The 63,612-nt window shown below is 39.5% G+C and overlaps 1 long non-coding RNA gene across 1 annotated transcript; it reads left to right on the top strand.

Moving 5' to 3' along the window:
• Positions 1 to 7,320: 7,320 nt before the first annotated feature.
• Positions 7,321 to 40,764, top strand: LOC122540522. Its single transcript, XR_006309341.1, has 3 exons — positions 7,321 to 7,358; positions 32,250 to 32,319; positions 40,682 to 40,764. It is a non-coding gene; the product is annotated as an uncharacterized LOC122540522 (long non-coding RNA).
• The last annotated feature ends 22,848 nt before the right edge of the window (positions 40,765 to 63,612 follow it).

Raw genomic sequence — 63,612 nt, 5'->3', positions numbered from 1 at the left:
GGCAGAAATGACTAACACGAGGGGTCATAGTTTTAAGCTGTTTGGAGGAAAGTATAGAGGGGATGTCAGAGGTGGGTTCTTTACACAGAGAGTTGAGAGAGCATGGAATGCATTGCCAGCAGCAGTTGTGGAGGCAGGGTCATTGGGGACTTTTAAGAGACTCCTGGACATGCATATGGTCACAGAAATTTAAGGGTGCATACATGAGGATCAGTGGTCGGCACAACATCTGTTGAAGGGCCTGTTCTGTGCTGTACTGTTCTATATTCTATGTTCTATACATAGGCACTGCTGTTTTCAATCAGATACACAGGCAATGCTATTCTCTCTCAGATACACACGGCCTGCTGTTCTCTCCGTTAAGAGAGACACTGCTGTTCTATTTCAGATGCACAGGCACTGCTGTTCTCCCTCTGCTACTCAGGCACTGCTGTTCTCATCCAGATACAAAGGCACTGCTCTTATCTCACTGATACAAAGGCACTGCTGTTCTCCCTCAAATGAAAAGACACTGCTGTTCTCTCTCAGATACATAGGCACTGCTGTTCTCCCTCAGATACACAGACACTGCTCTTCTCCCTCACTGACTCAGGCACTGCTGTTCTTTTCATTTTAGGAAAGATGTGGAGGCTTTGGAGAGGGTGCAGAGGAGATTTACCAGGATGTTGCCTGGAATGGAGAATAGGTTGTACGAGGATAGGTTGAGAGTGCTAGGCCTTTTCTCATTGGAACGGCAAAGGATGAGGGGTGACGTGATAGAGGTTTATAAGATGATCAGGGGAATAGATAGAGTGGACAGTCAGTGACTTTTTCCCCGGGTACAACAGAGTGTTACAAGGAGACATAAATTTAAGGTGAAGGGTGGAAGGTATTGGTGGGATGTCAGGGGTAGATTCTTTACCCAGAGAGTGGTGGGGGCATGGAATGCGCTGCCTGTGGGAGTGGCAGAGTCAGAATCATTTAAGCGGCAATTGGATAGGTACATGGATAGGTGCTTAAGCTAGGACAAATGTTCGGCACAACATCATGGGCCAAAGGGCCTGTTCTGTGCTGTATTGTTCTATGTTCTATGTTCTATAATTGACCCTGCATTAAAAACTAAAGCTATATCAGACAGGATCCATTGGTTTCCAGAAATAATAGTATTTGGATTGGCAAATGATCGCAGGCATAGATTAGCAATATTTAATCTTCAAAATATCAAATAAGCATCTACAGATAAAAATCCACTGACCTAACCTCTGCTTTTAGACTGGTGGGATCTTGCTTAATGCATTCCTCTAGCACTCAATCTCAAAGCTGAAAAGATGGAGCATTTTAACTGGCTACTATCCATAAGACCTCAAGAAGTAGGAGCAGAAGGAGGCCATTTGGCCCATCAAGTCTGCTTCACAAGTCAATGAAATCATGGCTAACTATTTTTACTGTATTTCAGATTTCAAGTTCAGATATAAATGTAACAAATGACATGGTATTAATTGCAACAGTACCCGACTGCAACATACCCCATTAAAAAATCCAGAAATTCCCTCCTAACAACACTGTGGTTACATATATTAAAAATATATCACACTTGAAGTAGAGTGACACTCACATCCAATGAATACATCAAGTCATATCTTTGAACTTTAAGCTGACATTTTAGTACAATACTGAGGAAGCACTGCATTGTTGGGAGTTCTGTCTTTTGAACGGTTTGTAAAGCTGAGGCCTTGTCTACTTGTGATGGAAACAAAAGATATAACACACATCGTTTAAAAGAAGAGAATGAATTTTTTCTGGTATCCTTAATTGCATTTATTGTTCAATCAAACCCGAATTGGTAATTTGTGGTTTCCTGTCTATGGCTATGCTGCCAGATTTACTGGGTAACAGCAATACTGACATTTCTTTAAAATAAAACAATAATTGTAATATGCTTTGAATTACTCTAAGGCACATGATCTTAAGTGAAGTTTCTTCCTCCTTACCAATTGAAAATGCAGAAGAAATAGACCTTACTAGAAATGACACAAAAAAAATTGAGGAAGTTGTCACATGGAAAAGAGACTGCTTTTACATAGTAAATTCTTACTCTTCCAGAATAAGTCAGGGTAATCTTGAAATATTAACATAGAAACAGGAGTACTTTAGGAGCAGGGACAGACTACTTAGTACCTAGACCCTGTTGTGTCATTAAACTAAATCATGACTGATCCTCTACCTTAGCACTACTTATCTACTCTATTCCCATATCTCTTGAATATCTTCCATATTTCAAAACATAGTGATTTCTATCTCAGCCATATTCAGTAACTGAGCCTCCATCGCCTTTGGGTGAGAGAATTACAAAGACTCACCATCCACTGAGTGAAGAAATTCCCACACTCTGAGTGAAGAAATCCTTCCTCCTCTCAATCCTAAATGGTCTAGCCCTTATTCTGAGACTGATTCCAGACAGCCCAGCAGGATAAACATCCTTTCTGCATCTATCCTGTTAAACCAACAAGGGGAGGCAATGACCTCGTGGTGTTATTGCTAGATGATTAATCCAGAGACCCTGGCAATGTTCTGGGGACCTGGGTTTGAATCCTACCACGGCAGATGATAGAATTTGAGTTCAAAAAAAATTCTGGAATGAAGTGTCTAAGAATGATTATGAAACTCTTGCTGGTTGTTGGGAAAAACCCATCTGGTTCGTTAATGCCCTTTAGGGAAGGAAACTGCCAAAACCAAAAGAACTGAAGATGCTGTAAGAGTGCTGAGGAAGGGGCACTTAACCCGAACCTGATGAAGGGCTTTTGCCCGAAATGTCGATTTTCCTGCTCCTCGGATGCTACCTGACCTGCTGTGCTTTTCCAGCACCACTCTAATCTAGACTCTGGTTTCTAGCATCTGCAGTCCTTGTTTATACCTAGTTACCAAACCGTTATCTCGGATTTCTCTTTATAGATGCTGCCAGACTTGCTGCACTTTTCCAGCAATATATGTTTTTGCTGTGGCCAACATGTGACTCCAGACCCACGGTCATGTGATTGATTCTTAACTGCCTTCTTGGCAATAAATCCTGGTCTAGCCAGTGATGGTCACATCGTGTGAATGAATTTTTAAAAATATGTATGAGTTTTGTATGTACATTTTATATTTATAGAAGACAATAGTATCTAATCAATTAAAATTATTAAAATGTCATTATTGAGCTATTAGTGAGGCCAGAGCTAACACCCATCTCTAAAAATCATCCATGTTGTTTACAGACTGGATTCCCAAATAGACCTCTGTACTTCAGGAATGAATGGAACTTTCTTTCTCCTGAGGAAATTTGCAAGTCAATTGCATTTTTCTTTAATGCAATAACTTGTGGTCATTTCACCACTTCCAGTGATTTACTTTCAGATTTTTTAACTAAAGTTTAAATTTAATGATAGTGGCATTTAAGCTAACATTGTCTGTATTATTAGTTCAATGAGGTCTCGGAGATTACCAGTTTTCTAACATATTGACCACACAGCCCTGTGTCGAACGGAGGAGGTTGGTTAAACATCACTTAAGGGAAAAGAAATGTTTGGCACAGAGCAGAAAACCAAGCTTCTTGGAGGCAGCTATACAATGGAGCAAATATCATTAGGGGAGGTCATAAAACAAAGAGTGATTCAGACTAAAACTAACACTGAAGTGGCCTCATCCATCATTTGCCCTGTAAAATGGCTCTCAGGACAATAGCTGTTGCACACAATGGGAATTAGACAGGCCAGCTGTTTACTTCTGGGTGCTGGCTTCAAATTTAATCTGAATGAATGCAGTGAAAACTGTCTCTGTTTGCGAGCTGTAAGGTTCCCATAGCTTCTAACAGCTCCTGACATTGGATTCAAACTTCATTTACATTCCAGCTTTATGGTGAAGCACTGTGAAACTCACCATTCCACTAATCTAGCGTAGACATTCAGAATTATTAATTGGATACATGTCTATGATTGTTCGTTCTCTGCTGTTTTAATGGGGATTGTAACACCTCTTTCATAAGGTTAATGCCTCCGTTGAAATATTAGCAAGAAGAGTATAATTGGGAGCTTTAAACCATCAACTAAAATATAACTAACAGTCGCTGTTAAACTGTTGCCCAGAAATGATTGTTGCAGTCATGGTTAATGCAACTGCAATTAATATGTATGACCAGATTACAACATAAAATGTATTACACTTGAGCTGCTCCTGAATACCAAAGCAATTGATACTCATCATATCACACAGTATCTGCTTTAGACATGTTGCCTTTTTATCTCAAACAAAGAAGGCAGTCTGAGCTGCTTTTTGTCACAAAGCATTTATCATGATAAGCAATTATTGTGACATAACAAAGCAAATCAAACTTGCATAACAGACATGAAAATGTAGCTTTGCATTTTGTGAACACACTGGTATAAATTCTTATCGAAAAGCCATGGCTCAGCATGTCTTCACCAAGTGAAAACAGTTCGACTCTCTAGCCCTGACAGATTTCTAACAGCTGAAGAATTAGCTGTTTAGAATTCATTTTACTGTTGAACAAAAAGCTGCCTTACACAGCGAATGTTGCGCTATGAGTTTCGCGAGCTGTCAAACTGACTTATGCTCTTAGCCAGTGACTGTAGAAATTCTGGAATCCTGTGAATGATGTGCTAACTGCGCCCATAATGAATTTATGGTGTATATGTCTCCCTGACCCTCCTCCATGCAATCCGTCAACTTTGGTCCACTAGCAACCTTGCACCATAGTTTTCACACTGAAGATTCCAAACAACCAAGCATCCACACCTACCCTCTGAAGAGCAACCCACCCAGACCCATTCCCCTACATTTACCCCTTCACCTAATGCTACGGGCAATTTAACATGGCCAATTCACCTAACCTGCACATTTTTGGATTGTGGAACTAAACCGGAGCACCCAGAGGAAACCCACGCAGACACGGGGAGAATGCGCAAACCCCACACAAATAGTTTCCTGAGGCGGGAAATGAACCTGGGTCTCTGACTCTATGAGGCAACAGTGCTAACCACTGTGCCACTCTGCTGCCCCAACTCCTCAGAAACGAATGGAAAAGTTAAAATGAGAATTTAGAATGCCAGTATTGACAAAATTGCATGATGATAGGAAGCAACATTTGTGATCAGGAAGTATATACCTCAAACAAAGTTGATAATAACACGACATGACCCATTAAGTCTTTGCTGAGATTACTAGAGACCATCCAATCAAATAATGATGATTATTGATCTCTTATGCTTCAAAATAGTACAAATGTTTGCCTGTAGCATTACTTAATTCATTGAGAAGCAACTGTTCATAAATTGGGCCAGTTAAAGTTTCTCAGGAGCAGTAAATGAATTCATGGCATTTAATTAAGAAAATATATTTTAAAGTTGGGAAATAAATGGTCTTGTCTCATTTCTTTTCACGAGCCCCTTACTACTGTTAGCAAAGGTTTACAGCATCAATTGTTATGATTCTGGGCAGGAGGCCTAACATTAGATATTAATGATCTCAATTACCCAATAAGATTCAAAATTGACCCAAAAGTATGACTTCAGCTTTTGAAACTACGTGACAATAGCTGTGTGTAGGGCTTTGATGAATGGTCCATGCTGGTGGTTGGATAATGGGGAACAAATCATAGTATCATTTCTCTATTAGAGGCACAACAATATTTCCAATTTACTATCAAGTTAGCAACAAAGACAATTGTCAATGTCTCCACTTGAAAAAAGCATTTGGTGAGATTACAAATCCCTGTCAAACAACTGATAACTGTACCTGGGTAAGGAAATTAATCAGTTTCTTAGACAAACGAGCTGTGAGTTGCTGATGCATCTGTGTGCTGCAAATGGACAAATGTGGTTGATGTTGCTCGTGACACCTTGGAATGATCTTCCGGCACTGAAGTTATCAGTGTATGGATGAATTTGGCTGCAGGCCATTGCTGCATATTGTACAACTCAATCACCCTTGTCGGAGTGAATAGCAGCCTGCCCAAGCAGTGCTCCTCTGATAATAGCAGGTGTGTGTTTCTCAGTCTCCGCTTGTTCAGTCAGACTTAACTTGTGTTCACCTATGCCCCATTCCTCCTTTCTCCCAAAAGCAGAAATAAATAAGGCAATTGCAAATGGGCAACCCCTAGTAGCACTCCTGCAACTGTTGGCAAGAGAAATACTGACAATGCATGTTTAATTGAGGCATTCAAGAGGGCATTGTCTGATTATGCAGGTAGAAATAGAGCTCAGATTTGTGCTAGGTAATAGAACAGCATGATGGGATGAATGGTCTCCAACTGTGCTGCAACAATTCTATGATTATGTGAATGACATAATGATTACAATGGATCTTTGACCTCAGTATAAAAGCTTCAACAGAGAGTAACAAATTCTCATTGCTCCTTATGTAAAATCCCTACTCTCAAACATAAAAACCAAAACAGTCTTAAAATGCTGTGAATTGATACAATCAAAAGTTGACAAGTTGTAAACAAGTCGAAATGACAGGAACACCTGTATATCTGGTACAGATGTTTGCCATAGCTATGAAATACCCAGCAGATAATGCATATGATGAGCTAAGCAAGGAGAAGAATGGTGGGTATAATTCCAAATGGTTAGATCTATTTTTCTGCCCACAAATCATAGATTGATAGAAAGTTCCAGAGACTATCAAACAGATTAGATTAGATTAGATTCCCTACAGTGTGGAAAGAGGCCCTTTGGCCCAACCAATCTGCACTGACCCTCCGAAGAGTAACCCACCCAGACCCATTTCCCTCTGACTCATGCACCTAACACTATGGGCAATTTAGTATGGCCAATTCACCCTAACCTGCACATCTTTGGATTGGTTTTTGGTTCTTAAAGAGAGCAGTCTTACCAATTCATTTCTTTGTGTCTGTAAACCTCTTTCTCATCCTTAAATAACAGGCCAACACCCTCTTAAAATTATTGATGTTATCAACTTCCATCACCTTTTTCAGATAAAGTGTTCCAGATTCTGAGAATGGGGTATGAGAGAATTTCTGCATACATGCCTGCTGGGACTTTGGACAATTATATTAAATCTGTGATATCCTTTTACTAAATCAAATAAAAATTTTGATAAAATGTATGTTTTTTTCCATCATACTGCTGAAATAAATGAATACTATTGAATCTATTAAATTTTGTTTGAAATAGTGTTGTTGATTTTCTTTCTGATCCCTGCTCTGTAACTTGTATCTCTTGATAACATAACGTGAATGTTTAAAAACTAACAACTTTTAGAAACTAATTTGTTGAATGAGTTGGAATAAAAGCTCAAACATGTTTATTTTATTTTGTAGGGAAGTCTACCTAATGGGCTGGAATTTGGACTTCAAGGTGAGTAAAGGGAGTTGAGAAAATTCCCACTTCCACCATCTGCCTCCTCAAAACATGGCACTGGAGGCACATTTTCATTGGTGGGGGAGGCAGAGGATCGATGACAGCCAACATGGCGCTGAAGCTGGCTGTTTGAAAAGCCCACATTGGTGGACTGTAGGACTTATCAAATTTATCAGGAGATCTCAGTTATCTGTAAGAATAATAGGGTTGTAATGGTAAGGGATTTTAACTCTCTACACATAGACTGGGGCTGCCATAATTATAAGGGCTTGGATGGAAAGTAATTTGTTAAGTGTGCACAAAAAATGTTCTCATTCAGTATGTGAATGTGCCCACGAGAGAAAGAGCAATACCTGAACTTCTCTCGGGAAATAAGGCATGACAGGTGACTGGGTTGTCAGTGGGGGAGCACTTTGGGACCAGTGATCATAATCCTCCTAGTTTTAAAATAGTTATGGAAAAGGATAGATCTGATTTAACAGTTAAAGTTTGAAATTGGAGTAAGGCTAATCTTGATGGTATTAGGCAAATGTTGATTGGGAGCGGATGTTTGCAGGTAAAGAGACAACTGTGAAGTGGGAAGCCTTCAAATTAAGATGACAAGAGTCCAGAGACAGTATGTTCCTGTTTGGGTGAAGGGCAAGGCTGGTAGGTGAAGGGAATGCTGGGTGATGAGAGAAATTGAGATTCTGGTCAAGACAAAGGAGGCATATGTCAGGTATAGACAGCAGGGATCAAGTGAATCCCTAAAAGATTATAAGGACAATAGGAGTACACTCCAAAGGGGAATCAAGAGGGAAAAAAGGGAACATGAGATCGCTTTTGCATATATAGTTAACGAGAATCCAAAAGGATTCTATAAATACATTAAAGACAAAAAAGTAACTAGGGAGAGAATAGGGTCCCATAAAGATCAGCAAGGCTACGTTTGTATGGAACTGCAGGAGATGGGTGAGTAACTACATAAATATTTTGCATTAGCCTTTATTATGGAAAAGGATATGGAAGCCAGAGAACCTAAGGAGATAAGTAGTGATATCTTGAAAAGTGTTCATCTTACAGCAGAGGAGGTGCTGGGCATAAACGTGGCTAAATCCTTAAGACTTGATCAGGTGTATCCCAGAACTTTATGAGAAGCTAGTGATTGCTGGGTCCTTTGTTGAGATATTTGTATCATCGATAGCCACAGGTGAGGTGCCAGAAGACTGGAGATTGGCTAATGTGCTGCCATTATGTAAGAAAAGTGGGAAGAAAAAGCCAGGGAACTATGGAACGGTGAGCCTGATGTCAGTGGTGGGTAACTTGTTGGAGGGGATTCTGTGGGAAAGGACTTACATATAATTGGAAAGGCAAGGTTTGATTAGGGATAGCCAACATGGCTCACTAACTTGATTGAGTTTATTGAAGAAGTGACGGGATACATTGATGAATGCAGAGCAGTAGATGTTGTCTATATGGACGTCAGTAAGGCTTTCACCAAGGTTCCGCATGGTAGACTGATTAGCAAGTTAGACCACGTGGAATATAGGAAAAGCGAGCCATGTGGATACAAAATACACCGGGCGGCACAGTGGCACAGTGGTTAGCACTGCTGCCTCACAGCACCAGAGACCTGGATTCAATTCCCGCCTCAGGCAACTGACTGTGTGGAGTTTGCACATTCTCCCCATGTCTGCTTGGGTTTCCTCCGGTTTCCTCCCACAATCCAAAGAAAATGTGCAGGTTAGGTGAATTGGCTATGCTAAATTGTCCGTAGTGTTGGGTAAATGTGGGGAATGGGTCTGGGTGGTCTGCACTTTAGCGGGTCGGTGTGGACTTGTTGGCTAGAGGGTCTGTTTCCACGCTGTAAGTAATCTAATCTAAAATTGGCTTGAAGGAAAGATACAGAGGGTGGTGTTGGAGGATTGATTTTTGAACTGAATGTCTGTGACCAACGGTATGCCATAAGGATCAGTGCTGGGTCCACTGTTTCCTGTCATTTATATAAACAATTTGGATGTGAGTATAGGAGGAATTGTTAGTAAGTTTGTAGATGATACCAAAATTGATGATGGCATTGACAGCAAATGTTACCTCAGAGTTAATGGGACTTTGATCATATAGGCAAATGGACCAAGGAGCGGGAGATGGAGTTTAATTTAGATAAATGTGAGGTGCTGCATTTTGGTTTGGGCAAATCAGTGCAGAATTTGGAAAGGTCTTGGGTAATGTTGCTGAACAAAGAGATCGAGGGGTGCAGGTTCATAGTTCTTTGAAAGTGGAGACCCACATGGATAGGGTTGGTGAAGAAGGCATTTGATACACTTACCTTTAATGGTCAGTGCATTGATTATCGGAGTTGGGAGGTCATGTTACAGCTGTACAGGACTTTGGTTAGGCCACTTTTGGAATACAGTGTGCAATTCTGGCCTCTTGCTATAGGAAACATGTTGTGATAGAGAACAGGGTTCAGAAAAGGTTTACAAGGATTCTGTCGGGATTGGAGAGTTTGATCGAGAGGGAGAGGCTGAGTAGGTTGGGGCTATTTCTTCTGGAGCATCGGAGGCTGAGGGTGACCTTATAGAAGTTTATAAAATCATGAGGGGCATGGATAGAGTAAATAGTCTACGTCTTGTCCCCAGTGTAAGGGAATCCAAAATTGGAGGGCATAAGGTGAGAGGGATAAGTTTTAGGAAGGATCTAAGGGACAACTTTTTCATACAGAGGGTGGTGCATGCATGGAATGAGCTGTCAGAAGAAGTGGTGGAGGCTGGTACCATTGCAACATTTAAAAGGCACCTGGATGGGTATATGAAAAGGAAGGGTTTACAGGGGGATGGTCCAGTGCTGGCAAATAGGACTAGATTAATTTAGGCTATCTGGTTGGCATGGGCGAGTTGGGCCAAAGGATCTGTTTCCATGCTGTACATCTCTATAACTCTATGACTTTATCAAATTTATAATGAAAATATTAATGCCCTGCACCTGTTACCTCTCACAACCCCTCAGCACCCCTCTCACACAAACATACCTTGCTCCATCCATGCCACAACATGATTTGAAATGCTCTTGACATGCCCTTTGATCTCAGGCTCTGGCACTTCCAATCAGTGTAGAACCAATGAACTCAGCAGTGGCAACTGAACGTGTTCAAAGAAAAAAGCTTTCAAAGTATTCAGTCATAACACTTTATTTTGTGAAAAAATAATAATTTCACAAAGGGCCAACAAAAGTGACAATCAGCCAGACTCTTTAAAGTATCAGTAGAAGAAACTGCAATCTGCTAAAACTAGAAGCTGCATAATACATGTTAGCTGAGACACCAGTTACTCTATGGAGTGCTGAAACAACTGGGTCTCCCAGAAACTTTGCTTGATTGAGACATCTGGCCCTCTGATCGATTCTGATTATTTCACTATGTTTACTTAGACAAGACTGAAGAGCGAGGGCTGTCATCTTTGATTCATATCTCTGGCTTGTACATTTTAATGGCAGCACTCAGTTGAGTGTGCAATGCTATCTCTTGTGTTTTTAAGGCAGCTTTGCCTTCTATCCATTTAGTAAAGCAAATATATCATAATCTCACTTAACAGCATTTATTTCTGTATGCTAAAGGATCATGGGAGTTTGTTTTTGGTTGTGCTCAGAATGTTTACAGAAATGGAAATGTGGATTAAAAACCCATGACAACAGGTTATCATCTGCAAAAAAAAAAGAACTGTGGGTGTTAGAAATCAGAAACAAAACCAAACATTGCTGGAAAATCTCAGCAGGTCCAGCAGCATTTGTGGAGAGAAAGCAGAGTTACTGTTTCGGGTCTAGTGATGCTTCCTCACAACTGATGGTAGTTAGGTTTTTTTATGCAGAAGACAGGGCTAATGGCTAATAATTTACACACAGCCCATTGTTAACCACTAACTATTACCATTAATAGTTACTCATTCTCCCAGGGTGATTGTTATCCACTCCTTTGTCTGTCCAATTATCTTCTCTCTCTTTGGGCTCTATCCCCATCTATCATTTACTCCTTACTCCCTTGCAACACCCTCTCTTCTGCATTAAAAAAAGAACACTTTCATAGCTACCATTAGTTCTGAGAAAGGGTCACTGTACCTGAAAAGTTAATTCTGATTCTCTCCACAAGTGTTACCAAACCTGCTGAGCTTTCCCAGCAATTTCTGTGTTTGTTTCATCATCTACAGACTCTTGCTGAAAATGCCCTGCAGATCCCCTTGGAGGCTATTGTGTCCATAACTGCGTCACAGATCTATCTTTAGCATTCATATCAAATGGGAAGAAGAATTTCAGACCCTCCCTTATCATTTTCTTAATTTGCCCAAGTCCCAAGTTAATGCCTGGTAATTAGGCTACCATAATGACACTTTCTCTACAGGGCAATGGAGGTAAGACCATCTAGGAGATGGATTAACAGCTAAATGGTAATTGATGTCCCACACATACTTTGTGCAGGTGGACGATTGGGCTTTGAGTAGATCAAAAGTCTAAGGTTAGCAGCTAAGAGAAGACCTGGATATATTTTAGGCTTGCAACTGCTCTGGTATAACTGTCTCCCACTGTTGAATTAAGACTCATTTAGATAACAGATTCTGTCTGGAGAGGCTGGACTGGACAGCCTGACATCTCAACTCCATCAGACATCACTCCAGATTTCTTGTGCATGAGGGCAGTCTGGATGGTATCCCAGATTACATTTTTTAAGGTTAGGTCTTACTCATAATAATTGGTATTAATTACAAACAAACTTAATATTTTTTCCCATCTTACTTGCATTAAACTGTGCAGAATTTCGAAAGCTTCCTAGTAATGAAACCATGACAAACTATGGTCCATTTTTAAAAATAATCAATAAACTGCAGATTTTTCTAAGTGTTAAGCTGCCCTACCTATATCACTGCTTTAGTCATTGCTGTAAGTACCTAAAGGGTGTGGCTTTGTACACCGACCTAATTGCTTGAAGTTTGTTTAATACCTTTTTCTGAGTACCCATAAAGGTTTTCTTCAACATGTGCTGATGTAAATCCTCAAAGGTGATTTAAAAACTGTTCAACCATCAGACGTCCTCTGCACACTAATGAGTTCCCGGAGCAGGCTGCACAGATCAAATTCATAAATCATACTTTGCTAGGTAAGCACTTCAATGTAACAATGGTCATTAACCTATTGCACCTGTATTTCACAACTATCGGGGCATGTCAACATAGCATTTCATGCACCACACACTTTTTTTCATTGTTCGTTGATCTGTTTCAAAAAATAAGGATTTCACTCCCAAGTATCTGTGGATATAACCAGAGGAGGAGAAGGAATTAGTTCCCATCTTTTTAACTCCTTCTTGTTCAGTCACAATTTTGTTTTAGCACACAGAATTAAAGCTTAGTTAATGAGATCAAAATGAAGGAGCTAATTTCAAGGTTTTCTTGAGTCAAAGGAAGAGGAATTTTACCACCTGAAAACAAAATGCAACATTAAACACACACAGGCGCTAAACAAGCAATTATTTTCACAAGCATGTAAGAATTGTTTCCAGTACAAACAGAAGATAAGCAGATGTCATTTTAATTTTTTAGAGTTCTTGAGTTATAAAAGTGAAACCTGATTCCCCAATTGTTTAGCTATTATTTTGTTTCCAGGCTGTACTGATGTTTGTAGAATCCTGGAGATCTTAATGGATGATTATTTTCAAAGCTGCTTTTCTACTGGGTGCTACTTTTGGCAAAGTTTAAGCCAGAGAAAGACAGAGACAGAGGCATAAAGAGAGAGAGAGATACAGACATATAGAGAAACAGACATACACACAGAAGCAGGCACAGAGAGAGAGAAAAAAACAAGCAGACAGGTAGAAAGAGAGAGAAACAGATAGACAGATAAGGAGTGAGAGAGAGATGGAGAGACACAGAGAAGAAGAGAGAAAGCGGTCCATATTCTGTTGTACAAATCCATTTCTATTGAAACATACTTCATTTGTATATTCACAACTCTAAACTCCATTGTCCTTCCAAACTAAATGCTCATAGGCAACCTTTTATCTCCCAATGTGTGAAGTTTCCCTGGAGGTGTGAATTAAACAAGAGTTACAAGCATCTTCTCACCAACTCTGTCATCTATTTTCATTACTTTGATTGAAATATTAATTTTAAGGCAGACAATTTAGTGCATTCCATATGGATTCTCTTGGCTCGCCTCAATCTCTGGTCAGGTAATCAAAGTAGACAATTCACATCAATATTTGTCCTTTGTAAAAATCACTCAGTCTGTGAAGTTCTCAGGTACTAAAATCAGATGGCAGAATTGGAATATTAATAGTCCCTTTTTTATTATTACTGTAATGCCATTTAGACAAATCCTGAGCACAAGTCTCAAAATGCGTTTTTTTTCCTGTCCAATCAGAACTAGCTCACACCAACACCCTTTCTGACGTTGAGCTCAACATTAAATTGGTAGTTAACTGACATTAACTGTACCCATCATTGAAAGAAATTAATACTTTTTCTCTCCATTAAAATATTTTAAAAGCTTACAATTAGGACTCAGGATGTTGTGAAGAGCCTTTCTACCTATTTACTTTTCTTCCAAGTCTTCCTTTATGTACAGTTGTCTGCATGTTCATACCAAGATAAAGTTGCGTATGGCATGTAATTTCTTGTTGCTTTCATCCCTATTATAATCTCCTTAAAGGGATTCCATATTGAGCAAAAGAGAAAAGCAACCTAGAGAGATTGTTAAGTTACTGCCTCTGAGTAGCAAGCTCTTCAATTGTTGGGTACAGGTTGTCTGGAGAAGTGGGTGTAGAAAAGTATATGGGGAAAGTGAGGACTGAAGATTATGTCTGCTTCTGGGTACCTAATGATTTCCCCACCCTTACTGATATCTAGCAGAACTTCACATTATATTGAAATCTTCAATAATACTAGTCAGAGAGAACATAATCATCATGATAGTAACGTGAATAATACAACCACATGAAAACATTTGGAGGCATTTACTTTCAGTTCTGAATGTGGTTACAAACAGCATTAAAAATAAGAAACTCAGAAAACCTGTCATAATCAGCTGGTGGACAGTTTTAAACTTGATCATTATAGAATGGTTTAGCTCAGTAAATAAAGCCAATTGGAGAGAGAAATCACAGAAAAGTTGGTCTATTTTATGAAATACTATGTATTTCATTCCAAAAAGAAAGAAGTTGCAACTTCACACTGAGTACAAAGTTTCTTTAAGCTTCCGTACCGTATGTGTCTTTCATATGTCATTGACAAAAATAGTTTTGCTGTAAACTTGAAACATATCAAACTGTTGAATTAGAGACTTTTAAATTCAAAGTCCTCCTGGGATAAAAAAGAAGTATAATGGTGACAGTATTTCTAGTCTAAGATCAAGAATCGATTACTTGTCTTTAAGAATTGCACATAACTCCAGGAGGTGACAGAAGGGTTACAATGGTCACTTCACATTTCAAAGCCTCTTGTTCTCCTGGTTTGAACCCCAGCACCCAGTGACACATGAATCTGTCAGCAGCATGTTCAGCTCTTGTCAGATCTGAACTGCTGGGAAAAGAAACACTTTCATGGCAATAGAACATAGCATTTCAATTGAGAACTGGTGTCGGCAATTTCAACTTTTAACAGCAGGGCACCTTCTCAGCTTGACAATGAGCAGCTGTAAATCAGCCATCAGAGAAAAGCACGCTCTTACATCCTTCATCATTTCTCCTGGAATACGTGTTGCTAAGAATCAAATAGAAGGTTCCATTTTAAGAACATAAAAGCTGAATTATTATTATGTAGCGCAGTGGTGAGATGGCAGCGCAGAGGCACAAGGATCGAGAGATCAAGTCAAGCATGGGAGAGAGATCGAGCACTTGTAGGGAAAGCCAAAAATGGAGGACTGCAGGCCTATAGCTAAAGAAGTTCTGTAATTTGGAACTTTTAACTTTATTTCTTATTTAAATATACTGACAAGAACTGTAATGTTTTACTTTTAACTTATTTCTTTGTTTATCTGCTCTTTACCTAAGATTTTTTACCTAGGTATCTTGTACTAAAGATGACTCCATGAGTAGTGACATTGTAAACTTTTCACTGTATTCCTGCATCCCTGTACTTGAGTACACATCAAAATAATATCTAATACTAATTCTAAATTCTATAGCTCTATGGTTAATTATTGATTGCCATTCAATTAATTTAAGTCATGCTCTGGAGAAATACTTATCTACCGATCACTGGTTTCCATTTTCATATGAACACTCAACCCCTCAGACCTGTTCCTGACTTGATCCTAGCTGATGGCAATACTTGACCAGTCAGATCCTAGAATGAGACCTGACTTATTAAACGATATGTTTACAGTCCTTTTGTTAAGCCTGGAAAACAGTCACTGAATGTATTCAATACAGACTGTGCATCTAAGATAAGAATACAAAAGTTGATGACACAAACAGAAAATATGATTGATATTACACTGTATATGAATGATTTGAAAGGGAGATATTACAGAAATAAACAATAACAATTTAACTCTTTCATTCCAACAATAACTTTTCAGACATCCAAACATCAATAAGAGTTAAGAGTGTGGTGCAGGAAAACCACAGCAGGTCAGGCAGCATCCGAGGAGCAGGTGAATCAACATTTTGGGCCAGAGCTCTTCATTAGGATGAAGGGCTCTGGCCTGAATGCCTAATGAAGAGCTCTGGCCCAAAACATCGATTCTCCTGCTCCTCGGATATTGCCTGACCTGCTGTGCTTTCCCAGCACCACACTCTTGTCTCTGATCTCTATCATCTGCAGACCTCATTTTCTCCCATCAATAAAAGGTCACCCCTATCTCCATGTTAAAAATCTTTGTTTAGTGTGCATGACTGTAACTGGGTTCTTTTCAGCAGGTTAGTGCATTCACCCTCTTTTTAGTTGATGTTTCTTCCTAAAATATTTAAACAAGCTGCTAACTCAGCTTACTCACAGCTGAATACAGGATTCTTAACTCATTTCCGAAGTAGCCTTGTAGGAGGTCTCCCTCTTTGACAATTTCACATCCTTTTCTTTCTACTTTTCTTCTAAACAACTCAAGACAGCTCAACAGCTGAGAGTACTTGGACTCCTAATAATAATACTTTGTTATTCAGCATCTTCTCTCTGGATCTACCTGTTTCTGTCTAAAAGAAATTGTTTCTTTGGGAACGAACTTGTCCCTAGGCCCCTTTACCACAGTCTCTGTTTCTCAGATTTGAAAACTCAAGACACTGAATTCCTGAGCAAATATCTCCACTGTTCGATCGCTGGTCATTTATTTTAAGCTATATCATTCCCAGTAAATGCTGTTCATTTTAGCTCACTGGTCAAAATTAATTTCTGTCAATAAAGTCAAATATTCAACAAAACTAAAAACTAAGCTAAAATCTGAAAACCAAAATCCATTTTATTTCCACTTCAAGAAGCAATATTCCAGATAACAACAATATATTGTGAGATGTCATCACTTTCCATTATTCAATTAGACAGCGTTGATGAGCATTCAAGCTCCACATATTCGAAAAGCTCAACAAAAACCTATTCATTTCCATCCTAAGAGTTCAAATGGTTCATATTTGGAACACAGAAAAAAAAACAGTACAGCACCGGAACAGGGCCTTCAGCCCGTTTTGTTGTGGCAAACATGACACCAAATTTAAACTAATCCTTTCTGGCTGCCCTTGATCCATAAGCCTCCTTTCCTTATATATTCATATGCTTATCTAAAAGTCCTTTAAACACCCCATCACATCTGCTTCCACCAATACGTCTAACAGCGGATTTCAGACTTCCACCTCTCTTTCTGTAAAACATTTGCCCCTCACAACTCATTTGAACTTTCCTTCTTTAATACATGCCCCTTAGTATTAGACATTACAACTCTGGGAGAAAGATTCTGACCATCAACCTTATCTATGCATCTCATAATTTTATAGACTTCTGTCAAGTCAGCTCCTCAGTCTCCGCCGCTCTAGAGAAAGCAACCCAAGTTTTTCTAGTCTCTCCTTACAGCTCATACTTGTGGCCTGCTGTGGGGAGGTTTCTGTTCTCCTTTGTAGGAAGAAATGCTCCCACAACATTTTTCCCCAGGATATTCTTGCAATAATTTTAGGATTCCATTCTTTTCTTCTTGACAACACTCCTTGAGGAGCTATTTTTTCCAAACTAAATCCTAGCTGTGAACTTTCTAAACACTTCAATCAAACCACTCCTTAACCTCAGACACTAGAAAGCATAAGTGATATTTATGTCATTTGTCCTCAGAATTTAACCTCCTAATTGTTCTATTCACTCCAAGGCTAAAACCTGAAATGTGAATCCCAAAACTGAAAGGAATACCCCACGTGTGGTCTATGTAAGACTCTATGAAACTGAACCATGTGTCCCTCTACTTTGCAATCCAACCCCTCTGAGATGTAAAATTGTGCCTATTGATAAATAGAATGGAATGAAGACAGGTTCCTGGTCCCTACCCACTGAGAATTTCTCCAAGAGTATGTAGAGCTCAATGCAACCTCAACGGCAGCAAAAATCGTGAGATTATGAATCAGAATAATATTTTGGAAATCACAAGAAGACAGATTTAAGAGTACTTTTTAAGAGAATTATAAATACAAGTGTGACCTTCAAGATTACAACAGCCTTATCAATTTTGTTAACTGTCTGAGATACAAAGAGAACATTGAAACAATGGATATATTATTGATTATATTCAGATTTAGTGTGATAATGAAACCAAGCATAATTAAAAGTCAGAAGAATATCTCGAATGAGAAAGAAAATGTAACATAAAGTGAAAGAGAATCAATACAAATTAACAAGACAATGAGTTATTTAGGACATACATCCAGGAGAACTACTCAAGGTGATGCAAAGAATTTAAAAACAATCAAATGTGTGAAGATTACAGTAAAGAGATGATATAATAGAATCATAAAATGAAACAGCACTGAAGGAGACCACTCAGTCTGTTATAACTCTTCTGGTCCTTCGAAGAACTATCCAAGTATTGAAAACTGTACAGAACATAAAGCACAGGAGTGGACCACTCAATCCAACCTATATTAATGCTCATCTAATACTGATCAGCACAACCCTTTTTCCGCTTCTCACACAAACATGCCTGATACTATTCACCTCAGTCAGTCAATCAGATGTTGATTTCCACATTCATGTCACTCTGAATAAAATTATTACCACTACACTGCTCTTTTCACATGGTTTCCCTTTCAAATATTTATCTAGTTCTGTTTGGAAATTTGTTATTTAATCTCTTCCATGTCTTTTTGATAAAACAACAGTGTATAATACTGTAACTGATTGTGTAAAGTTGCATATCTTCATGTTGTCTCTGGTTCTACAAGTTGCTACCCTATTAGTCAAAATAAACTACTTTTAAAAGGATTAATTAGGCAGATGGGTTTGCTGCGAGTATTTGAGAGCTCCGTATTGTAAGGCTAAGTAAAAACAATGACTGCAGATGCTGGAAACCAGATTCTGGATTAGTGGTGCTGGAAAAGCACAGCAGTTCAGGCAGCATCCGAGGAGCCGGAAAATCGAAGTTTCGGGCAAAAGCCCTTCATCAGGAATACCGGCAGAGTGCCTGAAGGGTGGAGAGATAAATGGGGGTTGAAGTGTTCCGAGGCGGAAGATGAGGCGTTCCTCCTCCAGGCATGGGGTAGTGAGGGAGCTGCTGTGAAGGAGGCGTAGGACCTCCATGTCCTCAGAAGAGTGGGAGGAGGAGTTGAAATGTTGGGCCACAGGGCGGTGTGGTTGATTGGTGCGGGTGCCCCAGAGATGTTCCCTATTGCGCTTTAGGGAAAAGAACAGCAGTTCAGGCAGCATCCGAGGACCAGAATATTGTAAGGCTAATCAAGTTCCTGCTATGCCTATGTCTGTTGACCACATCCCTTGAAAATCTCACTTGCACCAGTTATCTCTCTGTAACGCTAATGAGTTTCTACTCATTACCATGATTGTGTCTCTTTGTGGAGTGAATGGCTCATGTCTCCACTATGACTGTGCAGTTCTAAATTAAGCTTACATTCAATAGCTTTTGTTTATCTCAGAATGCCTCAACCAAGGGCCATGTTACACTAAGCTCCTAATTTGCTAATATAACCATATCACATTCCTGATGACGGGCTTGTGCCCGAAAAATCAACTCTTGGATACTGCCTGACCTGCTGTGCTTTCCAGCTCTTCATGGTTCGACCAGTCTACCTGTTATCTTTCTATCTACATATCTAATTAATTTCTGGACTGAATAGGGAGCCACAAGCAAGGATGAAGACATCCAGTCGTGGCCAGAATTGGGAGTCTGCTTTCAAAAGACAAGTGGACATGTTTTGATCTGATTACTGTCAGTCAGGTCAATTCTATTGATAATTGGATACTCAGGATCCAGCTATGCTGATGACACTTGTTGTACCACACAAGCTCCATCCTGCACTCTGAATCAGATCCTTAACAAAACTATTACAAAGTTGACAGGCAATTGCAGCACATTGAAGACCAGAACCATATCCATTGCATTTTATCTCCATAATGGCAGTGCTAAAAAAGAATTGCGTATCAACATGAGAAGACAGAGACTGAAGAATGATCCCAACTCAGTATACTTGGGAGAGACACTAGATTGTACTTTGTGCTTCTGGGAGTATCAAAAGAAAATAGCAGCCAAAGTCAAAAGCAGAAAGTGACATAACCTATATGCCTCGTTCTAAGTTTTTTTTTCACCCGATGATTTGTATGTCCTTGCTTACCATGATAAGACCGTAAGACCATAAGATATAGGAGTAGAAATTAAGCCATTTAGCCCATCAAATCTGCTCTGCCATTCAATCATGACTAATGAGTTTCTCAACCCCATTCTCCAGCTGTTCCCCTGTAAGCCTTGATCCCCGTAACCCTTGATCCGCTTGACAATCTCGAACCTATCTATCTCCATCTTAAATATATTCAATGACCTGGCCTCTACAGCCTTCTGTGGCAGTAAATTCCATAGATTTACACTCACTGGCTGAAGAAGTTTCTTCTTATCTCTATTCTAAAAGGCCTTCCACTTTAAGGCTGTGCCCTCGGATCCTAGTCTCACCTACCAATGGAAACATTTTCCCATCATCTACTCTGTCCGGACCATTTAGTATGCTATAAGTTTTAATTTGATCCCTCTCCTTCTTCTATACTCCATCAAGTATAGACCCAGAGTCCTCAAACACTCCTCATATGTTAGGCTTTGCATTCCTGGGACCATTCTCATGAACCTTCTCTGAACATGCTCCAGGGCCAATATGACATTCCAAAGATATAGGGCCCAAAGCTACACACAATAGTCCAAATATGGTCTCACCAGAGCTTTATATAGCCTCAGAAGTACATCTCTGCCTTTATATTCAATTATATGTTCTGCCTATACTGCTCATAAACAAAGTTTTTCACTGTACTCAGGTACACGTGACAATAATTAAAATAAAATGAAATAACCTATGACCCAAATTTTCTGATTTTCCATGGAATATGACTGTCAGAGACTTCCAGAATGCAGCACTTGTCATATTATACTCTACACACACACGCACAACTCTAATTTGCTGTTCTCATAAACACCAGTCTCCTTGCACATCCACTGATTCATGAAAATGCACAGGCTGGTTGAGACCATCCACTCTACAGCTTACTTACTCACTCTGTGCTTCCCTCTTCAACAATATTCCATCCCATTGCCCCATGAGGAGTAATGTCCCTAAACAAATTCTATCACCAGACATTGTTTAGATCAAGGAATGGCAAACATAACAAGTCATTGACAAAAACAGAAATTGATGTAAAGGCTCAGTAGGTCTGGCGGCATCTGTGGAGAGAAATCAGCGTTAATGTTTTGTGTCCAGTGACCCTTCTTTAGAACAGGAAACTGCAAAAATGTTTCCCCTTGTGGAAGAAACTAGAACTGGGAACATATACAACTTTAAAATAAGGGACATTGTGTTAAAGATGCAGGATGGAGAGGATTTTGTTTTCAGATGGTCATGAGTCTTTGGAACTCTTCCACAGAGAGTGGTGTATGTTCAGTCATTGAATATTATTAAGACAGCAGTAGCTGGATTCTTGACTAATAAAGGATTAAATGGTTATCAGGGGTAGGCAGATAGATGGATTTGAAGCCATAATCAGATCAGTCATGGTCTTATTGAATAGTGGAGCAAGGGACATTTAATGACCTGCTCCTGCTCCTAATTTACTTGTTTGCATGTATTAAATTCAACAAATAAGGAGTCAAACCTTCTGTCTGGGGATTCACATTTGCTAAATTAATAAAGTAATGTATAAGCTCAAAATTGAAATTCAATGATGCTAGTGAGCTAGTGCAGGGAAAGTAATAGAAACTGGTCAAACCTGCTCAGCAACTTTAAAAGTGGAAATTGGGTATTCAGTTTGTGTTTAAGTCTCCAGGCTTGTTTTTCACTCTTTTCATAAAAAATAATTTGGTAAATTTATGCAGTAGGTCCACGCTAATCTGAAGGGTAACAAATAGTTTTTAGAGTTAGGGATGGCAAGTCAGAAGGGACAAAAGGATTGTACTTCCTGTGATACGTGAGAAGTCATAGATATATCATGTGACCCAGGCAAACATTCTGCAGGAAGTGTCATCAGCTGCACTAGTTTGAACTCCAGCTTTTGGAACTTGTGTACTGGCTGGATTCATGAGGGTAGGAGACTATTTGGAAAACACATATAGAGGGCGTGTGGTCTTGGAGCAGATTAGAAGCATACTGACAGCAAGACAATGGAGGACTACCAGGCAGTCTAAGAAAAACAAGAATGCAGGAGGCCCCTGAGTTTATCATGCTTGTTAATTAGTTTCCATTTTGGAAAATGGTGTGGGTGATGGCTCCTCAGGGGAGTGCAGCCAGTGCTAATCCCATGGCATGATGGGTGAATCAGCTGGACAGGAGAGGAGGAGAAAGAGTAGAAGAAGACAAGTTATAGGGGACTCCATAGTCAGGGATGAAACAGACAAGAGCTTTCCTTTGATTGGGGAGTCTAGAAACACAGATGCATAGAGTCGGCACAGAAATAAAATAGCCCTTCAGCCTTGGAGTGTGTGCTGGTCAAAAACAACAGTGGAATAAATTAAAAATAAGGAGGATGCCACTTATGAGGGGAATTGTTTTTAATTAGACCCTTCGAAATACTCTATTACAGGGGACTAGTGAACTTATCTTTTGAGTAAGTTTAAGGCAGAGAATGATAGACTTCTGATTATCAATGGCTACAGGGTTATGAAAGTAGTAAATGTAAAAGTGGTGTTCAATCACCCATTATCATTTTGAGTGATGAGGCAGGCTTGATAGTTTAAGTGACTTATTCCTGTTCCTACGTTTTTGATTAGTGTTGATGCTTCCACCTCACAAACAAATCAGTCACAAATCAGTCTGACTGGAAGTCAAGCCAAAGTGTACATCTTAGGAGTTTTTAAATCAGCAGAGTTGGAGTTAACACTAGTAATATTTGTTCATAAATATAGGCCCATTGCTGTATATATCCCAGAAATATAATGGTTAAGAGTAACTATAAGTCTTTTTGGACATTTATGGAAAAAAAAACTATTGCATGAAAGACCTGGAAAGCTACAAAATCTAGCTCTTCAATTGCTAACGGGTAGCTTGAGAGTTCATTTTAATCATTTTATTTTTGTAAATGATGTAATTATGAAGAAAAATGTTGTAAAACGCATCTGGTGTTAAGTAAACAAAACTGAAAATGAGCATTATGAGGTTAGTCAGTGAGGCCTATCTATGGCTTTCCATACATACATTCACATTTAAAAGAAGAAAAATTGAGGTTTAATAAAATTAATATCATACTGGACAATTCAACTATTAAAAGACAAACTGTGGCATCTCAATACTGACTCAGTTCAAGTACCTGCAAGAATCTGTATACATTTACATTATAATAAATCTGTTGGTCAGAGCTTGTAAAATAACTTGAGGAAACTAAAATTAAAAGAACAATTCTAATTTGCCCTATAACTTCTCACTTCATTGCACAATGTTGTTTCCCGTTTTATAGAATAACGTGTCCATATCTTCATTGGTTATGCAGTTAGCTGAGTTTTTAAAATACTGAGGAAACTACATTCATTTATTCTTATGGGAAGTAAAATTGGCAACCTTCACAAATCACTTCTACAATTGAAATGTCAATTTGTATAATTAAACCTTGTGTAATAGCACACTCCAATAAAGCATTATTGGCATACTTTAAAGTGAATCATTTAGATTCATAGTCATATAGAATGGAAACAGATCCTTCAGTCCAACTCATCCATGCTGACCAGATATCCTAATCTGACCTCGTCCCATTTGCTGCACTTGGCCTATATCCCTCTAAACCCTTTTTATTCATATACTCATCCAGATGCCTTTTAAATGTAATTGTACCACCACTTCCTCCGGCTGCTTGTTCCGTACACGCACCACCCTCTGTGTGAAAAAGTTACCCCTTAGTTTCCTTTTATACATTTCCCATCTCACCTTAACCCTCCGCCTTCTAGCTTTGTCCTACCCTACCCTGGGAAAAACTACCTTGTCTATTTACCCTGTCTTGGCCCCTCATGGGTCTTGATAACTTCTATAAGGTCATAAAATGGTCTTCGACACTCCAGGCCTACTCAGCATGTCCCTGTAGTTCAAACTTTTCATCCTGGCAATATGAATTCTTGTAAATCTTTTCTGAACCATTCCAAGTTTAACAATGTCTTTCATATAGCTGGAAGACCAGAATTGAATGCAGTAGTCTAAAAGTGACCTCACCAATGTCCGGTACAGCTGCAATGTGATGTCCCAACCCCTATACTCAATGCACTGACCAATGAAGACAAGCATGCCACACACCTTCTTCTTCACCTTGTCTACTCCACTTTCAAGTAACTATGTACCTGCACCCTGAAAGTCTGTTTATTTGCCAAACTTCCTAGGGCACTACCATTAATTTGCACAAGTCGGCTTGCCTTATTCAAATACAATACATGACATTCATCTAAATTAAACTCCAACTGCCACTCCTCCTTGCATTGGCTCATTTGATCAAGGTCCCATTGTACACCTCCAATTTTGGTGTCATCTGCAAATTTACTAATGTTACCTCCTTTGTTTGCATCCAAATATATAAAGGATAAAGAGCAGTGGACCCAGGACTGACCCTTGCAGCACAACACTGGTCACAGGCCTCCATTTTGAAAAACACCCCTTACCACTACCCTCTGTCTCCTACCTTCAAGAACATTTTGTATCCAATTGGCCTGGAAGCCATGTGATCTAATTTTGTTAACCAATCTACAACACGGAGCTTTGTTGAATGCCTTGCTGAAGTCCATATCGACAACTTCTACTGCTCTGTCTTCATTATTCTTTTTGCCATCTCGTCAAACAATTCAATCAAGTTAGTGAGGCATGATTTAATTTGATTTGATTTGTATTTAATGTCATGTGTATTTTGTTGAAAAGTGTTGCATTGAAATATGATTATTTATTGAATTGGATACATTAATATCTATGCTGTTCTGGAGATGAGTTTTGACATGACTGAGAGGATACAAAACTCTGAAACTGGATATCCTGCTACAAGTTTCTTATCTCCCTATTCTTCAAAATCACTCTACTGCCTATAAGGCTCAAATCAGCACTAGGATAGAATATTCCATACTTGAATGGATAGAGTTGCACCAATTTACATGAAACTCAACACCATTCGGAACAAAGTAGTTCCTATGATTGGCAGCCCATCTGTTACCCTAAACATCCACATTATCCTCAGGTTGCAGTGCCCATGGAAGAGACGATAGGAGCTCACCAAATCTTCTCCATCAATAATATCAACACCTTGATGTTTTACATCTAGGATGGCAATGGTGCCATGTGTTTGGGAATACCATCACTTCAGAGATCCCTTGCGAGCCACAAAACATTCTTACTAAACATATATGGCCTTTCCATCATCAATGTGAGGTGAGAATCCAAGAGTACTCAAATTAATAACCCCGTAAAAGCACTATCACTGCATGAACTGCAAAATTTGAAGATGGTAGCTTACAACCACTGGACGGACAATGAGTGCTTGCTCATGTTCATATACCTAAAATAATTTAAATTGAGAAACTAGAGAGAAATTCATGAATAGGAGAATTTAATTGATTCACATTGCCATCTATAAGGAGTACAAGTTTAGAACTCAAGCATAGGCACATTTGCCTTTCCTGCTCACCAAAGCTCAGGTAATAGTTAATAATTCATCTGTGAATCAGACTTCGAATCTCATTCCAATTCGTAAGAGGATTGTCTCTGCTACGCAATGCAAGCATCATTTATGATTTACAATGCAGTTTCTGGGTAATCCAAGATGGAGGATGGGAAAAATTTCTGGCTGTCAGAGCTGCTCCTTTTTTTGAGGTATTTTAGGTGCTGGAGGTGATTTTCCTTGAATTCCCAGGAGCAGCAATTACTGTTTTATATGCTGCTGCATTGTTTTGGAGCTTCGGAAAAAAAAAAGGCAAAACAACAGCAGTTTTAAAAGGGAGAAGAACAGACAAAGGAAGCACATGGTGAGGTCAGTGCAGGAGAGAGAGAGAGAGAGAGAGAGAACCTGCACAGTTACCGCCTTTGCTGTTATTGAATTCATATGTGGCTGGACATCAGAGTGAAAACAGTCTTTGGAAGACTGATATAAATGTTGGTTCAGAGTTATTTACTTTTATGCAATTGATAAGTCAACTAAACTGCTGACACAAAAATGCACTTTTCATATGTTCATAGAGTCTTTTAAAGAACAGGAAGTGACTTTGAAAATTGACAGATCAATGTTCACAATTAAAAAAAACACAAAGTATGCAAATTAACACTTGGTGTGTTTGACAGGCAAAATACCCTAAATTCATCTGGATTTGCCTCGGGTTTAAACCTCAGTCAGTAATTAGAATATTCTATCCATACCTGGTTAAAAGAATTGTTAACTTCATCAATTTATCTCTCACAAAAAAACTAATTGTGTTCTTTGTCTAGTTATTTTCTCCAAGTGCATTAGTATTGTCAATCTTTAGTTAGTTTCAATGAGATATTAGCCCAGAATCTGTTGAAATAAAGGGTGAATTTAATGAACATTATGTCGTTTACTTGTAAATCATCCAGCTATTTCTCCACAAAGTGACAGACCTCAGTCAAACTTTTCGTGAGTTTAAATAAATTGCTGCTTTTGTGCATTAATTATGCATGAAATTCACCACAAAGTTCCTAGAGGATGATGGGAAACATTATAAAAGCTAAGGTGATGGTCTACAGATATTGTCACTTGATGAGTAATTCCCATCATGCCAAAGAGTGGAATCTGAGGGGGCTTCTGTGATTCAGTAACTGTGTCCCTACCTTTGACCCTCGCAGACCTGTGTTCAAGCATTACCCGTTTCAGATGTCTTTCTAAGCAGGTTGATAAGCAATATGTAAATGACTCTGAACTCAGTTTCCAATCCTGTGCCAGCTCATTCAGCAAAAGCTGCTTACTCCATTGCTGTACTGTCTTTCCCCTTAGCTCAGCTGTTGCTGTTACTATCAGTTTATAGAAAGACAGAAAGAGTTTATAGAATCCCTATAGTGTGGAAACAGGCCCTTAAGCACAACAATCCACACCAACTCTCTGAAGAGTAACCCACCAAAACCCATTTCCCTAACTAATGTACCTGACCTACACTTCCCTGAACATGATAGGCAATTTAGCATGGCCAATTCACCTAACCTACACACCTTTGGACTTTGGGAGGAAGCCAGAGCACCAAGAGGAAGCCCATACAACTCCAGGTAGTCCGGTTTCCTCCTACAATCCAAAGCTGTGCAGGTCAGGTGAATTGCCTAAACTGCCCATAGTGTTAAGATGCATTAATCAGAGGGAAATGGGTCTGGGTGGGTTATTTTTCAGAGGGTCAGTGTGGACTGGTTGGGCCGAAGGGCTTGTTTCCACCCTGTATGGAACCTAATCTAATCAAATTAACATATAGTTGTATTTCCAGCCTACCAAAGAAAATTCTGCATACACGTTTCATTATGCTGAAGCAGATGTCGACAAAAGTATGATCTTGCGATGAACTTATTAAAAAAAAGGTCAGCTCAGAAAGGTAATGTTCTTCTGAACACATTAGCTGGAGGATTTATAGTCAAACCTTGGATGATAGGATGTGACAACATTTACAACTGTTGCCCTTGATAAGACATAAAGGGACTGCAGTCCAATTAAATGTGCTGCATCTGGAACAGTCTAATATTTGTACATAAAGTGATAATGGAGTGCTTGGTTGGATGAGAATTGAAATCTTGATTTCTTTTGCTCAAATAAATTGAATCCTTGATAGGTTATGATGTGATATTAAAATGACAGTTCAGCGGATTATTTTGCTTTGATTACCAATGTCGTATTAACAGAACTGAAATGACATTAGTGGGTGGTGTGATCTTTGCTGCACATATCACTGTGGATGTGCACAGCATTCAAGGCTTTTAAGCTTTGTCAATTTGACAGAAGGAAGATAGGTCTCTATGTTGTGGGCAGGCAGATGCTTAGTCAGTGTGGCATCTCTAATCTAGATAGCTTTCATCTGACAGTGAAGCAATCACCTTTGAGTCATTCAAAGATTAAACAGTAGGTAATTTGTTCATAGTGTTTTCAGGCAACCACTTTTATCTTTCGGTATTGAACTCTTCTAACATATCAAAACTTTAAATGCACAAAAAAGCAGTCATTTCTTTACTCTTGCATCTTGCTGATACCGGTCTGCACACTGACATGTGGAATTAATGGGCCAGAAATGTCTGTTAATGAGGGATCAGGGTATTACAGTGACATTGATGTTGACATTGCAACTCAGATCCAGCACACAAGGATTGATTCCGAAAGTCTTCTGACTGATACACGTAAGGAATAATTACTATATTTGTCAAGTTTGGATTGTTTCAACATAGTCCTCAGAGGGTCAAGGGTCCAGAGAAGAAAATTCCACTCAAGCTAATATAATCTCAGTCAGACAGCCCTCAGATATACTGGCACAGAAAATGGACTGGTGTGGAGTTATTTGGGAACCACGCAAATTGAAGCAAAATGGCAGGAGGACCTCTGAGCTGCAGCTCAACTGAGGGCAAGTGATATTGATGCTCATACTCCAATAGCAAAATACTCAATTGCATCATTTTTCATTACCAGAAAAAAATTCAAATAAAAATTAAACTCGTGTGTTGCACAAAAGGGCTTAAAAAAGAATAAACATTGAAGTAGATATCCTACTCACACCCACCCCTACCCTATCCCTGTCACCCTGCATTTCCTATGGCTTATCCACCTAGCGTGCACACAATGAGCAATTTATCATGGCCAATCCACCTAATCTGCACATCTTTTGACAGTGGGAGGAAATTGGACCACCTGGAGGAAACTCAAACGGACTTGAGGAGAATGTGCAAATGCCACGCAGACATTCACCCGAGGGTGGAATCAAACCCTCATCCTGTGAGGCAGTAGTGCTAACCATTGAGCTACAGTGTTATTGGTGGGAGGTCTGCTTCAGAAGATAAAGATGAATACTTTTTTTCCTTTGAGTCATTCTGTACTTTAAATTCAGTGGGTCCAACTTCAAAGATGTGCATCAATATCTAACCTAACTTTGAGAGGAATAAGATAACTAAATCAAAAATTCAATGTGCGCTGATGGTGACACCTCTTTTGGTTCATGCAGCTCCATTAAGATCTTGAATAAGTATCTGAAATGGAAGAGGTAATTTCATTGTGACACTAACTCACCAAAATCCATATCATAGTTTAGCAAAAAGTATAGGTGGAACATAAGCTTCCTCTTGCAGTTGTTGGCAGAATCAATTCACTTGCATCATCGTTATAAAAATTGGATCGGGTTTTGTTTGTGATGATAAGGTATGTGTATTATTTAGATTGGAATATAATCATGTACTGTCTGTTGTAGTCTGCCATAGTGACGTAGCCTTTACCAGGAGGCACCCACCTGTGTGGGAGGTATTTTAAGCTTCACTTCAATGAAGTCCTCATGTTAAACCTACTGCTGTGTTGTTCACTTGAAACATGATGTTCAAAGAGATGAGTGTCCATAGCGGTTATAAAAAGTCCAGTTGTACATCTGTGAGTGACCTGGTGGAAAAGAAAACTAAAACAAGATCACATTGTCTGAGAAAATTTGGCTATGTCTTTTCGAGTTCAAATGACTGGAAACATGAGGTAAATTTAAAAATTCTTTCAAGAACAATGGCAAACAAGAACAATATGTCAGTGCACTTTTATTACTTTTGGGAAGACTATTGAAAGTATATTCCACCCTGAATCTCTTTGAAGAGTAAAAAAACACAGACAGCAGTAATTTTAAAAATTTTGAAGGCATGCTTTAATCCTCAAGAGAACATTACATGTGAGCGGCATGTATTCAATACTAGAGAACAAAGTGAAATAGTGTCCATCAATCAATATGTAATGTCATTAACATAGTCGCAGAAAACTGAATTCTCAGAGGTAAAGGATGAAGTAATGAAAGACATGATTGTATCAGGACTAAGGGACCCAAAAATGAAAACATTCATGTAGAGAAGACAAAATTTCACACCACAGCGCATTTGATCTGTGCAGAAACACCAAGTATGTGAATTAACTGTTAAAGCACATTCATAACGGAATAGTCAAGGTCTTGCTTTATGCTGTCAAGGCATACAGAGCAGAACAATCCTCAACAAAGACCAAGAGCAAATGCTGTGGAAGATATCATGGAAATGAGTAAAACGCACATCCATTTTGGGGAAAGAAATGTTCTCAGTGCAAGAAGCTGTATGTACAGAAGTGTATGGCAAAAAGAATCAAAATTACCTTTCATATATCAAAACTTTCCAAAATGTTTCACAAGTGCATAAAAAAACATGAAATATATCATCAAGTCTCTTCAGGAGATATTTGGCCCAGGTTTTCCAATCATCAAATAGTATTTTCTGAAGCGTAGAAAGTTATGCATCATAACCTTGTGGAAGTCCAGATCTAACAGACTTGCAGATTCACTGGGCAATTCCCCTATGCCTAGATCTTTCTAAAAGTGTCCATTAAAACTGGAAAATTCGGATGGCTCCAAAGCAGTTAAGTAAATGGTAACTCAGGAAAAGTTAAACTATTTAGTATCCAGTCTAACTGCCATGTAACTGTTAAACTGACCCCAGCTTACCACACATTCATCTAACTACACATCTTCTTTTACACCTCCCAGGCTTTGACATATCAGTCTTAGAGACCAGACAATCAAAGGGCCTAACAAACCACCCACCAAAGGTACAGGGCCCAACAGACACTTCTTCCCCAACACAAGAATCCCACCCAAAGACACAAATTCCCATTCATTTCATAATACCCAACATCTCCCTGCTCTCATGCCCTCACTTCAAACAATATCTCCAGCCCATCCCAATCCCAATCTACCCTAACCACTTGGTCACTTTCCTAACCAACTTCCCACCTAAAGCCTCTCACCATACATACTTGGTACCCTATCTTACATATCCCCAACAACCTATGTATCTAGTAAATTAAAAACCGAGTACCCTACCTCTATCCAGCTGACACATTACCCACCTGAACCACTTGGCACCCAACCCTCCTAACAAGCTAATGTCACACTTAGCTTATGTACATATTACTTTATAAGAACATTCAAAGTGCTTGTGATGTTGTATATTTATCTCACAGATTATGGTGGCTAACTGTTGTGAAAAATGCTGCACTTTGTCTTCTCTTGGCTATCGTTCACTATAAGAAAGTGAGGACTGCAGATGCTGGAGATCAGAGTTGAAAAGTGTGGCGCTGGAAAAGTATAGCAGGTCAGGCAGCATCCGAGGACTAGGAGAATCGACCTTTTGGGCATATGCCGTTCACTACAAGAAATCTGGCAGATATAAGGTATTTCTGAAGGCACCCTGATTGGAATCTCCCATCAGAAATGCAAACCGCTTCCTTAATGTAAAAAAAAAGAAGTGAAGTAACGATATCTGTTTAAACGCTATCCTTGGAAAATCAGACAAATGATCAAAATGTTACTCAAGGGGTAGTTTTAATGAGTGACTTCAAGTCTGGACACGTAGAGAGGTATGGGGAGGATATTTCAGAGTGCAGGACCTGGGGCCAAATGGAATGACCTAGACCATCTCATCAAACTAATAAGATTACTGGTATCAGTGGAAGCTAGGACTTGCCTCCAATCCTATGAGTTAATACAATAATGTTTGTAGTGTTGAGTACAAATCTTCGTTTTCACAATTGGTTCTAATTATTCTTGTTTCAAAGGCATGGGAGTAATTATTCTGTCCTATTAATCCTGTGGGCGCTATCTAATAAAATTAGTATTATACAGAATTTGGCTTGTCCAACCATTCAGTTGTGGTATTAATGGAGATGCTGCACGGTCCAAATTTAATTTCTATTGTATCAAAGCTCAGGATTATACTCTTTGGCTAAAAGTTACAAAAGCTGTACAAAAATGGAAAGGAGCTGAACAAAAATCAGACAAATCCCTTTGGAAAATTAGGGCAAATTGGATTATGTATAGCCCAAGGGTGCTCGACCTCCAAACAGTTGACTCAAATACAAGGAATGTGGGAATTCTGGGAATAGGTCCTCTTTATGCTCCACCAGCTGTTGCGTGGTATGTGGAATAAGAGACTAAAGTCAACAGGGAGGAAAACTAAAATGATTAAAATGGGAACAAAAGAAAATGCAACTTTGAATTCAGGAACATATGTTGAACAGATTGCACTGACCTTGATTTTCTTTTCCTTTGGGCTAGCACATTCTCTTTGGAATCGTTGGCTCCAACTTTCAAAGAAGCTCTCTCACTGCAGACTTTTAAGTTTTAGGTGAGTGATGAAATTATTGAGCTTTCTTGCTTTCTTGCATTTAAGGTAATTTGTTTTTAATAGTTCTTCACATATAAGGAAATATCTCAGACAATTTGCAAGTTAATAGTCAAATATAGTGAGTCGAAGCATGAGAGAGAATTGGAATAAGGTCATGCTTTGTGGAAACAAATCTAGATTAGTAAAGATATTTAGGAGCCTTTCAAAAAGGTCTTGGAATAACAATGAGATTGTGTTCTAGGATAATGTATAGACGACAGTCTAGGACAAGGAAGTAGCCACTTTGATTTGGAGAAGGAAGTATCAGAAGCCTGTTTGAAAATGTTAACGTTGGAAGTTGATGGAGTTAAGGGAAATTCTGTTTTCTTTTTCCCAGCATTTTTCTGCTTTAGCTTTTATTTGTTCTGTATTATGTTTAGCTAAAACAGATGGAATTAAAAGTTGCTCCATGTTAGTGCAATTCTAGCCAACCTCTCGAGGGTGGTTCTGAGTGGCTGGAGGTGTATAGCTGGAGAAAGTCACCTCATTCTTATATTCTCCTTTCTTCCTGTGTAAATGACATCCCTTTTGCATTTAACCCACTCTAAATGTATGCTGCTTCCTGTTAAAGTGGTGAACTTGTGTCCATGACTTGGAGACAGAGGGCTAAATACATGAAATCTTTTAAGTATAATAGCAATTATTAAGACACTTGTTGTGTAATGGCAGTCTCCCTTCCACTGGGCCACATGAAGGCCTTGGCTCAGGTGGGATCTGAGCCAAAAGGGTGTCATAACAAGATTAAAAATAAAATCAACTAAAGATGACTGAAGGAGAAAATAACTTTGTAATGTGTTGCACATGGTTGTCCAACAGATTAAAAACAGTGTTGAACTCGTGAGTAAAGGACTTATAAAGTTACTCTTGTCACTGAAGTACCTTTCAATTTCTTTACCTCTCTAGTTTAAATGAGTTAAATATCAACAGTAAATACAAATATGGCAAATGAAAACTATTTCAAGAGAGTTGGATTAGATACCATTAATGAGGAACTGGGCATGTAAAATTTTCAACAAAACCAGACATTGCTGAAGAAACTCAACAGGTCTGGCAGCATCTGTGGGAAGAAAGCGGAGTTAATGTTTCAAGTAAAGTGACGTTGAAGAAAGGTGACTGGACACAAAATGTTAACTCTATCTTCTCTCCGTAGTTGTTACCAGACCCACTGAATTTCCCCAACAATTTCTGTTTTGGTCTCAGATCTCTGGCATTCCACAATTTGCAACTTTAACCTAACATTTTGAGGGACGTGAATAAATGTACTTGTTCCGACATATGTCACCAATAGAAGATGTTGGTGAATACTTCTCTGTCTTTAAGCTTTGCCACCCACACTCAGGTAATGGATAGAATCAGATGAATGCAAAGCGTTTCTCCTGTGACACTTCCCCAAAATCAAAACAGAACTGGTCTACATTTTAAGCTCCCATACTAGCAAGCCATCTGAATGAATCAAATTGGAACATATGTATTATAGAGAGTCCCTTTTTACCCATGGACTCACTCAATTGTAGCTGTTCTGAAACTGTATTCCTGATGAAGGGCTTACATCTGAAACATTGATTCTCCTGCTCCTTGGAAGCTGCCTGACCTGCTGTGCTTTTCCAGTACTACACTCTCGACAGGGCAGTCAGAAAGGAATTATTATGGCTCAGATTTTCTTTTTGGATCGGTATCATTGGAGCACTCAAGGTTGGAGTTGCAGCTCAGGACTATGTGAAAGTCCTAGTGCAATTGTTGCATGAGATTTGGCCAAGAAGTTGAAACTTCCTGAGGGGCAATTACTAGACAACAGGAACTCTATGAATATATTGAGTCAGAACTGATCTTTTTAGAGGGTTCTGATTAGGAATCAAACCTGCTTTAGTTGACAGATAACTATTTAATTGATCTCTCCTCCTTGACTCATCACTGATTACTCCCATCCTTGACATCCAAACCCTGATATCCCATTGGACCCACCCTGATCTCCCAACCGGATTTGATTCGCTGAATCCCAATATGACCCAGGAATCACTGAACCCGTCCCCCCCAACCCCGAAGCTGACTGATCATTCTCCTCAAACCTGATAAGTCCCCTCCAGAAACCATCTGACTCCCCACGTACGAATACCCCCTGACCCAAAATGACACTCAACCCCTCAAACCTGACCTGCGTATTCGTTCACTTTGCTGCTACCATATCATCTCACCCACCTGGCACACGACCCAACCTGTCTGCAGCCTTCCCCCTCATCCACTTAACCACAAACCATTGCCCATCTCTCATTCTACCATCTTATCCTGCTGGCACCACAGCCATTTAGCCACCTGCTACCCCACCCACCTGGCACTTAACCTCCTTATTCACTTGATACCTTGCTTTGTTATTTACCTGGAACTCCACTGTCTCAACCAGCTACCATTCCAACCCCTCACCCATTGCGCATCAATACCCTCACTTGATTACACACTTTCCACTCTCGGAGATTGTAAATGTGCTTTCAGAAATTTTAAATCCTCAAATAGGACAGCTATTTTCATGAAAAAAAAGTGCATTGTTTCAACTTCTTACTGGTTTCATGGGATCTGAACTATGCTGGGTGACTTCAGCTGAGAAGGCTCTTGATTCAGAAGTTGGCATGGGAACATGTCTTCAGGTAAATGTTGTCCATTCAGGATCAGAAATAGGGTTTCCAATCCTGACCTGAAGATCTGGGTCTATATCTCGTCTGTCTGGATTTAGCCCAAGGTGAAAGAAGCTATTGCCCACGTAAATGAAATGTTGACATGGTTATGTGGTTCAACAGAAATATATGAGTAAACTCAAGCCAAACTGAAAGGAAACAGTCTAGCTGTCACAGAAAGGCTGCTGCAGAAAACTCCATCTGTGAAGGACATACTTATGATTCAATAAACTATGTGGAGTTTGCAGCAGAACTGTCACTAGAGAATGCCTACTAGCTATATTTGTCAAGGATTTGAATAATAAAGTCAGAGAGTCATAGAGTCATAGAGACATACAGCATGCAAACAGACCCTTCGCTCCAACTCATTCATTCCAACCAGATTTCCAAAATTAATCTAATCCCATTTGCCAGCACTTGGCTCATATCCCTCTAAACCCTTCCTAATCATATACCCATCCTTTAACATGTTTAATTGTACCAGCCTCCACCACTTCCTCTGGCAGCTCATTCCATACATGCACCACCATTTGCGTGAAAAAGTTGCCCTTTAGGTCCCTTTTAAATCCTTCTCCTCACCCCCTATTTAGAACTCCCCCAAACTCAGGGGAAAAAAATGTCTATTTATGCTATCCATGCCCATTAAGATTTTATAAACCTCTATAAGGTCACCCCTCAACTTCTGACACTCCAGGGAAAACAGCCCCAGCCTATTCAATCTCTCCCTATAGCTCAAACCCTCCAACCCTGGCAACATCCTTGTAAGTTTTTTTCTGAACCCTTTCAAGTTTCACAACATCCTTCCGTAGGAGGGAGAACAGAATTGCACACAGTATTCCAAAAGTGGCCTAACCAATGTCCTGTACAGCCACAACATGGGATCCCAACTCCTTTACTCAATACTCTGAACAATATAGGAAAGCATACTGCTTTATGAATGATCCCTGAGCACTTCCTAAGGACTGAGGCTTCTGTCTTTTGGGACCCATCTTATGGTGAACGCTTAATTACTCAATATGATGGCGGCTATTCCTAAATGTTTTAGCGAAAGCAACTTTTGTTGGTGGGTAGATGTGCTTTAGGTTAGTTTGTATTGTTTGTAAATCTGAAGTTAAATCATCACTGTGAAGAAAATATTAGCCTTTGATCTACTTGCAGGTTGCATTTTCCATTGTTGGTTTATTGCACTGGTGAAATTTTGCATCAAGCTCCTTTTCCAATATTTGACAAGGTCTTCAAAATTAGATTAGATTACTTACAGTGTGGAAACAGGTTCTTCGGCCCAACAAGTCCACACCGACCCGCAGCCCACCCATACCCCTACATCTACCCCTTAACTAACACTACGGGCAATTTAGCATGGCCAATTCACCTGACCTGCACATCTTTAGGACTGTGGGAGGAAACCGGAGCACCCGGAGGAAACCCACGCAGACACGGGAAGAACATGCAAACTCCACACAGTCAGTCGCCTGAGTCGGGAATTGAACCCGGGTCTCTGGTGCTGTGAGGCAGCAGTGCTAACCACTGTGCCACCGTGCCACCCATATTCTATCGGAAAGTAGATTTTAACAGCTAGTCATGTCAAATATTCTCAGATTTAAATTATGCAATCAGCTTGTGTGTTGTCTAATTCAAACAGGGTTTCTTATATTGACAGACTGAAGTCAATATAAAACAAGCTTCTTTTCCAATATTTGACAAGGTCTTCAAAATAAAATCATATGGAGCCATTAATGGTGATGATTTTCTTCTTTTGGAATACTGTGTGCATTCTGTTCTCCCTCCTACGGAAGGATGTTGTGAAACTTGAAAGGGTTCAGAAAAAAACTTACAAGGATGTTGCCAGGGTTGGAGGGTTTGAGCTATAGGGAGAGATTGAATAGGCTGGGGCTGTTTTCCCTGGAGTGTCAGAAGTTGAGGTGGGACCTTATAGAGGTTTATAAAATCTTAATGGGCATGGATAGCGTAAATAGACATTTTTTTCCCCTGAGTTGGGGGAGTCCTAAATAGGGGGTGAGGAGTACAAGAAAATATGTGGAACGAATAGTGTCACAAAGTATTATTCGAAACTGACGAACTGGAAATCAATGCAGTTTGCAACAGTCACGGAGATTAAATAGTCCTGGATGTAGGTTGAGCTGGAAAGTTCGTTTTCAGATGTTTTGTCACCACACTCGGTAACATCATCAGCGAACCTCCGGAAGAAACACTGATAGCATGGCCCGCTTTCTCTTTATGTGTTTAGGTTTCCATGGGTTTGTGATGTCATATCTTGTGGTGATGTCATTTCCTGTTATTTTTCTCAGGGGTAGTAAATGGGCAGAAATCTGGAGATGCAAATAAGATTGACTTCCAAAAAATGAAACCAGATGGATCCAACACACCACTCTTCGAAAGATTACCCAAAGTTCACAAACCAGGAGGCCCCCTTAGACCCATAGTCTCACTACCTGGAACATCAATTTACAGATTGACCAAGGAGCTCCACCAAAGACTACATCATTTAGTAGAAGACTCATGCCACTCCATCCACTCCACCCAAGAATTCCTGAAGACCATCAAAGTCACCAAGATAGAAGTGGATGAAATAATGGTCTCCTTTGACGTAACAGCCCTGTTCACATCCATCAACTTCAACCTGGTCGCTGAAACACTTAATACACAATTAGAAGAACCAAAGACACAGACACTGAACACCACCAACTTCATCAGCAAGGAAAATGTCGTCAAGCTAGTGGACCTATGCCTTACCACCCACTTCACCATCAACAACAAAACATGCAGACAAATGAATGGAACACCCATGGGATCTCCGATATCAGGATTCTTAGCAGAGGCAGTAATGCAGAGACTCAAGCAAACAGCTCTACCAATCATCCAATCCAAACTTTGGGCCTGCTACGTGGATGACATCTTTGTCATCACTAAATGAAATATATTAGAGGAAACCTTCAAGACCACCAACAATACCCTTACTGGCATAAAATTCATGAAAGAGGAGGAAAACAACAACAAACTGCCATTCCTAGATGTCATAGTAGAGCAAACAGCCAATAAGGAACTTCAAACCAGTGTCTATGGGAAAACAACATAAACTGACCAAATACTGAACCAAATACAAATACAAAAGCAATCATCCCAACACCCACAAATGAAGCTGCATTGGAACATTATTTCAAAGAGCCACCATACACTGCAGCACAGAGGAACTACACAAGAGCAGAGAAAAACCACCTATACAGTGTATTGAAAAAGAATGAGTACCCAAAGAACACAGTCCACTGATTTCACAGCAACAAACCCCAACAATCAGGCAAACCACGTCCAGAAACCCGTCATTCTCCCCTACATCAAAGACATCTTGGAAATGACTGCCAGACTACTCAGACATCTTGGCATCATGGTAGCCCACAAACCCAGCAACACACTAAAACTGCAGCTCATGAACTTGAAGGAACCTATACAGACAACAAGCTAAACTACAAAATACCTTGCAAGGACTGTAACAAACACTACATCAGACAACAGGCAGAAAACTAACCACCAGGATACATGAGCATCAACTAGCCACAAAAAGACATGACCCTCTCTCACTAGTATCCTTATATAGGAATGAGGAAGGACACCACTTCACCTGGGAAAACACATCCATACTAGGACAAGCCAAATAGAGACACGCACAAGAATTTCTAGAAGTATGGTATTCCAACCGGAACTCGATCAACAAACACATTGACTTGGATTCCATTTACCTCTCCTGAGAAAAAGAACAGGAAAGGACATCACCACAAGAAATGATGTTATCACAGGAAATGACATCACTAGCCCAAGGAAACTCAAACACATAAATAGAAAGTGGACCATGCCACCAGTGCTTCATCCGGAGACTCACTGATGATGTTACCTCGTATGGTGACGAAACAGCTGAAAATTAACCTTTCAGCTCAGTGAGCAAACCTACATCCAGAACCTTAATCTGATCTACAAATCTTCTCAAAACTTGCTAAGAATAAATAGTGTCTTTGTTACAGTAGTATAAGTAAACATTCTTCATCTGTGTGTAATCATACAACAGGGCTCTCGTGTTTGATCTTTCCTGTGCAACTTAATTTCCAGAATTAGTTACTCACTAAACAGCAAGGAAGCAGTTTAAGATTGTAATAATTTAAACTTTTACTCTTGGAAAGAGAAACAGATGGTAGGCAGCTCCTTATTCAACAGTACCTTGAAGAATGGACAATTTTTTGGATTTGTTTGTGGAATGTGGACATTGCCAGCTATTCCAGCATTTAAGACCCATTCAAAGGACCCTTTGAGGAGATGGTAACAAAATCAGAAATTGCTGGAAAAATCCAGCAGTAGAAAGAGGCATCTGTGGAGAGAGAAGCAGAGTTAACGTTTCAGGTCCAGTGATCCTTCTTCAGAACTAGGAAAAAGTTGCCATTTATGTTGAAGATAGGATGGAGGGGGGGGGTGTGTGGAGGAGTAAATGATAGGTTGAGTTGGACGCCAAAGAGAGAGAGAGGGAGAGAAAGAGAGAGAGAGAGAGAGAGAGAGACAGAGCAATATGATGCAGGAATCATTGAACCCCACCATCCCCCTCCCCCACCCCACACCCCAATGCCACCCCGAACCTGGCAGTTAATTGGGCAAACAAAGGGATGGGTGAAGATCAGCCTGGGAGATGTTGAGCTCGATTCTTAAATCTTAGACAGGACCTTCCAAACTCATGGCCAATGCTATCTAGAGGGACGAGGTCACAGATGCATGGGATACATGAGAATACCACCACTGCAAGTAAGTCTTCAAAAGTCTAGCGAGAATCTCATCTCAACATCCGGAACTTAGTAGGGAAATGTGACTTGTTGCTCTCAATGATAAGAAAGGCTTTGTTTGACTTCTCACATGACTCTCCCGGGTTTCTGGCCATTGAGGGCCAGGGAAAATTCTGCCCTATGAATCTAGTTAGGATAGGGATGCTGAGAGTAAATAGTACTCTGTGAAATGTACTTCTGGCTACGGTGAGTGGGAGAATTGGGCTAGCCCATTGATAGCTCAGAGGAGTGACATAAGGTAGGCAGTTAATAAGGTGAGTTTGGGATGATAACACTAGAAAACTCACTCCGGTTTACAGAGCAAAATCTTCCATGAAAATCTTCAATAAAAACGATAGAGTCATTGAGTTTTAGAGTCATACAGCACGGAAACAGATTCTTCAGTCCACCCAATCCATGTCAACCACGTTCGCAAACTAAACAAGTCCCACTTTTTTGCACTTGGTCTATATCGCTCCAAACCTTTCCTATTCATATTTTAAACATTGTAACACTACCTGAGTTTATAATTTTCTCTGGGAATTCATTCCATACACAAATTACAGTCTCTATCAAAAAAATTGTACCTTTGTAAAACTTTCTCCTATCACCTTAAAAATATGCCCCCTAGTTTTGAACTCTTCCACCTTGTCGTTCACCTTTTCTATGCCCCTCATAATTTTATAAACCTCAATGAGGTCACTCCACAACTTCCTATGCTCCAGTGAAAAAAGTCCCAGCCTTTCCAGTCAATTTTCATATCTGAAACCCTCCATTCCCAGAAATATCCTGGTAAATCTTTTCTGAGCCCTGTCTAATTTAATAATATCCTTCCTATAGCAGGACAATCAGGACTGTGTCCAGTACCCCAGAAGAGGCCTCACCAATGTCCTGTACAACCTCAATATGATGTCCCAACTCCGATAATATAAGGTGAGCAATGAAGACAAACTTGTTGAATTGTTGACTGTGAAGGGAGAGGATGGTGGGTTGGTCCCCATCAAAAGATTAATTTGTCCTTGATGATGTTGAGCTTCTTGAGTGTTGTTGAAGATGCATTTTTCAGCATTCTGAGAAATACTCCAACATGTGCCTTGTAGATGGCAATTGCTTTTGAGAAATCAGGAGGTGATGCACAGTTGATTATCCAGTTCCTGACCTGCTCACAATATGTATATGACTGGTATAGTTAAGATCCTGCTCAATGGTTATCTTCCATGATGTTGCTGGATGGCCAGGTTCAATCTGTGATATCTGTTCCGAGCAATTTGATCAAGCATGGCATTAGTGCAATTGAATAGACTGTATCCCAAGTGTGAAGAGGACCATGTGATGCTTCATGAATAGAAACAATTGTCATAGATTGATTGCTGAGGTCATGTGCCAGTTGTCATCATCCCCTCCAGGCCCAAAAAGAAGGTTGCTTGTTGTCCTCCCTCACCACTCCTTTGTACCTGCACCCCTGCCACACCACTAATTTCAGTTACAGAGGTGTCACTTTCTGGATTTCCCTTCATAAACTGTTTCACTAGATGTTAAGTCTTTCGAGCTTTGGTCAGCTTAGTTAGTTGGGGCTACTGAGCTATCAATGGAAAGACAAAGGAAAGAAGGTGCAGGAGGCAAGGTGAAAAAAAATTGCTAGACTTACAAAATATTTTCCAGGAAACCAAATTGCCATTATACTTTTAAATATAAATAATTATTTGTGTTGTTGTTATTATATAATAGTCAAAACTTAGCTTTCTATTGTGTGTGACATTCAATCATAATGCCTTTCACTGCTTGAACAAAATGTGTAAAAAAAAAATTAGAAAATGACACAATCTAATAAAATAGATTATGTCTTACAATGTATGGGGGAGGTGAAGACCCAGCAATATTCATTGGACTGTTAATCTCAAGTTAATGTTCAGAGACCTGGGTTCAGATCCCACTATGGCAGATGGTGGAATTTGAATTCAATGCAAATCTGATAATGACCATGAATCCATTATCGATTGTTCAGCAAAACTCATTTAGTTCACTAATGCCCTTTAGGGAAGGAAACTATCATCCTGACTTGGTCTCGACCACATGTGACTCCATACCCATAGTGATGTGGGTGACTCTTAACTCTGGAATGAGCAATGAAAGCTGGCCTATCCATGAATTAATTTTTAAAAAAGAATATCAAGGCCAATCTGACCAGTGTTGAGTTTGTATATCTGTCATGGTATCTGGCCTGTGCAATTGGACACTGGAAAGATGTGAAATGCAGTTCCTGAACTGAACACCATGTGGCACTAGCTCCCTCTATAGCTTGCCTTTCATAAAGCTGTGAGATAGCTGCCACTATTGAATAGAACAACCAACAAATTTCTCCAGTTTTTCAGCTCCTTGGGTCTGTCCTAGCCTACCTATCCAATCTAAAGTTGGCATTTTTTCCCATTCACTGTCCAACTTCTACCTTTTCTTTCTCTCGGTAAGATCACAATAACCAGAACCAAATGATTAGTTTTCATGTCGTCATTGACTTCAGTCGAATCCAGCCTTTCCTGATGCCTCCCTTCCCTCTGTGTTCTCAGAGTAAACACATACTGGCATTGCGGGTCAACCTACAGCAAGTGGACTACAGCGATTCAAGAAGGCAATTAATCACCACCTTCTCAAAGGCAAATTGGGATTGGCTATCAATGCTAGCCAACCACCAATGCCTAAGTCCCACAAATGAATAATAAAAAAAAACACACACATAACCTTACATGAGCTTCTAACAAGGAAAATGGTAGCATGTATCTTCAGATGCTGTTGCAAACTCCTTGTCTCAACACTTACTTCAATCCCCTTCACAGTTAATGTTTCAACACGAGCCACATTTTGTTCAGTGCCTGCACTCCCAGATAAATGTTTGATCCTGAACAAATCCCACATTCTTGCCAGAATTTAGCCTCTGAGATAGTTCCTACATCCTCCCCCACCTCAGTTTATCTGCCATGGAAATTCTCAATCATGCATTTATCACCTTCAATTACTCACATATCCAGTCACATGAGCTCCAAGTTTCAAACTATCCATACTTAGCCCCAGCATCACTGCCTTTCCAAAGAATATTGGCTCCCACTTCTACACTGTCACAAATTTTAAATTCTAGTTTTTACCTTTAAATCGTGACAGAATCTCATCTGCATACACTGGCCCCGATTGGTCCTACAATCTCCTCCCACGCATATTCTTCTTTTCTCTAACTATATTCCCATGTCTATGGCCACCCCTCACCACTGGTTAGTCCCTGCATTCCTACTCCACCACTGACTTCAGTGACAGAGGTGTCATTTTCTGGTTTTCCCTGTATTAACTTTCACTCCCCTTCATGTATGTCTCCTCTCTATTTGTCCACTTATTTGATCAAGCTTTGTATCAACCCTCAAAGCATCTCATTTTGTCATTCAGTGTTTATTTTCCTTTTGAGTTTTGTAATTTAACTGGATACTTTTCTGTATTAAAGGTTCTACAAAACTAAAAGCTGCTGTTGCTATTCTTTGAAATTGTAACAGTTTAAAGATTAAATGCAAGGGTTCTGATAAAAAAAGAAGAAACATGAGATTATATTAATTTTGTCTTTGGAACTTTCAGCAGAATGTTCCTGCTACTGTTCAAACTGTATGAGCACTAAACACCCTGCTGAGGAACTGAAAAAAGAGTGAATCTAATTCAAAAAAATGAGCTAATTCTTCATTTCATGTATATTAGCCAACAGCAGGTACGTGTCTGACATTGTCATCAGCTAATTAAAGAATGTTACAATCTCTCCACAGCTGCTAATGCATGATTTTAAGTGTGCAGAAAGGTTTTGAGAGTCTTTATTTTAATTATACGAAGAAAATGTGTTGTGGCAGAACTCCTCTTCAGTGTTTGCATTCAAATATTTCACTTGTTGCCTGCCATTTCAAATGTTTGATTTATTGAATTTCTTCACTTGTCTCCAGAAAATTGTACATTATCACAGTGTTCTTCAAGCATTCCATTTATCAGGGGTCTTTGCTTGTTATGTTGTGCAAGCATCATTTCAAAATTACAGCAAACATGCTAATGTCTGTTGAATTAGTGAGCAGTAATTTGATAAAAATACATTAAATGGTTGTATGATGATATCAAATAATGTAATTTTCTGGTTAATATGTCTGCCATAATCCATCAGTTATCATGAGCAGCCCTTTGTTTCCAACCAGTCATATTTCTGCAAAAGTAATCATTTGCTAATTATATTAATTCATAATATTTAATTCTATTATATAGCACTTCATAATAGTAATGTATTACAAATTAAGCTAGACAGCAAAATGTTGTATGTCTTGCTCGCATGGTTAATGTAACAATTTTCAAAGGCATTGCATCTGAGAGTATAACCTCAAAGACATCTCCGAGAGCCAATAAGTGTCATATATACGTTGGGAAATAAAGTAGTTATAATTACTTTCTTGTTGAGTTTCTAATCAAATCCGATTGATTAATCTTGAATAAATCACAATAATTAAAGATTGCCAATGCTTTTGATGCTTGATCTAGTATTGCTATTTCATGTACAAAATTATGCCATGTACTTGTCTCCTAAGACTTTTCTGTTTATTAATTTTACTTATTTCTGCTTTCCTTTTCAGTTATACAGTCATAGAATCATACAGCCTGGACATCTCCCAACTAGACATAAAAGATTTGATCATACTTTTTGAAGATCAGCAAGGATCACCTCACAACGCCAGAGACCCAGGTTCATTTCCCGCCTCAGGCGACTGATTGTGTGGAGTTTGCACGTTCTCCCCGTGTCTGCGTGGGTTTCCTCTGGGTGCTCCGGTTTCCTCCCACAGTCCAAAAGATGTGCAGGTCAGGTGAATTGGCCATGCTAAATTGCCCTTAGTGTTAGGTAAGTGGTAAATGTAGGGGTATGGGTGGGTTTCGCTTCGGCGGGTCGGTGTGGACTTGTTGGGCCGAAGGGCCTGTTTCCACACTGTAATGTAATCTAATGTAATCTAATCTAAAAAAAAACCCAGGATTTTGGTCAAGTTTAATTATTACCCAGCCTCAGAAAAACAGACTGCCTGCTCATTGACCCTTTCACTTTGGAGTATGTTGCAAATCCAAATTGGCTTTCAATTTCCTTTAATCAAAAGGTGTCAAGCTTTTTGCTTCTGAGGCACCCTCTTTTAAGGAAATGAACCCCCAGTTGCAACCACTCACTGTGTAGAAAAGTCTTTAATTTGTTGCTGACTATTTTACATCTGTGAAGTCCAGCATGAATTTGCTAAAGGCAGATTATGTTTAACTAAAGTGATTGAACTTTTTAATATGGTAGTGGAGAGTGTTGATCAATATAATGCAGTTGATGTGGTGTACATGGGCTTCTAAGCAAAAACCTACAAAACATAAAGAAATCCTGACTCTGATTCATGCTCATTGGACAAGCCTAATGTTGGCAGTCCACCAACTGTTCTGATTCTAATTCTGATCGATCTACAATCACGTCAATCATTTTCTTTCTTACACATCATTTTGTTGTTTTTGGTGGACTGCTTGAATGTTTTGTCTGGACCCCCATGGGAATATGTTTCCTACATCGTATGTATAATTGCATTTTGCGTACTCTTCCATTGACTGTAAACTACTGGGATTTTCTGAGGTTGTGAACATTGCTACATAAACAGAGGCCTTTCTTTTACCTGTAAAAAATACATGCTAAGTAAGGTACCATCTGTGTTCAGAAATGTAAACTATAAATGACAGGTGAAATATGATGTAACATATTCCTGTCACCTGTATTCAACTAGAAAACGCCAGTCATAGAGTCATAGACATAGAGTCATACAACATTAAAACATACTCTTTGGTCCAACCAGTCCATGCTGATCATCATCCCAAACAAAATGTCATTTCAGGTGAAAGTTGCTCAAACAGCTACGGGTGAATAAGGAGTCAGTGAATCTCTCTTTAAGAGATCCTGCTACATTTCATTGGAATTATGCTGTCTGTCCATAAAACTGCAGCATAAAATCCTGTCTGTTACATTTGTGAAGCCTGGTATCGGTCAGTAGGAGCAGCGTGTTAATTGTGTAACGTCAGCTTGGATTAAATCACGGACAAACTATTGTCATATGCAGATTGCAATAAACATCAAAAGCCACACTCCAGATTATAGCCTATCAAATATGTATCAGTGGATCATCCCCTTATTTATTACTCACACTGAAGAACTTTGTACACTCATCTGCCCTGCAAACCTCAAGGTGTGAAGCAATTTCAAGGTAGAAGAATCAGAAAGATTTAAATAAGAAAAAGCCATTCAACCCTTCAATTCTTAACCTTTCCAAGACAGCATCCCTCATCTACAATCCTTCAATATCTCCCTTTGGGATGTAAACTTCTGAAAATGCCAGTAACTAACATCTCCAGAGGAAAAGGCTTTTTGAAGATGAATTGATTGAAAGTTCAAAATTAGATATAAGGAGAATGTTTCTCATCTTGATATCAACACAGCTGCTGTGTATCTCAATCTGGTTGATGTGGAAAATAAAGGTTAAGGAAATATTTACAATGCTGGTCACAGGTTTCTTCTTGAGCTCTCTTCCACGCAAGAAAGTCAGTAAACAGAGAATGTTGATTAAAGGTAATTGGGGAAAAAAAAATGGAACATTTATACACTTTCCTTTTATCCTGTAACTTATTTTTATAGAAGCATAGAAAATAGGAATAGCATTAGGCTATTCAGCCCTTTGAGCCTGCTTCTCCATTTAATATGATCATAGTTAATCATCCTATTCAGCACCTTGTTACTGCTTTCACCTATAAGCCTTTGATTCCTTTAACCTGAAGAACTATATCTATTTCCTACTTGAAAACGTTCAATGTTTTGGCCTCAACAACTTTTTGCGACAGAGAATTCCACAGATTCACCATTCTATGGGTGAAGAAATTTCTCTGATTCCATTAACTATAAGGAGAAAGTGAGGACTGCAGATGCTGGAGATCAGAGCTGAAAATGTGTTGCTGGAAAAGCGCAGCAGGTCAGGCAGCATCCAAGGAGCAGGAGAATCGACGTTTCAGGCATGAGCCCTTCTTCAGGAATTGACTTACTTGCCGATTTACTTCCTCCAACCTCAGTATCCAAGGCCTCAGGCACACCTTCCAGGTGAAGCAGCAGCTTACCTGCACTTCTCTCAACTCATTTATTTCATTCACTGCTCAGAATGTGGTCTCCTGTATATCGGGGGAGATGAAACACAGATTTGATGACCGCTTTGCTGAACACCTACACTCTGTCTGTAAAACATGACCCAGAGTTTCCCACTGCCTCCACTTCAACACACCACTGTGTTCCTACACCAACATTTCTGTCCCAGATCTGTTGCAGTGTTCCTTAACGCAAGTTCAAAGAACAACACTTCATTTTCCACTTGGGGATTCTGTTTACTCTCTGCTCATTCCTGAAGAAGGGCCTGTGCCCGAAACGTCGAATCTCCTGTTCCCTGGATGCTGCCTGACCTGCTGTGCTGTTCCAGCAATAAAGTTTCAACTTTGATCTCCAGCATCTGCAGACCTCACTTTCTCCCTGTACAATTGAAGTAAATCAGCTGGAATAAACTGCTTCAGTAGGTGCTGGAAACTGGTTCAAAAGTAAATTTCGAAAGAAAATTGAATATATGGCTAAAAGTGAAAATGTGTTGCTGGAAAAGCGCAGCAGGTCAGGCAGCATCCAGGGAACAGGAGAATCGACGTTTTGGCCATAAGCCCTTCTTCAGGAAACATATGTCTAAAGGGTAAAACATTGAAGTGTTATCGGGACAGTGCCGGAGAATGACTCGTTTAAATATCGGGCACATTCATGATGAGACCAGTGGCCTGTTTTCACACCGAATGGTTCTAAGATTTTCAACAGTTGTAGTTTTTGATGACAGCTGATTTAAAAAATGGAACAATCAATGGGCTGCAGTGTACGATTGTGGTGTTTCCTTTCGCAATTATTTTATTTCAACTACCTCATTTAGCATGGTAAAACCATTTTTTGTCAAATACCTGGACTCTCATTCGCTCTCATTAAAATGCTGCAGTACGATAATGAAATGCAGTCATTAGCTGATTAACTGACCAGTGATTACTCTGTAAGTATTGAATGCACTCTACCTGAAAATTATCTCCTGTGCTTCATTGATTTACCAATGCTTTGCTATTCCTACCTGAGGAACTAATACATTTCTTCTTTGATTTCCTGTTGACTGCTTTGGCAATTTAAGTGCATTGCAATTATTTGTATCTGCAAAATTGGGTGAAGTAATTTCCGACATGAGACTGCAAAAGAGTTGAAATGACTTCAAGACAGGATTTACACCGAGATGTTTTGAAGCAACTGCCTGATAATGAGTAGGGTTAGCTGCTATTAAATACACAACAGATACTTTTATATCATGTTGGCTTTGGGATAGATTCAAAGAGATGCTTGAAGACTTGCTACGGCAAGAAAATTTTCAAATAAGTTCTGATCCAGTATAATTAGACTAAACCATGGCACTGATAATATGCTCGCAGCATTGTTCAGAATAAGGATGCAGTGTGTATCATACTGAGCACACTTGGTGTGTGAACAGGTCTTGTGTGCTGGGGTCACGATAAGGTCAAAATTTGTAATGCCAACAAAACCATTTAAGAAGGCAAGTGAAGCAGAGTTTAGGGTCATGAGTGCAAACTGAACAGAGGTTTTCTGCAAAGCTGTCCCCCAATATAGATTTACCCAGTGTAGAGGGGACCACAGTATTCACATTTTAATTCACAGAGTTAATAGAGTCATAGAGATGTACAGCATGGAAACAAACCCTTCGGTCCAAATCGTCCATGCCGACCAGATATCCCAACCCAATCTAGTCCCACCTACCCTTCCAAACCCTTCCTATTCATATACCCATCCAGATGCCTTTTAAATGGTGCAATTGTAACAGCCTCCACCACTTCCTCTGGCAGCCCATTCCACACACGCATCACTCTCTGCGTGGAAAAGTTGCCCCTTAGGTCTCTTTTATATCTTTCCCCTCTCACCCTAAACCTATGCCCTGCAGTTCTGGACTCCCCTGCCTCAGGGAAAAGACTTTGTCTATTTACCCTATCCATATCCCTTATGATTTTATAAACCTCCATAAGGTTACCCCTCAACCTCTGACACTTCAGGGAAAACAGCCCCAGCCTGTTCAACCTCTCCTTATAGCTCAAATCCTTCAACTCTGGCAACATCCTTGTAAATCTTTTCTGTACCCTTTCAAGTTTCACAACATCTTCTGATAGGAAGGAGACCAGAATTGCATGCAGTATTCCAAAAGTGGCCTAACCAATGTCCTGTACTCAGTACTCTGACCGATAAAGGAAAGCATACCAAATGTTTCTTAACTATCCTATCTACCTGCGACTCTACTTTCAAGGAGCTATGAACCTGCATCCCAAGGTCTCTTTGTTCAGCAACGCTCCCTAGGACCTTACCATTAAGTGTATATGTCCTGCTAAGATTTGTTTTCCCAAAATGCAGCACCTTGCAATTATCTAAAGTAAACTCCATCTGCCAGTCCCCACTCCTCAGCCCATTGGCTCACCTGATCAAGATCCCGTTGTAATTCGTGGTAACCTTCTTTATTGTCCACTGCACCTCCAATTTTGGTGTAATCTGCAAACTTACTAACCTTACCTCTTAATCTCATATCCAAATCATTTCTATAAATGACAAAAAGTAGTGGACCCAACCCCAATTCTTGTGGCACTCCACTGATCACAGGCCTCCAATCTGAAAAACAACCCTTCAGCACCACCCTCTGTCTTCTACCTTTGAGCCAGTTTTGTATCCAAATGGCTAGTTCTCCCTATATTCCATGAGATCTGACCTTGCTAATCAGTCTCCCATGTGGATCCTTGTTGAACGCCTTACTGAAGTCCATATAGATCACATCTACTGCTCTGCCCTCATCAATCCTCTTTGTTACTTCTTCAAAACCTCTATCAAGTTTGTGCGACACGATTTCCCACGCACAAAACCATGCTGACTATCCCTAATTAGGCCTTGCTTTTCCAAATACATAGAACATAGAACATAGAACATTACAGCGCAGTACAGGCCCTTTGGCCCTCGATGTTGCGCCGACCTGTCATACCAATCTGAAGCCCATCTAACCGACACTATTCCATGTATATCCTGTCCCTCAGGATTCCCTCCAACAACTTGCCCAGCACCGACATCACGCTCACTGGTCTATAGTTCCCTGGCTTGTCTTTACCACCTTTCGTAAGCAGTGGTACCATGTTAGCCAACCTCCAGTCTTTCGGCACCTCACTTGTAAGTATCAATGACACAAATATCTCAGCAAGAGGCCCAGCAATCACTTCCCTAGATTTCTAGGGTAACCTGATCAGGTCCTGGGGAATTTATCCACTTTTATGCATTGCAAGACATCCAGCACTTCTTCCGCTGTAATTTGATATTTTTCAAGATGTCACCATCTATTTCCCGCCATTCTTTAACTTTTGTGTCCTTTTCCACAGTAAACACTGATGCAAAATACTCATTTAATATCTCCCCCATCTCCTGCAGCTCTACACAAAGGCCGCCTTGCTGATCTTTGAGGGGCCCTATTCTCTTCCTAGTTACCCTTTTGTCCTTAATGTATTTGTAAAAACCCTTTGGACAACTCTATTTGTCAAAATTATCTCATGTCCCCTTTTTGCCCTCCTGATTTCCTTCTTGAGTATACTCCTACTGCCTTTATACTCTTTTAAGGATTCACTCGATCTATCCTGTTTATACCTGACATATGCTCCCTTCTTTTTCTTAACCAAACCCTCAATTTCTTTTGTCACCTAGCATTCTCTATACCTACCATCCTTTCCTTTCACCCCAACAGGAATATACAGTCTCCGCACTCTTGTTATCTCATTTCTGAAGGCTTCCCATTTTCCAGCCTTCCCTTTACATGCGAACATCAGCCCCAATCAGCTTTTGAAACCTCTTGCCTATTCCCGTCAAAATTAGCCTTCCTCTATTTTAGAACTTTAAATCTGGTCTATCATCTTTGTGTCACATTCTCATAGTTCTATTCACAGCCTATTGCAGTGTTCCAGTGATGCTCAATGAAACCTTGAGGAACAACACCTCATCTACCAATTAGATATTGACAGCCTTGTGAACTTAATACTGACTGAAACAATTTCACATCCTGAACTCCAGCTCCCCTTGCAGTCTGTGCTTTTTTTTTAAAAGCCGTCTGCCCTCCTGAATCTTATTTACATGTTTTAGCTTTCGGACAGCTGTTCATTATTCTGCCATTCACACTCATTCAGCACAAATGTTTTTTGTCACTACTGCAACCCATCACCACTTCCTGTGTGCCATTACATATTTGTAATTTAGTATCTCCCATCCTCAACCCTCTCAGAGAACCTCCCTTTTGTTTGTCTTCTCTTAATTCCTTCCCTGTCCATGAAATGAAGGTCAGAAGTCACACAGCACCAGGTTACAGTCCAACAGATTTATTTGAAAACGCAAGCTTTCAGAGTACTGCTCCTTTGTTTGGTGAAGTTCTCCACATCATGAAATGAAACCCATTGGATTTCTATCTTCCTTTAATTCTGAAGAAGGGTCATACTTTTTTCAAAATCACTGAATCACAGAAAAGTTATGGCATGGAAAGAGACCAATCTCCTTTTTTTTCACAAAACCTTGCACATAATTTTTATCCAAATAGTCATCTCAAGCCCTCTTGACTGCCTCAATTGAACTTGTCTCCACCACACTTCCAGATAGTGCATTGCATAGCCTGAATACTCACCGCGTGACTAATGGTTTCCTCACTTCACCCTTGCTTCTTTTGTAGATCACTTTAAACCTAAGCCCCCTTGTTCTTGTTCTGTTTTGAATGTTAGCAATGTTTCCCTCTCTGCAGATGTCACCAAAGCTGCTGAATATTTCTGCTTTATTTTACTTGAAGATTCTTTGCTTTCAAAGGCAGCATGGTGGCTGAGTGGTTAGTGCTGCTGCCTCATAGTGCCAGGGACCTGGATTTGATACCAGCCTCAGGCAACTATCTATGTGGATTTTGCACATTCTGTGTCTGTGTGGGTTTCTTCTGGGTGCTCTGGTTTCCTCCCAAAGTCCAAAGTTGTACAGGCTCGGTGGATTGGCCATGTTAAATTGCTGATAGTGCTCAGGGATTTGTGGGCTAGGTAGATTAGCCATGGGAAATGAAGGGAAGGTGGGTGGGATATCCTTTCGAGGGTTGTATTGGCCGAAAGGCCTGCTTCTACACCGAAGGGATTCTATGGTTTACTGGTTTCAATGATGACTGTAATTTTCTTCAAAATTGCTGGGTAATTACACAGAACCATACGTCCTAAGATTTTTTTTTTGCAGCTACTTTTCTGACTGCAGAATCAGAGGTCAGGGTAATGTAAACATTCTCATTTTTGTTGTTGTCCTTAAATGAAACTTCATCCTTCATGGCTTTAAAGTGCCCATGCTTTGTAATCTCATCCAGCCTCACAAACCTTTTAAAACTCAGTGGTCCTCCATCATAGACATTTCTCACTTCCATCACTCCAACATTGGTAGCTGTTTCTAAGATATTACAGCAAAAATCTCTACTTTTCCACCGCTTTTTCCTCCTGCAAGATACTGCTGAAGTTATTTCATAGTCAAACCGTCCTGTTCATCTTTCATAACGTCGTCTTCTTTTGTTCCGTATCAGTTTCTGTTTTTAATGCTCCTGTGAAATACATTGGGATGATTAATGGGCGGCACAGTGGCTTAGTGGTTAGCACTGCTGCCTCACAGCACCAGGGTCCTGGGTTTGATTCCCGCCTGTCTGTGTGGAGTTTGCTCATTCTCCCTATGTCTGTGCAGGTTTCCTCCGGGTGCTCTGGTTTTCTCCCACAATCCAAAGTTCAGGTGAATTGGCCATGCTAAATTGCCCACAGTGTTAGGTGCTGAAAATGTGATTCTCCTGTTCCCTGGATGCTGCCTGACCTGCTGCGCTTTTCCAGCAACACATTTTCAGCTCTGATCTCCAGCATCTGCAGACCTCACTTTCTCCACAGTGTTAGGTGGGTTAGTTAGGGGTAAATATAGGGTAGGGGAATGGGGCTTGGTGGGTTTCTCTTCAGAGGGGCGGTGTGGACTTGTTGGGCCGAAGAGCCTGTTTCCACACTGTAGAGAATCTAATTTAATTCACTGCATTAAAGGCACTATATGAATGGAAATGAATACTAGGAGAGCATTTCTGTTCCACGCACATGAAAAACAGTTGCAAATTTTTAGATCTGAGATTCAAAGGGCAAAGAAAATAGTTTTTTTTAAATTAACCCGTTCAGAGAGGTTATGACCCAGGAGGGACCTGAACATCCCAGTGCCAGAGTCGTAGGGAATGCCAATGATTTTGCACTTGATGGTAAAGCTAGTCTGGCAGTTGAGTTTTTCACTCATGTGTCACATTGGACATTTGGCTTGAATCACTGGCCAAAGACATTTTGGGAGAAGTTAAACAAAATGTTGCAAATTTGAAATCTCTCAGCTGCGAGGAAATTTCTAACAGCTGGTAGAACACAGCATTAGTGAATCAACTGGAATCGGTTCAGTGGTAATTCACTTGTCTCCTTCCATCATTTCAAAGGAATGACTGGCCAAGCAGGGAATATTTGTTTTTTGGATCAGCAGCTTTTCAGGTTTTGAAAAGTATTTTCAAAACTACTTGTTGTCCTTTGATGTGATTAATATTCTATTTCATCAGTACTTCTTGGTTATCAGCTGATTACTTTGTACAATTATTGCTGTTTTTAGTGTTTATTTTTTTCCATTAAAGTAATGTTGTCGCTGATCATCAGTATTACCTTGATGACTCTCTGTTGTCAGTACATGTGCTGTAGTATGTTATTATCAAAGAATAGAACCGCACGTGTGTAATACTTATGGTTCCTGCTGCCCAATAATTTCTCAAAACGCTTAGGATAAAATTATTTCTGGATTTCAAAATATTCCAGATTATAAAATACTGATAGAATGTCTAACCTCAAGTGTGTGAACCAGAAATAAATAAAATAGGTACACCTATTTATTGAAACATGAAACAGTGACAAGACATTTAAAAGGAGGATTAAAAGTCGTTCTAACTCAGTAAATACTGACTCATATGAACATACATATGAACATCTGAATTAGGAACAGGAGTCAGCCTTTGACTCCTCAAGCACGCCCTACCATTCAAAAAAATCATTGCTGATCCATTAATGTACATTCCCTGATCATCTTTCACTCCTTTGCTATCAAGAATTTGTGGGTGGCATGGTGGCACAATGGTTAGCACTGTTGCCTCACAGTGCCAGAGACCTGGGTTCAACTCTCTGTGTGGAGATTGCACATTCTCCCTGTGTCTGCATGGGTTTCCTCCCACAATCCAAAGATGTGCAGGTTAGGCGAATTGGCCATGCTAAATTGTCCATAGTGTTAGGTGAAGGGGTAAATGTAGGGGAATGGGTCTGGGTGGTTGCACTTCGGCAGGTCAGTGTGGACTTGTTGGGCCGAAGGGCCTGTTTCCATGCTGTAAGTAATCCATATTTATCACACTTTGCCACAAAAATAATTAAAGACATTTCTTCCAATGCCATTGAGGCAAATTGATTCAGAAGTGCATGATTCTTTGTGAAATTCTTTTTTTCCCTTTATCAGTGTCTCAAATGGGCTACCCCTTCTACATTCCAATTCCAGGATTTGACTCAGTGACACTCAAGGAACAGTGATATATTTCCAAATCAGGATGGTGAATGGCTTGAACCAGAACTTGTGGATGACATGTTAGCATGTAATCCCTGTTCTTGTGCTTCTCATTGGAAATAGTTGTATGTTTCGAAAGTCTTTTCTAAAGATAATTTCTGGTGAATTCCTGCAGTGCATCTTATAGATAGTACACATTGCTGCTCCTGAGCATTGGTGGTGAAGGAGTGGATGTGGCATTTTTACCCCTGATATGTCAAGCTTTTTGAACTTTGTTGGAGCTGCACTCATGCAGTCAAGTGAGGAATATTCCCACATTGGTCTATTTCCTGTAATGTTCTAATATTTGATTTGCTCTTATAACCACTGAATTTAAATGATGAGTTCAGTTCAGTTTCTGGTCAATGGTAACAATCAAGATATTGATAAGGTGGGATTCACTGAAGGTGCTTGAATGTAAAGGGATGATGTTTAAATTCTCTTTTTTGGAGATGGTCATTCCCTGGCACTTGTGTGGCATGAATATTACTTATTAATATTACATTGACTAATAGATTTAAAGTTTTTCCTATGACTGATGTTAAGCTAACCAACCAATAATTAACTGCATTCTGACTCCCTCCCTTTTCGAATAAAAGAGTTACATTTATTATTTTCCAAAGAGAACTTTTCCTGAATCTTTGGAATTTTGAAAAATTGAAAGCAACATTTCAATTATCTCACTAGTCACTTATTTTACAACCACATGAAGAAGTTTATCAGGACCCATGGATGTAAAGTCACAGTGTTAACAATTTGTTCAGTAGCACTTCCTTAGTGAATGTAATTTACTTAAATTTTCTGGTTTATTGTTCTTTCAGGATTGTTGATTTTGCCACACTGATGCAAAATATCTGTTTAAATTATTTGTCATCTCTTATTTTCACTTATTTATTCCTCAGGCTCACTTTCTATTGGGCAATATCATTCATTTTTTAACTCTTTAATTGTCATAATATTTATAAAAACTCTCACTATTAATTTTCATATTTCTAGCTAGCATTCTCTTCTACTTTCATTTTTTGCCTCCTTTATACTTCTAGACATGCTTTTGTTTTCAAAATATTTTGTCCATCTTTGCACAATTATATGTTCTTTCTTTCTGACTTTATGATTCCCCTTTATGTAATAGCTGATCATTTTTCATAATTCCTCTTTGTTTCCCTTATTTTCTTTTTCAATTCTCTTATGAATATTTTTTATTCAGCTTGGTTTTCAATTGTATTTTCTACCTGGCACCTGTAATGTATACACTTTCCTTCTCAATTTCAAACTCCATTTTTGGTCCATGACAATTAATTGATCATCATATCTTTCAGTGTTTGAGGGAAATTGCTGTCTCAGAGTGTATGACAGATCATCAGTTCTGTGATTGGAATAATCATACCACAGTGTTAATTACGTGTCGGAACCATCTTTTCTTTGAAAGCAGTGATTTTTCAGCTACAGTATCAACCACAACCTTGGATCCAGTCAACCTTATTGAAGTTGCTCTTCATCAGTTAATTGCCTTTTCATTGATTCTCAGATCATGGTAAGAATTAACTTCAGGATTAACAGTCCCCTACTCACCATGCAGACAACAACTATGAGCCTGTTGAGCAGTTTGTGAGATGACGCCAGTAAAAAGAGCATGAGTGTGACTTTCATGAAAAATATCTGAAAGAGAGGGTCATTTCATTTGTTGGTTTGGAATGACTAAATGAATCCGTCAACACCAGATTCACTTCAAGCATTAAAGAGTTTGTTGTTTCACAGCAATGAGGAAACACTGCCTGGGCAGTCCAGGGACATCTCCAATAAACAACCTGAAACATACAGTTTTTATATATTTACTTTAGGAGGTAGTGAGATCTTCAGATGTGGAGAAGTCAGAGTCAATAAAATGTGCCGCTGAAAAAGCACAGCAGGTTAGGCAGCATTGAGGGAGCAAGAGAGTCAAAGTTTCAAGCTTGACCCTTCATTTGGACTAACTTAGCCTACCTTGGCTATTACAACCAATCCCATTAATTAATTACATTTCCATCCAATCAGGTTCATCATGTGACTGTGTGGTCAATCTATGCAGAGCTGGAGATCATCCCATGATCTCAAGACACTTACCAGTCCCACTTATCAACGGACCTTCAAAATGCATCTTCTTCAACCACATTCTAGACAGCAATCCTTGCTGACAGGAGAGGGTCTTTGAATGAATATCCATAGGAATGCAGTTAAATCCCATCGTGTCTATTTACTTAAAAACTCCATTTGTATATGGATCATGTGGCTACAATTATGAGTGCAGCCCTCTGCAACTTCTTTGCAGATTTGTTCCTTTACATCCTTTCCACTAGTTGGTGGCCGATATACTATAGCAAGCAATACAACTGTATGCTTGTGCCAGTTGTGTGCAACTCTGGAGGAAGAAATCACAGGAACTTAAAAGAATAGAAGACTGATTTTCAGACAGCAATTTTTTTTAATCATTCAGTTAATTATCTTTTGAAAACTTTGATAGCATTTGCCTCCATTACGTTTGATTAAAATTTTGATTACTTGTCGCAATATCTCCTTTCATGGCTTGGTTGGATCAAATTGCATCCCCTTGCACTCCCATATAATGCTAAAATGTTCTTTCTATCATGTTAAAGTAAATGCATAACTGCAAATTGTTCCTGATGCTGTTGTCTTTCAAATCAATAAGGATGCAAGGACACTGGCAGAGAATGCTGCTTTTCAGTTTCTATTTAACTTGAACATTTTGTTTGGGTGAGATGTTGTGTAAGTTATTTGAGAAATTTCATGCTGTGACTAAATTACTAAAAGATCAATTAAGGTAAATGCCAGCCCTGTGGTCTTTCTGTAACTGATCTCCCTTGCTCTGATTTTCTCAGTTCTTTCCAGTCAATGTTATCCTTGATTGGGTTGGATGAGTGATCTGGGTTGGAGGGAATTGTAATGTTTATTTTAGTGCTGTACTCACAGGCACTGGTAACTTAGATCTATTTTTCTAATCAACCTCTTCGGAGATGTTACTGTACACATTTGGAGCAGGTAAGACCTGAAACATGGCCTCATGGTCTGGGATTAGGGACACAACCACTGTGCCACAAGAGAGCCTCGTATCTTAAATATAGACTGATTTCTCTCACTGCAAAGCTCAAGTTGCATTTATTAGAGTCGTCCAGCAACAGGTCCATCATCATTACAAGCAGTCCCTCAAAATGAGTAGGACACTTGGACTGAACACCACTGGTGGAAAGAACCTTTTCATGTGGGGTCTTTTAATGTGATGGACTGGTGTGCTGCAGATACCACTCTGTTCTGGTTAACCAGAAAACTTTTTTTCTTAGTTTAACCACGTCCTATAATGCATTAGGAAGCCTTGAAGCTTAACAATTAACTTGCCCGATTACACTATAGCTAGGAAGACCTAGAGCAAGACTTAAATCTGGAGCTCTTGGGTCAGGAACATATTTTACTGCACCACCTCCTCTATATCTATTAGTCTACCTATAATATGGATGAAGAAATATTCTAAAACCAGGTTTCACAAATTCAAGTTAGTTTTTAATAAATCTAATAAGGAATAATGAGAAACATACTTGACAGAGAGTGGACCTCTTTGCCACAGAAAATACTTGAAGCAAAGCTTGCATATAACACAGGGAAGGCTAGAGGAGAATATGAGTGAAAAGTGAATGCAAATATGAGCTGAAAGGTTGAGAACAGGCAAGGGCAATGGAAGGAAAATCATGTGAAGTATAAATATCAGCATAAACCAGTTGCACCCAGTGGTCTGTCGCTACATTTGAAATCCTGTGCTATGGTACTTCATTGTCAAAGTGCTAGACCATGAAGTCAACAGTGAACATATCTATAATTTATATGCTAGCACTGTTCTGAATTCAATTGCTAGACAACACATATTGAAGAAGTGCCTGAGGTAAAATTTGCGTACTTATGTCAGGAAATTAGAATTGAAACTAAGGACTCCTAAGTAGACATTAAATTGGTTAATAGGGTAAATCTTTCCAAGACTGCACCGAGTTGTCCTTACCAGAATAAATGTGAATAAATATCCTTAGCAAGAAGCAGATCTATTGACAACGATAATAAATGAATCAACAAATACACAGAGGAATCTCAGAGTGTGCTAGAAATCCTAATACATATCGGCAGCTGTTTCAAAGCAATTGCAAACTAACTGTGGAATGTCCTGACCACAGCATAATTTTTCTATCAATCAGCTAACCAGAGCTCCTTCCTTCCAAATCAATGTTGACACTTAGAGTGAAGCTGTGGGGATACTGGTACTTTTTGATAGTCAGGAGTGAACTGAGTGAAAACATGATATCCTCAGTCCTCTGACCACTCAAACACTTGTGTGAAACCTTGCATGGACTAAACAAATGTTACTGTTATTTCTGAAATACTCATGGTTAAATCTGAAAATTAAATGATAGATAAAGCGACAATTATTTCCAGGAAAATTGTGACAAATAGCATCATAAAATTACATAATATAGGAGAGTCCTTTTGATCCAATGAGTCTATACCAACTAAACAACTTTACATCTGCACTAGACCCATGTTTCAGCTCTAAGCCCATAACCTTGAATGTTATAGAACTTCAAGTGCTCACTCAGGTACTTTTATAAAAGTTTGTGAAATTACCAAACCCATTACCCTCCCAGGCAATGCACTGCAGACCTTTAACATCTTCTGAATAAAAAATGTCTCCCTCAAGTCCCACCTAAACCTTTTGCCTTTCACCTTAAAATGATGTCCTCCATCCCAGAATCCATCCTGGTGAATCTCTTCTGCACCCCTCCAGTGAAATCATGTCTTTCCTGTTAATATGGTCACCAGAGCTGCAGACTATTCCAGCTGTGACCTAACCAAAGTCATATACAGCTTTAACATTGCCTTCCTGTTCTTATAAGACATGTTTATTTTTGTAAAGTACTATAAATTTTAATGGAATAGCATATAATTGGATCTGTATAAAGCAAGAGAAATGCAGAGAACCAATTATATGCTATTCCATTAAAAATTATAGGACACTACAAAAATAAACATGTCTTACAAGATCCCCATTGTTATGTTCAATTCCTTCTTTTCAGAACCATTTACATCTGAACTATTATTTCACTATTTTTTGTTTCTCAATTCAGGAAAGATTAATTTTCCCCAATTTACAACCAATTCTCTGTTTTTGAGACCCCCAGTGCATCTGCGATCTTAGGGGGTTGTGAACCTTTCTGAGACAGAAACAGTCATATGTTCAGCCAGAGACATTTTGAATTAGGTTAAGCTGTCAAGTATGGATTCTTAATTATACCTTCCAAGGAGACTCCCTTTAAAAGTACATATCTTTATGGTAATCCCAAATTAACAAATAAAAACCCACAATTTTCATACATTATAATGGAGAGAATTGGTTGTCTTTTTGAAGGCAGGTTGTCATCCTTACATAAGATGCAGTGTGTGAAATTTCCAGAATGGTTTGGGTTAGAGTTAGGGTTAGAGTTACTCAAGGCGTGTAATCTAGGTGACTCCACTACTCAATTAGCAAGGGAGCACAGTCAGCATGAACATAAGCTTTCAATGAATGAGGCAAAGGCTGAGTAGTTAGGTTTACAATGGAAATTTAGTGCAGAGATGAAAAGTGGTATTAAGTAGGTTTCACTGCAAAAAATAAAGGCACCAAAGTAAAAGGTGGCTAGCAGAGGATATAAGGCACAGAAGAAGTGAGACCAGTGGCAGAGTAGCATCACAAACTGCCATGTGACATAAACGTAGGCAGAACAGTTGATAGGTGAACACGATTGGTGAATTTTTTTGTCTTTTAAAAAAAACTTCAATTCGTGTTTAACACTCTAGTGTTTTTCATCACTCTTTTCTTAAAAATAACTTAAATATTAGATTTTTTTTCTTTTTAACTACAATGAAGTGTAAAGAGCAGGGATTCGAGAGTAAGGAATTGATAAACTTAATAAACTTTGACATTGATTGCAGGATGGGTGATGTGCTGCTGCTGCAGTAAGTGGGACCTGTTGGACACAAAGGTAATCCAAGGCAAGCCCATCTGTTATAGGTGCTTGCAACAAGAGGAACTTTGGATCCAAGCTGCGATGCTGGATTCTGAGCTACAGACACTGTTCCACTTCAGGGAGGGGGAGAGCTGCCTGGAAACTTTGCTTCAGGAGATGGTCGCAGCCCACAAACTTCAAATTCATATTTTGTGTGTGATCAGAGACAGTGAGTGTGCCTGCAGAAAAGGGCACCCAGGGATAGCATTTAAGGAGCCGTCATTCCAGCAATTGCCCAATTAGAAGATTCTTAGAAACAGAGTGGATGAGAATAGAGACTGCAAGCAAGATGACTAAACTGTTAACTGCAATGAGGTACAAAGAGTCAATCTAGTGAGTGATGGTAGGAATAGGGACTAGATTAGATTAGATTACATTACAGTGTGGAAACAGGCCCTTCGGCCCAACAAGTCCACACTGACCTGCCGAAGCCCAACCCACCCATACCCCTACATTTACCCCTTACCTAACACTACGGGCAATTTAGCATGGCCAATTCACCTGGCCTGCACATCTTTGGACTGTGGGAGGAAACCGGAGCACCCGGAGGAAACCCACGCAGACACGGGGAGAACGTGCAAACTCCACACAGTCAGTCGCCTGAGGCGGGAATTGAACCCGGGTCTCTGGCACTGTGAGGCAGCAGTGCTAACCACTGTGCCACCGTGCCGCCTACTAGTTTATTTTGGGGGATAGATACTGGTCTCTGCAGCTTGAGCTCAAATTCCAAAGGCTGTGTTGGTTACCAAGCTTTCAACTTGTCAACCTGTGTGTTGGCAATTTCAGATCAAATATTGTTGTAGAAACCAACCAACCTTTACCTTTAGGTTCATGTTTAATTCAATGCAAGTTAAGAACATTCTGTGAATGTATTCACCTTTCTACAAGTGATTTTTTAAATTCCTGAGCTTTCTATAGTAAATGCTTGACAACAATGCGAATCAGATTGATCTGTGAACTACAGAATTTGTTCTGAAAACTATTCCCTTCAGTTATCTATGTACACAGTGAAAAGGATGCACACCAAACATTGCTAACTATTAAACAACAATGACCTTGTGCTAGGAGGCAAAACCCCTGTGATTAAGTATCACTTATAAATTGAAACCATTTCTTCTGGGATAGGTCACAAGTCAACTCATTGCATAGATTTCTGGCATTCTGCTCCAGGCATGAAATATTTCCTAGCCTTAAGGTTAGAAGCTGGAGAATCAGTACCAATAATAACTTTTTAAAAATGTGATCGACAGCTGTTAACAACAAATTTGTGTTTCAATGTTAACCCTACTGGGGTTGAAATTTCATTGAAATCTTAACTGTTTAATTTTTTCCTGTATCAAAAGATTAATTTAAACCACTGGTCACCTAAAGTCCTTAAACAAGTCCTTCATTAGCATCCTAGGGACCAGCTGCAATGTCTAAAACACTGTTGGAGACCAATGAAGCTTGCAGAAGCTATGATCACCTCACAGTAAAAAGCAGTGTTTTCTTCCTAAGAGATACTTCAAGCTAGCAAAAAAAAATAGAACTGTGCCCTTCAGAAGGTTAGCAATCAAAACAGGATTTAAGGATATTAAGCATGGCAAATGTTCAGTTCAAAGGTCAGGGAATCTCATCAAATGAGATGGTTTCTTGAACATTGGACCAGAACTGGGCTAGTTTGAGTGTATGGTACATTATTGCATTTCTGATTAAATAAGTGATGAACAATATGGTTTTGCTCATTCCCTCAATGCACACAGTCAGCATATGATATCATTTCCCTGCTATTATTTGACATTCTGGAAATGAGTGTCAAACATTTAAGCTTAGCTCTTATCCATTTCATATTGGTCCTCAAAGATATCAATAAAGCTGTTGTCATTATGACATCCATTTTACAAAACAGACGTGACCCCACAGCAGCAAGGTTAATGTGACCCATTCATCGATTGTGATGGAATCCATTTGTAAAGGACCATGACCCGGAAGTGATGTTGAAGTATGAAGGCTTAATGTAAGATTGTGAAATTGTTTGCAGAGGAGAAAATGCGAGCCTATTTACTTTAAATATTGATTCAAATAAATCAGATGCAACAAATTCGTACAACCACCTCAAATGTATCTATGTTGCAAAACAAGAGGGTAGTATCAGCAAAGAGAAAACAACCCATTTGGGGAGAGAGAATTTAGCATTTCAGGTCTGTCATCGTTAGGAACTCGGAAAAATTAGAGACCTAATAATGTTTAATCAATGGGGGGAGTGGAAGAAGTACCATGGGAAGGTTTGCAATTGAATGGGAAACAGGAGAGATTAAATGACAGAAATGATCATCCTCCAAGGCCAAAGTGAGGTGCTTTTATGGCACGGCTGTAGCCTCCTTACTTCTGAGCTAGATAGTCGAGAGTGTGGTGCTGGAAAAGCACAGCAAGTTAGGCAGCATCTGAGGAGCAGGAGAATTGGCGTTTTGGGCAAAAGCCCTTCATCAGGAATTCTGAGCTGAGTGAATCTGGGTTCCAACTCTATGACTCTATGTCCTCCCGCTTTCTGACATGTGTAATAATATCTCTGACCAGGATAGTCAAAAAATAATTATTTTAGGGTTTTAACCTCCAACAACCTCCAACTGTTTCATGTGTCGATCCAATTCTGCATGGAATTCTGCATGCCTTTCAGAATGGCAGGCGGTGACCAGTGGTGTGCCGCAGGGATCAGTCCTGGGACCACAGCTTTTTACAATGTACATTAATGATATAGATGAAGGTATTAAAAGTAATATTAGCAAATTTGCTGATGACACAAAGCTGGGTGGCAGGGTGAAATGTGAGGAGGATGTTAGGAGAATACAGGGTGATCTGAGCTGAAAATGTGTTGCTGGAAAAGCGCAGCAGGTCAGGCAGCATCCAAGGAACAGGAG

This window comes from Chiloscyllium plagiosum, chromosome 35, assembly GCF_004010195.1.
Source record: "Chiloscyllium plagiosum isolate BGI_BamShark_2017 chromosome 35, ASM401019v2, whole genome shotgun sequence".
Classification (NCBI taxonomy): domain Eukaryota; kingdom Metazoa; phylum Chordata; class Chondrichthyes; order Orectolobiformes; family Hemiscylliidae; genus Chiloscyllium; species Chiloscyllium plagiosum.
This window is presented reverse-complemented; position numbering and strand designations above follow the sequence as displayed.